This window comes from Tachypleus tridentatus, chromosome 8 (genome assembly GCF_004210375.1).
Source record: "Tachypleus tridentatus isolate NWPU-2018 chromosome 8, ASM421037v1, whole genome shotgun sequence".
Taxonomy (NCBI): Eukaryota; Metazoa; Arthropoda; class Merostomata; order Xiphosura; family Limulidae; genus Tachypleus; species Tachypleus tridentatus.
In genome coordinates, this window is record NC_134832.1 from 3,242,768 (window position 1) to 3,305,664 (window position 62,897).

Sequence of the window (62,897 nt, forward strand, 5' to 3'; positions counted from 1 at the left end):
TATTTGACGTTAACATTTTTTTATACTATGTCACCTCATAACGAGACCGTGGCATAATTGTTAGCGTGCTCAGAACGTGAATCAAGGATTTATGGTTTGAGTTCCTTTGCCACGTAAGGTGCTCAACACTTTGGTGACGTGATTGCTCTATAAGAGTGGTAGTCAGACCCAATATTTTTTTACTCTTTTCATTCAATATCAGAGCTCATAAACTGACTGGAAGGTAAAACGTGTGATCAAAACAAGCTTTGTGTACAAAATCCAACGACTCGTATGAGCTGATAGTATCTAAAAACAAATTTCGAAAAAGTTGTTTTTAGAGATGATGTCATGCAACACTTGATAGACCAGATGGGTGTATCAGAGGAAGGCTAAGACGTCATCAAGGAAGAGTGATATTTTGCGCTGGTATCATTGGTACTAAGCTTGAGGGTCCATTTAGAGTACCTGATGATGTAAAAGTGACTTCTGAAGCCTATGTTGCATTTTTTAAGGACAACTTAAAACCTTGGTATAGGACCAAGACTATGGGATTAAAAAGAAAACCATTTTTATGAGTTATAATGCCCCATCTCATGCTGCTCATAGTACATTGAGTTACCTTTCAAATTTAGGCTTGAAAACTAACTAACTTACTGAATGGCCAGCTTCCTCTCTAGATTAAAACCCCATAGAGAACTTGTGGCATATCATAAAACTTACGATTTATGCTGGTGGAAGAAAGTTTACATCAAAGGATGATATCTGGAATGTTGTACTATCATCTGCAAGGAATGATGAAGTAAAAGACATTTAAAAACTGACTGCCTCTGTCAATGTCAGGTTTATCAAAGTCGTCTCAGAAAATGGTTGTTATACCAATCAATAAATGAGGTATCCTCTTCTGATTCTTATGTATTAAGCGGTTTGTGGGTTTTCTTTGGTTAACATAGATTAATTGTATCAGTTTTATTTCTTTTTACCTCCAATGGCTGTCATTTTTGTGCTGTGGAGTCAGTCATTTGCCAGGAACTTACTTAATTATTTTCCACTGTATAACTCATGGCATTTTAGAAAACCTTGTTTGTTAGTAGATTTCGATGACAATTCCACAGCTTGTGTATAACAATATGGAAGTTAATCTACATAAATTTAACCTAGATCATAAATATACTTTTCAAAATATTCGTATGGACAAACCTTGCACAATGATTTGGCACGCACTTTACTGAACTGTGTGATCATACCTCTTCACATATCATAAAACTTCTTTTATCAGTTTAATACAAGTTATTTCGTTCGTATTTTTGAAATTAACGACTTTCTCGTCCTCAAAGGTAGCCACTTTCACCACGTGGTAACCTTCAATATATGTACCGAAACAATGACTAATTTATCTCAACATAATTATTCAACATGATGACTCAGCAGTATATTTAAAGTTACTAAGTTGTTTCACGAATATTCTATTACACATTTTTATTTTCTCTCATGTACTGTCTGTTGCTGCCCATTTATGCAGTTCATCTCTTAACTAACACGTTACACAATTTCCCTTCTATAAGAAGCCCCCCACACTCCAGTGGCACAATTTGTACTTAATTCCAAATAATCAATCAATAATCAATTAGAAGTCTATTTTCTTGGCCAAAAAGGGGAGGAAACTTTCTGCTGGTTCGCCATTTCTTTTGAAAGACTGGAGTGAGATAACGTTGCAAAAAGAGGATATTTATGCTTCTCAAAATCAAACCTAACAGATGAATCCTGACACTGAACGTAAAGCTTGTTGGGCAATAATTTGTAAGAGCCTAAAGAGAGATCTGTAATGTTATTTTTTATACGACTCTGATTTTAAGTCATAGTGTGAGATATAACATTTGCATTTAACACTGTTTCTTACAATAATTTTTCCAATGCTTCGATTGTATTTGGCGTTTAAGTCGTAAAGCTTAAGATATTTAATAAGTTAGCACGAAAATGAAGTTTTATTTCATGAATTCTTTAATTTATCGTTAAATAAGGCGACAGGTTGCTAGGTGATAATGCACAATTATAAAGTACAATATTAATTTTCGATATAAACCTCTTAAACGCATAATGAGTTAAATTATTCACTTACAAAGCTCCTTTTGCCAAGTGCGAGTCATTTCTTGTGGCGTTGGCAAAGAGACACTGAAACATTTAGACACTTTTAATGTTGCCCATCGCCAAATAAATTTATTTATTTTAAAAGTTGTTTTTACTTTTCAAAAACATTGTAATCTGCAAGTCAAATTTTGTAATTGACCAAAAAGTATTGAAAATTTTATATTTAAAAAATAAAACTTGTGCATACCTATCTCCCTCGCTGGGAATAGAACCCCCGGTCTCCCGCGTGACTACTCACCACTATACTTTATCCTGATTACAAATAAAATAAAAAGAGATAGTGATAGTAACGTTACCAATACGTAAGCTTAATATTGTGTATGTACATAACAGAAAGTTAATATTTGTTACTTTTATCAACGCTTGCTCTTAAATTTTGTTTTTATTATTATCATATCATAAACTGTAGCAGCCAATTTTCTATCGTACAAATATTTAGTGATTAACTGAAATTAACAGAAAATTATCGTACAATTACTTTACGTGAAAATATTGACAAAGTAAAATAATTTCCTTTCGTCTGTGATGGACCTGTATTGCAGCGCTACCTATTATTAACTCGTGTCGCAATCTATTTCTTAAACACCAATATAATAAATTTCAGTTACTAGAAAATTAAATGAAATTATTATTAAAATGCAACTTGAAATAATTAATTTTTCAAAAGAGTTTAAAAATTAGTGCTCAAGTCTAGAGACAGTCTATGTCAAGCTACTTTAAAAAAGTTGGAACTAAATTGTACAGTATTATAAGTTCTAACATCTAGGTGATCCTAGTCTTAACATTCTTGTTGCAACGACTGAAATAAAGTTTATGAAGTATATTCAACTCCAATTAAAGCATGGGCTTACCGGGCTGAATTCCAGGGCTTCATACTAATTAGGGGGCTTCAAGCTATGACTATAGATGTATTGCATGAAGAGGTTCTGTCTCGAGGGGACCTGTGAGTATTTTGTCTAAATGTTTCCGATTAATAAATATCTTTTGATTTAGGTGATTACGCATCCTTTCGTTTACTTGAGTTAAATGAAAAAAAAAAAGTCATAATGAGCTACAACCATTTGGATCAAAACTCGATTATAAGTGTTATGAGCCCTCAAGCTTACCGTTGAGTCATCAAGCGCAAACGTTGACTTAATTCTTGCCACGAGCTGGGTATGGTGGTATGGATCATGTGTGATTTGAACCTGCTAAAATCTTGTCAAACAGGTTTCTACACTTTTGTTTATCCTTGATTTTGTAAGTACAATTAGCTAAAGTGGCATACTTTTCATGAGTGTAGGTAGATGATGCAGCACTGGTAGCGCTATATAAACGAGGTTTCAAGACAAATGTTTCATCCTTCTATTTCATATCATGTACTCACAGTAGAGGAGACGTTATTACCAGATCTTCTTTGTAGAAAAGTGACGATATAGAAACGATTTTTGTATGTCTATCAGTTTTGTATTTTCTTTTGTTTATTTAAGTATGTCATTTATTGATTTTGAATAAATTACTCTTTTTTTTCAGTAAGTTAACTCAGTATTTGGGTGTTTGTGTGTTTTTCTTATAGCAAAGCCACACATAGGCTATCCGCTGAGCCCACCGAGGGGAATCGAACCCCTGATTTTATCGTTGTAAATTCGTAGACATACCGCTGTACTAGCGGGGGGCCTCAGTATTTGGAAAGCAGTTCTTGGAGTTACTTATAACAAATATGCAATGTTTCCAACTCTGAAATTCAAAGCACGTGAAATTTCGTTAATACGTATTTGAATATACATATCCTCAAAAAAAATTGGTGATCCTTTTATTGATGTAATAATAACGAAAGAAAATAGGAAATTAGATTAAATTTCCATGGCGTGCACATTAAACACAAATTTATTCTGCTGAACATTTAGGTTTTTACTGGATATTTTATTGTGGTTTAGGGCAAAGTTGTTTTTTTTTCAGTTTTAACTGTATCTAGCCGCTATTTCCTTCTAAGTACCAGTTTGACGGAATATTATGATGTCTCAGCTTTCTGTGCTATTGTTGCTTGCAAGTGCTTCTCTAACACGTTGGTCATATCAAGCTGGAAGTGCCAGTGGTCAAAAAACCTCAGATCAAACAACAGATATCACAACTTCAGACTTCTGGAGGCACATCGACCTGAAGTCTCAAGAAATACCAGAAGAAATTAAACAAAAGGTCGCAGGCGTTGATATCAAAGAAACAAGTATCACAGTCGATGTAAGTTACTTTAATGGTATTAGTCTTTCTATATCCTCTTAGAGTGAGGCTACTAACTCGTGCGGATTCACTTACAACTACGATAATATATATTATTAAACCTTTACTGAACACTTAGATAGAGCAGAATCTTAGTTTTCAGCGTATGCTGACAGCTATTTTCTTATTGTATACTCAAGACATTGCTATAGGTATTAAAACGTAATTAAAATAAAGTATAGAACAACGTTTTGACCTGTTAACCAGAATATGACTTAAGAAGGTCGAAACGTTCTTAAGTATTTTATTTTAATTAAATTTTAATACCCATACCAGCTATCTTGAGATACATTTTTACTCCATGTGGGTTGTTGTTAGTGATCAGTATCAAAACATAATCCTTACTTCAAATTAATTCGTTTAAAAATGGACAACAAAAGGCTTAGATATTCGTACATATTTGCTCTATTGATGACAAATTTAAGTAAAAAATGAAACTTATTTTATGATGGAGTTGTGACAGTTTATAACGTATATGAACGTTCATATTATTTGCCTATATACGTACTTAGTTTCAACTATTAGCTTTACACGCCAGGTTATCTACTGTTCAAGTAATGATGTCAGAGTAGTGACAAGATGGCTATTAATCTTTACTTGATATAGTAGATTTTCTTTTGCTGCACATAAGTTAAACAACTACATCATATACTTAACTGAAGCTGCGATAAGTTCCAAGTTCTTTTACATGATTTAGCTCAAATTATGTTCAAAAAAGATGTTCCGACACTACAACTTGTAATCATAGCCAGTTTTTAACCACATTGTGATAACAATTTAGATTTTTTGCAATTTAAGCAGTTTAGAATAGCACCATCTTGAGTCCTGTATACGCAATGATGCCAATAGGTTTGACAATTATCAACTTACTGGCTGTAATGGTTTCTTAACAAGTATAGCTGTAGGATTTTACTAACGGAAACAAGTTTTTGTTTTTGTGTAAAAGTTTAACAAGTTGTAATCAGTCAGTGAAATTCAAGTTATTTATCCAGCATTACAGATTTATTTCCTTTAGATAAATATTTAAAATCTAGTATTACTGATATACAGAATTGCGCAAAATTGTAAGAACAAAATCAAGGATTAGGTTTTAGGTTTCTGTCAAAAAACATTGGAAGGTAAATCACAGGTGAAACACCAAAATGTTATTAATCTTCATATTTAGTACAACGGAAACTCAGTGGAAGTGTTGAGTCCAGTAAAGATAGCTTAACAGAAACTCAGTGGAAGTGTTGAGTTCGGTTAACATAGTACAACAGAAATTCAGTGGAAGTGTTGAGTTCAGTAAACATAATACAACAGAAACACAGTGGAAATGTTGAGCTCGGTAAACATAGTTTAACAGAAACTCTGTGGAAGTGTTGAGGTCAGTAAACATAGTTCAACAGAATTTCAGTGGAAGTGTTGAGTACAGTAAACATAGTTTAACAGAAACTCAGTGGAAGTGTTGAGTTCAGTAAACATAGTACAACAGAAACTCAATGGAAGTGTTGAGTTCAGTAAACAGCTGATATTTTGTGTCCCCCTTTTGGTTTAATTACTACAGATAGTCTTTCAACCATCGTTGCAACACATCTAATAAAAGTGTGCTTTGGGAATTTACTTCAAATGTCTGTAATACACTTCCATAAAGTTTCTTTAGAAGTAATTTTTGACATGTCAAGTTTTTTAATCCATCATGTTCGAGATCTACTTAAGCTGGTTGAGATCGGGACTCTATGAGGTCATTGTATCATTTAAATGACTCCAGCAGCTTCTTGTCCCAGATCTACTCAAACTGGTTGAGATCGGGACTCTATGAGGTCATTGTATCATTTAAACGACTTCAGCAGCTTCTTTCTTAATGTTAATGATGATTGGATATATAAGTAAAGGTTTTCTAACTGCTTCACAACCAAATATTTTATTCTCATTGAGTGTTCTTGACACTGTATATCATGACACTTTTCTGTCATTTGGTTCATGGCTGTTTATCTTGTGTAGTCTTTCTTCTGTCCTGAAAGCTGCATAAACAAATATACTTAACATCAGTATAACTGAATTTAGGTGTTCCTCTTTCTTTCCTATTTTCTAATTTACCTGTCACAGTCTCATGATCTAGGGTGTACTTGACAGTTCCAGGAGAAGCAATTTGCTGTAGAGTCCAATCAGCAAGCACCACGTAAAGTTTTTATACGAACTCTCTGCTCTTCTGACAATTCTCTAAGCTTTTTGGACCATGAAAATAAAACTTAATATAATGTGTTAAACACTCTCTGAATGAAGGTTTATTTGTGGAGTGTTATTAAATTGATTTCTAACATACACCATCATCATATGTTAGTTCCTTACTAGTTTCTTTCTATATAGTTAACACCCTGCATTGGGCACCATGACAGTTATTTCAGACCTTAAATTTAATCAGTATGCTCATTCAAGCAAAACCCTTATGATATGTCCTTGGTACAAGCTTACGAAAATTCTAAAGAATGACAAGTATTCTCATACTGGTTCATCGGTTTTCTACAGTAAAGTATTACCATGTTGTTTAAGGTATAAAATATTTGAGTTTTCTTACGTGGTGACATGGAAGAATTAGCCCCACAAAATGGAAAGAACGACAAAATATTTTTTGTCCTAACACTTTTGAGTTTGTGTTTTCTTATAGCAAAGCCACCTCGGACTATCTGTTGAGTCCATCGAGGGGAATCGAACCCCTGATTTTAACATTTTAATCCGTAGACTTACCACTGTAACAGCGGGAGACAACACTCTTGTTCAGTACTGTAATTCATTACTTGTTAGATATGATTTTGGTTTTGTTTGTTGTAAATTTCGCGCAAAGCTACTCGAGGGCTATCTGCGCTAGCCATCCCTAATTTAGCAGTGCGAAAATAGAGGGAAGGTAGCTAGTCATCACCACCCACCGCCAACTCTTGGGCTACTCTTTTATGAAAGAATAGTGGGATTGACCGCAAATTATAATGTCCTCACGTCTGAAAGGGCGAGCATGATTGGTGTGACGGGGATTTGAACCCGTGACCCTCGGATTACGAATCGAGTGCCTTAACCACTTGGCCATGCCGGGTCGAAAAACGTTTGTTTCTTGTCATAAAATTTAAAGATATATTTTATATGGAAGGATGCAATTTATTAATATTTCAGTCATAACATCTGCGAACTGTAACCATCCTCCTATTTCTACATTCAGTCAGTTTAATTAAAATTATACAGAGCCAAATAAATTTCATAAAGCTACAGAAGAGTAAACGAACGTAGTGACAGTCACAGGGACTTTATTAGTTGTGCTTTATTTTTACAGATTACCTAAAGTTTATTCAGGCTTGAGAAAATTATTCAATAACTCATATTTTTATATATAACTATACAATCTTTTTAAATTGTCCTCATTTGGATATTTCAAGAGATCTGTCATTGCGTTCTTACCATTCGTACTTCTAATAGCACAATGATATAACACTGCAATTTTAATTTTTGCATACGATTTCAAATTATTTTGATTGTTCTTAAGCATAAAGATATACAAAGGGCTATCTATACAATGCCCATCACGGATAACAAAATCCGGCTTTTAGCCAGTAGACTTGCAGGCTCACTGCTGTGATCATCGAAGAAGGAGATTCTTTGAAAAGTACCTCTGATACTGCATTTTGCAAAAACTGTGAAAGTTCTTGTAACAGGTTTCAGAGATTTGATGTGGCAATCTTTTTGTTTTTTTATTTGGGAGTAAAGCAGGCCTATTAAGAATGGTTTGTTTTTACATTGTTAATAAGAGGAACAGTCCACTGTGGAGGAGTACTACCATCTTTAGACTTCCATCATTTCCAGACAATTCATCTTCATAGTCCTAACCTCTGCTTAAGTATTCTCTTCAGTTGAATTTCTACACGTTATTCGTCATTAGAAGAAATCTATACCGCATTTCAAGATTTATTGTATAGCAACGATATTTTTATAAAGCCAAACATTGTTGATTATCATTTGCATTGAATACAAATCTTCCCTATATTTCTATCTCTTTGTGGTTCCTGAAGCGATATTCTATTGTCCTGATTCCAAACTTGTACAGTTTTACAATACAACATTTCTTTATTTTGTTACTAAAGATTGGTACTTTCTCTTGACAAAACGGATGGACAGTCAGTGACATCCCTCAAATCATAATGTATTTTGTAGTTTTAATTAAAAACCCACATTCGTCACAACAAAGCTATAGGAGTTTCAAAAACGTCTCCAGTTCTCGGCAATAATAGGAAATATGCTGAAAACGTGAAAAATGTTGATTCAAGGTTTTCTGCTCTTGTGGAATTATTTACTACTAGAATTTCACATATATAAAGATTTTTCTAAAGTTACGTTATTCTCATTGGAAATTACGTTTTATGTGTTTCCCACGTCCTAAACAAAAATCACCAATAAGCTGACTTACCAGTGTTTTCTCCTATTATTTTAGTGCAGCCTATTTGAATAATCTGCCATATTTATATTATTTTCCATAATGTACCTAGGGCATTAACAATTATGTTTCAATTGGTACTTCTAGGACTTAAACAAAACTATGTTTCAGTTAATACTCCCAGAACTTTAACAGCTATGTTTCAGTTAGTTAACCAGCAGAACTTATCCATCACACAATTTGTCGTTCCTCTTCAAGGAAAATCGCTGAAAGGTTACAGCAGCAACAGGCCTAAGGAATGTTTCTGTGAGGAGAGACACACAGGATGATTGAAATCAATCGAGGCTTTAGTGTCATATAAACTGAAATGGAAACCTCGACTGTTCCACTGTACGAAGGTCGCCACTTTTATTATGTAGAAGAACTGTATGCAGTGTCTTTTAGTTTTTGTTCAGTAGAAAGAGGTCTATTAACCTACAAGAACCCTGCTACGGGACAGTGAGGCAGGTCCATGTTGGAGAAATTAGAATTCAATGTGTGAGTGCTTCATCAAATAACTAGCCTGCACTTCGGGGGGACCGATGGAGAGAGGTCCAAGCTGCAAAAGAGACAGGAGAAGACGTAGATTTATTAATACATGTATCCTTGGAGGGCAGAAGACTCTTCACATGATGAGAGAAAGTCTTTATAAGAGAATCAGACAGATTTGTCTGTACCTCCGCTGTACCACTGGAGTGGAGTACAGCAGCATACATCAGAGGTGGAAAAGGAAACAACAGTTTATGTGTTTCTGCATAAGAAATGTTGTTTATGGTCTTCAAAAAATACACCTCTTTTTCCTTTGCTAATTCAGGGCAAGGACGAAAACATAGAAGGTGGGAACCATTACAGTTAGAGCAATGTGGGTCCGATTGACATTCATAGCTGTTGTGGCCTTAGCCTCCAGAAAGAGCACGTGCCAAAGAATTACAACAATATTTCCTAGAATCTCTGAACCTTTAGTATTGGAAACATGTGACAAATAATTTTTTTTTTGTAAATTTTTCTTCATGATCACTCCTCTTGAGGAATTCAGATTAGCATGGAAGTAACCTTGAAAAGCATATTCCCAATGGACTTCGATTTCATGAGGAGTGTGCTATCTTGTGTTTAAGATATTTCAACTGAAATCTCCTCATATTGTAGCTTTTTGACAAACTCAGCAGAGCTAATCAGCCCATTTGGTTACTTCTGAATGAAAAAGGGAGCCATTTGTCCTTATGGTTGATCGTTTACTCATGATTTTTATTTTATTTTAATGTTCATTATTTTTATTATCCATAAGGAATACAGAATGATTCATTACCCATTGACCCCACAATCCATGGAGTTCAACAAGAGGACACGCTACACTACCCAACTAGGACAGTGTCGCTATGCCATAGTTTTGTGAGTGTTATACCCTAACACTAGCATCAGACATACTGCCCATAATACCCGTTGAGAACGTTCAACATCAGTACTCAGTTTATCTCTGCCCAACAGGATCACATGACTGACTTTAGGGGAAAGCATCACAAGTTCACCCAGCTACAGGAGTTTACCGGCAAAGTGGTGTGTTTCAGTGCCTCCGACACCTCTCGCCCAATAGAATCCTCTTCTTCCCTTCAAGGTCCTACAAGGTTCCCTCGTCATGTAAAGGAATCCACATCGAGAGGTAACCATTTGGACTTGTTTTAAAAACAAGAGTACCAATACACACACAATATATTATAATGGTTTTATCTTAAACCTGAATAACCATCAACTTCTATATTTATTTATAACTTTACAACATGTCTGAATTATTAGGAAGAATTATATTATGTTCAAATTCCAAATAGTAAGTGGATGTAGATTATGTTGTTCCATATGAAATATATGAAGTAAGTGGTTGTATAGCCTGTTGTTCCTAATGGAATGTTTCTGCTAAGTGGACGTAGGTGCTGTTGCCCCAAATGGAATATTTCTGGTAAATGGTATGTAGATGCTGTTGCCCCAAATGAAATATTTCTGGTAAGTGGAATGTAGATGCTGTTGCCGCAAATGAAATATTTCTGGTAAATGGTATGTAGATGCTGTTGCCCCAAATGAAATATTTCTGGTAAGTGGAATGTAGATGCTGTTGCCGCAAATGCAATATCTGTGGTAAGTGGATGTAGATCCTATTATTCCAAATACACTATTTGTGGTAAGTGGATGTAGATCCTGATACTATATGATGTTATAGCTTGTGCTCGGTAACATACGCTCATTGGCAAGTCAAAATAAATTATAGATCTTTACGTTTTGTACTTTTTTATGACTCGGTGACAAACCGGTACCTCTGCGGACTCACAACGTCAGAAACCTTTGGTCTTCACTTCAAACAAATAAACTCTTTAATAAAATAATTTGAAATATAACATTCATTAATTTTTATTGTGTGAATTGAAAACTGAATTAAACCTGATCGTCTAAGTGAGTATTTTATTTTGTGTATGAATATATTATGTAGGCCTCAGTTCATTACTCACGTTGCTCCCCCCCCCCAATGACACAGCGGTACACCTGTAGATTTATAAAGCTAGAATCCGGGTTTAGATACTCGTTGCAGAACAGAGCACAGATAGTCCATTGTGTTGCTTTGTGCTTAACTTCAAAACAAACAATACTAAGTTAACATTACAATACTTTGATATAGACTCCAGTTCATTGCTAACTTAACATTACAATATTTTGATATAGACTTCAGTTCATTGCTAATTTAACATCACAATATTTCGATATAGGTGTCAGTTCATCACTGAATAAAGAGATAGGCAGTCAAGACCTTTATCATAAATTAATTTGTTTGTTTGTTTTTTTAAATTTCACACAAAGCTACACGAGGGCTATCTACGCTAGCCGTCCCTAATTTAGCAGTGTAAGACTAGAGGAAATGTAGATAGTTAACATCACCCACCGCCAACTCTTGGTCTACTCCTTTACCAATAAATATTGGATTTATGGCTGAATGGGCGAGCATGTTAGGTGTGACGGGGATTTAAACTCGCAACCCTCAGATGCGAGTCAAGCGCCTCAACCACCTGGCCATTTTGGACCATGACCAGTGAATAGAGTTTCAAACACAGTTGTGTATCTCTTGTGTAGTGAAATAGGCTATCATGTTAAGTATGTATTTAATTAGCATGTTTTATTCTTAGGAATTGAACGTTTTTAAACGATCATTTTTAATAATCTATCAATTGTGTAAATCTACAATTGTATTTCTTAATATCGACATAAATGTGTTATGCAAAAGTTTAATCCTGGTGACCTTTAACCTGCAGTTTACGCGGCGCGATCTTTGTTTATATATATATTATTTACTGCACATTTATGATTGAATATTTTTGCAACAGGTTTCGGTAACAGCGAGAGGGCAAGCATCTCTGACCGCGGCGAGTTCATTAACGACGTAGTTAAAGCCTTGAAATTGATACGTCCTGTGGTGGGCAGTCCTAGTATGAGTGGAACTTTTGCTCTCCCGAACCTGGTAAAATATTCAACGGACATGGGTGGATATGTTCCAGTTGCACCCGGGGCTACAAGCATTATTGAAAGACAACCTTGTGGTAATGGTCAGTCAATAGAAATGTCCCTTGACAGTGTATGTGAAAGCCTGAAGGTTTACTTTTCACTTCCCCCTCATGACTTAAGTTGTCTTAAGATAAGCAATTTAGATGTCAACATCAAACGAAACGTATAACTGATAAAGTGTGTGGGGTAGAAACCTTTTCAAACGTAAGACACCTGGTAAGCACATTTCACTTCATTTAAGAAACATTTTATCAACGTACTTTTGATCTTGAAATTTTCAATAAAATACAGTTACCTAAATTAACCCACAATTACTGAACTTTCACTCGCGATTTAGATATAACTGAATATGTTTACTTGTTTATATGCATTTATCATTTATCGAGTCTTTTGTTCTGTTGAGTTAAGTACAGGAAGTAAACTTTACTATTTATTCTCCTAAAATAATTATAAACCTAAATAAATACCCCTACAAGTCATTTTATTTTGTTAAAGTAGTCAAGTTCAAATTATGGTTATGTGACGATTTTAAAAGAAATGTTGTACCAGTTATACACTAGTAAACTGTATTTCAGGTATTTCACGACTATTTAAAAACACACAAACAATCACAACAGATACATTAATCAAGATTAGATTTTCGATATTTTAAATAAGTCGAGAAATTTTGGGTAAATTTCTAATTAGTTTTTCTGCAAGGCGCACTTTCAACTTTCTTAACATTTTAAAATGAAAACGTTATTTCTTATTCTACGTTGAAATTGATCAAATTTCATGATTGACTTTTATCTGTTGATCTATATATTAAATTATATTAAGAAACAAAGAGCACCAGTTTCATCAATACATTCAATCGTTCAAAATCAGGTTTATACGTTTGATATTCAGTCATATAATATATTTATTATTAAAAACACATTATGGGTAACGTAGTATTTTACAGAGAATTTAAATTGTGTTTGTAATGTTCATTGGAAATTTTATCAGTTGAATTATTAAGAAAGACAAATAATTTATTTACTTATTGAATTTATCTTATTATTTAAAACATCTTTGAAAAGGCTTAATATTTCAGTTTTTGTCAGTTGTGATAAAGTAAAGCTATTCTCCTATATATTTTAATATTTTTTGCATGTTATTGTCTACAAAGCTACACAATGAGCTATTCATCGCTGGTATCAAAACCCGAATTTTATCTTTTTTAAGTTGCGAGTGTTCCAGCTAAGCCATGAGAGGAGGGTATCTTATTATTTAATATATTTTATAGCGAGTAATAAATAAAAATAATAAACTTTTAGATCTGTCATCAAAATGTAACTATTTCTTCGTGTAAACCATGTATATCTGAAAGTAGAATGTAGCATCTAATAAACATATAAAAGAAGACATGGAAATCAAGATTATCTCCCCTTTGCTCTACACACACGTCTAAGTGTTTATTGTTAGTCTTCTGGAAATCAAGATTATCTCCCCCTCCTCTCTACACACACGTCTAGTGTTTATTGTTAATCTTCTAGAAATCGAGATTATCACCCCCTCTCTCTACACACACGTCTAGTGTTTATTGTTAGTCTTCTGGAAATCAAGATTATCTCCCCCTCTCTCTACACACACGTCTAGTGTTTATTGTTAGTCTTCTGGAAATCAAGATTATCTCCCCCTTTCTCTCTACACACACGTCTAGTGTTTATTGTTAGTCTTCTGGAAATCAAGATTATCTCCCTCTCTCTCTACACACACGTCTAGTGTTCATTGTTAGTCTTCTGGAAATCAAGATTATCTCCCCCTCTCTCTACACACACGTCTAGTGTTCATTGTTAGTCTTCTAGAAAATTACCAATAGTTTTTATCATATTTTAGACTCCTACGTTGGTGGTGTTTGAAGAGTATGATCGTAGGAAAAATTCCGCTCTGTTATGCTTGTTACCCAGAAGTCAAGGAGTTGAGATCCCCAGAGGAAACCATCCGGCTTATCTAACAAGCGATGTTCTTTGACATTAACCTCTTTACAATTTCCTTTGTTATGCTAACAACCTGGCAGCTAAGACTCAATGAAACAAAGCCAGCAGAAGCCAAAAAGACATTATACGTATTTGAAATATATCTCACGATTTGTCAATTTTGGGCTGTGGATTGTAACAAAGAAAAAAAAAGAGGATATTAAAAATATATTGCAATTCATGTTTTAAAGTAGTTATATGAGAACGTTTTTTTTCTTTTTTGCACTTGACTTGCAGATTCCATATTAATGATTCTGAGAAAAAATGTGCTAAAAACCTATCCATGAAGTGATAATAATAAACTTTATAACTATGTATACTGTTATACTGCTTGTGGGACATACGGCAGTGGAAATAATTTGGAAATGTGCAGGTGATTCACACTGATGAGTAACAAAAGAATGAATAGTTGCATTTAAATGTCCAGCTTGTTACTCTTACAATAAATACAAACAAAAAGTACATACGTTCTATAATGTACTAATTTTACATTTGTTTTAAACCTATCAGTAGATTTTGTTCTTGCGATAACATAAGTCCATTAATGTATCTTTGTTAATTGTTACTTCAAACTGTTATACCACATAAATCAGCTAAATTCTCAGGTTGCTGCTTTAACTTTCCACTTTCATATTTGTCTATACAGCCTCTTAAAATCTTTGTATCTAGACATCTAGCTGGTCGAGACATGATTGAGAGTGATTTTCCTCCCATTTCTTATTCCCTCACATTTTCTGCATGTTTGGGATCTCAGTTTGTCTGGATTATGAAATTCTGTCCAACAGGTCTTGTTTTTGAAAGCTGACACGATGAACAAGATTATGTTTTACTTGTTATCTGTCAGGATACTATCTAACATCATTGGCTGAGATGTGTAGTACGTACTTCACTGAACATGTTATATATTGATACCATTTCCCTATTTACGACTAAAGAAGCTGTCACGAACTTTTGTCAAATGATTTGAATTTGAGTGCGTTTGTAAGAACAATCTCCTCAAGCCGTCTAGCGTTTTCGTTTTGTTATTCCATCTAAGCAATGGGTTTGGGACAACAAAACATCGACTGAAGCCATATCATGCTAGCTATGTACGTATTTTACTGCTTTAGAAGTAATACTCACATTTATATCAGTGTCATTAGAAAAAATATCTAATATTTTAATTTTATTCACTCTTTACATAATTATACCAGTAGAGCTCAAATAGCGTGGTAAGCAAATTATTTAGAGTTAATTATTAGTTACATATAGCTTAAAAGGGTCCTGACAGTAGAATGATAACTGGGTCACTGCAACACACCACTTAAAACTTTAATTTGTTCAGACGGAAAGTTATGAAGTGACTTCCTAAAAATCAGTTGGTTGGTCTACTGAGTGTCAATGTCAAATGTCTTTAATGGATGTTGAGGACGTTATGTCTAGAATTTGTGTTTGCGTGTAGAGATCATTATATCCCAATGTTGCTGCATTTTTTAAATACGACAGTGTAGCATGTCAGCTTGTAAGACTCCATGGTGAGTGAGTCAGTCGGCACCAAATTATATCTCATTTTTATGAATACTGTCTTATCTTGTTTACGATCTGTTTCACAGTTTCAGATTATTTGTCTTTGTTGGACAAAACTTCAATCCTTATTGGGTAAAATGATATCATTATTTATTCAATAGAACTTAGGGAAACTCCTAAAATGTGTTGAAAAACTGCCATTAATAGACATTGTTGTTATTGAAACATCAAAGCTCGTTTTTTAGGTATAAAACTGAGAAACGTCTTTCCAACCCACTGGACCAGGGTGTTAGATAAACTGATGCACCATTATTTTCAGTCTGTTTTCTTCCTATTATTCTGAAAAAAGTAAGTCAGGTTTTTAAAAGCCCTCTTCAAATAATCTACCATTAACGTGGTTATTAGAATACTTTATATTACGTAGCTTTAACCTGCTGCTACTGGAAGGACGATATTACGAAAATTCGTTGTGTTATTAATGGAAGCGAGTTAGTTTTCAGCTGTGCATTTCACTATTTTGTTTGGGTTTAGACATCGATATCTGTACAACATTCTGTGTGTTTTTGCCTTATCTCAGTATTTCGTAAACTCCTGAAATTCCCTTTGCTGATAAAGTTATTTCAGATGTGACTTCTCCCTATAGAGATATGGCATAATTATATGTCTCAGGCCAAACTGTTTGGATGTTGATTTGTTCATTTTGACTTGTTCCCTCCATTAAATGGATGATAACCTATGATCCAACCTATGAGAGTGATTGTTCTCACCAATCTAAGAGAGGTCAAATTCAGCTAAAGCCAACTACTCCTACGCTTTAATGAAACTTGGAGGAGGCAAAGTATCCTTCTTTACTATTCTAAGCTTGCCATGGTGTTATGTTTAGGAGTCTCCACTCAAAATATGCAGATCGGGGGTTCGAACCCTATGGTCAAACATTTCGCCCTTTCAGCCTTTTAATTCCACTATACATTGATAAAAGAGAAGCCTAAGAGTTGGCGGTAAGTTGACTAAATGTCTTTCCTCTAGTCTATCATTTCTAAGTTAGAAGCATTTGGTGCAGATAACTCTCAAGTAGCTTTGCGCAAAATCCTACAATTTACCTCTTCTTTCTAACTTCATCCTGCTACTGTTAGCATCTGTATATGTCATCCTAAAGAAAACTGACTATCAAAAAGTACATCATAGACACTTTCTTTCACCAACCTTACAGCCTTCTGTAAGCCATATATGATAAATCATGTATTAAATTATAAAAAAAGAATACCGAGTTCTCTTTCACCACCACCATCACTTTAAAATTTTTCTGGTATGAAACTCGGAAGTATATATCCATTCTATTTTCTATCTTGCAACCTAGTGGCCAAAAATATTCCGTCTTGTAACCTAGTATCCAAAAATTGTTTTGTCTTGTAAAGTAGTAGCTAAATAGTGTTCTCTCTTATAACCTAGTGGCCAAGAAATGACTAACTTACAGGCGATTAGTAGTACTCTCAGAGAGCGCATTTCGAATAATTCTGGTAAGTACCAGGTCCTTCCGGAGTTTGGGTCAACAAAATAAATACTGAAATTAATTGTTCTTTCTCACTTTACTACGACTGAACTCAAACTATCTCTGTAAGTTGTTTATTACGGCTACTGGACAAGATGTTGGGTTATTCATTTTTGGTAACTTTTAACTCGTAAGTGGAGTAAAGACAAAACGTTTGGTCACGATCTTGTCGATCATTACGTTTGTAAGTGTACAAACTTAGCCAAAAATGTGTTCGTTGTCATGTCACGTAAAGCTTTGGTTTGTTTCGAATTTCGCGCAAAGCTACAATAGGGCTATCTGCGCTAGCCATCCCTAATTTAGCAGTGTAAGACTAGAGAAAAGGCAGCTTGTCATCACCACCCACTGCGAACTCTTCGACTACTCTTTTCCAATGAATAATGGGATTTACCGTCACATTATAAAGTCCCCACGACTGAATGGGCGAGCATGTTTGGTGTGATGAGGATTCGAACCCACGGTGTTTAGATTACGAGTTGAGTGCCTTAACCACCTGGCCATGCTGGGCTTACTCGGGAGTTACAAATTTACATAAAATTTAGAGATTTATAGAAATATCTGAGACAAAACAGAAACAACAATAACACACAGCACAATATTTATTAGAAATACAGGGTGTTCGGAGAGTCACTGTGCACTTATATATTTATTAACAGACATGTTTCAATATGAAATACAAGAGGTAAATATGAATGAGAATTACAAAAAATGTTGAAAGTGACCCCCGTTGGCATCAATACAGGCCTGGATCCTTCTTGTTTTGTTTCTAAACACCGCTATCAGTTGCTGGCTTGAAATAGACTGAATGAATGCTGTTATGGCTTTTTCAAAACTGCACAGTGTCTTTCCGAACACCCTGTATAATCTTACAAAAAAAGCACTTTACAATTGTAGTGTGTTATAAAATAGAAGGAAAGATAGTTTCACTTGATAACGAACCAGTAGACAGTAGAAATTAAACTTTAACAGAAACTGAAGAGCGGTCTGTAACAGGATAATTACAATGTGGTTGGCACAGAGAAATAGCAAGCTTTTCGTGGAACTGTTGACAGTTTAATCCACACTGAAATACAAGGATGAAGGTAATATTGACAACAGTAAGATACACATTTAGTACGAAGTAATCCAAATGGGTGTATAGCCACTACAAAACACCACTGACAACAGGTGACAGGAGGAAATGTTTTAAGTGGACATTGAAACACACACAACGAGATGACCAAAGTTAGAAACGTGTACTTTTAGCAGGTGCATTCTATATCGAATTATCTAGTATGGATGAAAGACATTTTGTTTGATGGGATAGAAAAAAATGGATCAATGGAATATTCACAACGATGGTTTGGATTTCACAATTAACATGTTTTACGCTGAATAGGCTTATATAAAAACTGAGAAAGTTAGTTAAAAGGCTTAGCTGAACTGTGGAGAGTAATACGGGACATTTGTAACGATAATCCACAATTACATATTGACAAACGGTAGAGCAGCATGAGAATACGGTGTAATGTTTCATGTGATGAGAAGGTCTCACATCAAAATGATAATCACGCCCCTCGTCATGTTGACAAAACGTCAAAATTCCATCACTATAGATCTCTTTTAGTAGGATGGTCAAATTCCTGAACTCTTTATGGTTGTTATTCTGTTAAAGATCTCAATGCCGTAAGATTAACCAGATAGTAAAACTTGTGTCTATAAAGATAGTAACGAAGATGGTACACTACATGGAAATTTCTCAAAACACTTTATCTAAAGTGTAGCATCTTTTTACTCAGTTATTTCATGACTTCCTTATAAAGAAAACAAGATTTTCCTTTCTCTCCTATTACACTATTTTTGCTAGTGATGGTGAGCTTTTGGTAAGATAACATTGGTATTGTGGCAAAACTTTCTTTTGGAATACTTAAATGTCTTTTTTTCTCTCAATCTTATCGTAATCATTAGGATAAAATATTATGGTATGGTAATCTATACTCTAACATACTCCATTGATAATTAGAGGGTTAACCAGAAGTATCAAATCATATGGCATGGTAATCTATACTTTAACATACTCCGTTAATAGGTAGAGAGTTAGACAGTAGGATAAAATCATATGGTATGGTAACCTATACTCTAACACACTCCATTAATAATTAGAGAGTTGTGCAACAATTTATGAAACAAGTTTTAAAGTAGCAAATTCTCACAGCTGAGCACCTGTTCCATATATTGGCTTCTTTGTTCTTCTCTTTGCCTTCTACAACCTGCGCATATTCAAGATTGAAAATTAAGCGATAATATATAAAATATCTGATGCTGGATACAAAAATCATCAAGTCATATGATAAACAGCCGATACATAATTGCAATAGAATGGTATATATGAAACTACAATTTGTCATTGTTTGGTAATACGTAGTAGTGTGATGCTGTTCTAAATCTGATTCCTTTTGAGAACAATAAGTAATAGTTTTTTCGAATGTAAATTATTAATACGTTATAATAATAGACTGGGGACTTACAATTTCGAAGAAAGGAACCATAGTGTCGTCAGAAGTAAGTTCCTGGACTTATAAAGCCATATTCTAGGGTTTGATAGCTTGTGGTGGACGCTATTTAATGGCATTATGAAACAAAATAATATGGATGAACTTGGCAGTTTAGAACTAGCGAGAACGAAATTCGTAATAAAAGTCATACCTCAGACATGAGAAGAAAATTATAGCGCCTTTTAACAGGCAAGAATTCACAAATATAAAGGAAATGACAAAAGCTGTCCACATGACCCAGGCAACAGTAGGCAAAGGAATAAAAAGGGATCTCTGTCTATGAATAAACTATACAAGTTGCTTCAACGACATATCCAGGATTAGTGATCCAGTTGTTGAAGACTCTATGAATATATCTATTCAAGGCAAATGCAGTACGTCACGACACCCTACAAAGAGTATGTGCACTCTGTTAACTATGGAAACTTTGGTGTAATTTTGTATTAGGAGACTGGTGAAGCAAATTTTCAAAAGGTACATAAATACCGCGAAACTTTGTCGAAAAGATTCACGATTATTACGGGAATTGCACCAGAAGTAAGTTATGAATCAAGAGGGTAGGTACAAAGGTCAAAGTATTTTAGTTTTGGAACTTCGTGCAAAGCTATTCGAGAGCCATCCTTTATTTAGTTGTGTCAGACTAGAGGAAAACCAGCTGGTCAACAACACACACTGCTTACTCTTGGGCTATTCTTACCAGTGAAAACTGGGATTGACTATTACATCATAATATCTTCCTTTGACTGAAAGTTCGAGCGTTGTAACCACCAGAACAGGTCAGAGTATACTCTCGTTACAATCAAATCAATCTTCTTCTTACTTTGTGCTGCATATAAATACAGAATTTGTAAGGAAAAGAGGCCTAATCAAGGACATGGAAGGTTTTGTTTTTTTTTGTAGAAATTATTCAAAATCGAGCCCTTTCCTCAGATATCGATTTCATACAGTTCCATTACTGGCTCTTCGGTCATTGAGCGGTATATTTGAAGGTTAAAATAGCCCAATTTGTAACTTTACGCTTGAGAAGAAACTCGGCCTTTAGTGTATGTGTTAGTTTTTATCTACAGTTTAGGTAACATATGAGAGGTTCATGTTTATTTGATGGTTTGAACTGCATATCTAGTATTTCTGTGGAAATATAAAATGGTATAAATCTGTTTCAAGTTTATCTGAGCTTTCATTGTCGTAATATCAAAAAGTATTGATTTCTCTGTTGAGAGTTATAAAATTTTTGGAATCAAACATCAGGTTTTTATATACCTTTATAGATGCGTTTCAATCTTATTTGGCCAAATCTACTGAAAAAAAAAATTAAGTTATTTTATGCATGGACGAAGAAAACATTATTGAAAACGTAAATGTCATTCTAATCTGGAATTGATTAGTTACTGAGTGCTTTAAGTGTTTTGGTAATATTATTTGTTAAAATCCTCCTATATATATTTTAACTTAGGCTTACTGTATTTACTTGCTAGAAAATTTTCCACTGCATGTGCTGATATACATTTACTGCAATGTCTACGCCTTTAAAACCTCAACTACATGATAAGAGTGAAATGACGAAAAACAAAACAAAGATCTCACCTTTCTGGTGAATCTGGATTTTATCTTGCGGAAAAGAATTCTTGGTAACTAAAACGAGAGCGAAGAACATGAAGACGGTGCCGGTAACGTGTTTGCTCTCTCGGCCTCTTCGATTATTTTTTTTCTCACCAGTACTCGTTGGACTATCTTTTGTTTTTTGTAAAACTTTGCAAAGTTGTTGTCAATGATTGGTACAGGCATCCCAACAACCACTACATCTGCAATACAGCAGACACTCCCAATCACTTTGTCAGGTAAAGTAAAAGGAACCATGTCTCCAAAACCAGCAGTCGTCATAGTGACACAAGCCCACCAAAAGGCAGAGGGAATCCTGGTGCAAAGTGTTTCAGGTTCGTCTTTCTCTGCAAAATAAGCGAGACTAGAAAAAACACGATGGAAATTACAAGGGATAAGATGAGCAACCCGAACTCTTGGATGCTTTTGTTCATTGTATATCCCAAACTTTGCAAGCCTCTCGAATGTCGAGCCAGTTTTAAAATTCTCATAACCCTTGCCACACGGAAGATTAGGATAATTTCATGAATGTTTTCAAAATCTTTAGGGACAATATTTGTAGCTACAAGAATTGAAGACACGATGAAAGGGGTAATAACTAGGAGGTCAACGATGTTTAGTATACTTTTTAAAAACTTCCCCTTGTTTGGTGCAGAAAATAATCTTAAGATATATTCTATACTAAACCAAACCACACATGTGATTTCAGTCATACCCAGTTTTTTGTTTTCTTTGTGTAGCGGAATTTCTTCATTGACATCTTTATCATATTGTTGCTTTAAGGAAGGTATCGTACCTGAAATTTGTGTGATGGATGATAGCAGGATGAAGAACACAGAGAAGCTGGCAATGATCTAAAGTTAACTTCTAATCACTAATCGATACTTATTATCACTTTATGTAAGTATATGTGTTTGAGACATTCACGAATTACGCAGCCCTGCGATGATTTTATTGCCTTGAAATATTCACGTTTTACAGTAATTCTTGTACGCTGAATCCAACAATGATACAAATTTTCTTCGTCGCGTACAGATTTTTCATAATACGCCACATGTATGTTTAGAACAGTGAATTACTTTCATTAAAATCGGGTCACACTTTGTAACGCTTAAAATATTGACAATCGATAAGACGCTCGCGTAGCCGATTGGTTTGTGACCCAAACATAATAAAAAAAAAATTTCATTGTGAGCAAACGAAATAATAATTTGATTCAAGTAAGAGTTTTCTTTTTATGATTTGTAAATAATCCTTACATAAGAAACTAAATGAATATTAATTTCAAAATCTACATAACTAAATAATAAACATATGTTATTAAAACGAAAACAGCTTTTATAAAGTTCTAATTCGCAAACCTGTGTTACGTAAGAATTAATAAAAAATACCAGTTATAAAAAATCATAAAAAAGTACATTTTGTAATATAACAAATAAGGAATAATTTCAGCGGTAGCACCCGAATAGAATGAAAACAATGGACAACCAATCAAAAAACTATTTTAAGGAGCAAAACATCAAGTGCTTCTTCAAACTTTTCAACTTCTGTTCTAAAAGTAAACCGTTGAACGTCTAAGTCAGTAAAAACTGATTCATTTTTTTCATAGTATTTGCTCATACAGCAAGACTCCATACAAGTTTCTTTTAACATCCAGTAATCAAAATCGTCAGTGAGCGACCTCACACAAAGTTCGTCCACCAAATGGAATTTTCCAGTGCGGTAAAAATTAATAATCGAAGTGAATGATGCAGGACTGTAATCAAAGAAAAACTCGTTTTGATCAGGATTATACTCGTCACAGTATTCCTCAAATTCCTCAGGATCTTGGCATAGTCGTAGACGAACTAAGCGGGTTTGAGGGAAGCGCTTCAAAGTATTCCACATCACTTGATGTTTGACACCACTAACATTTAGAGTCACCCTGTGGTTTTTAGTTTCAGTAAGATCAGCCACAGAGTCATTTCGAGACAAATCAAGAACATCTTGTGTTTGCGCATCATTTATATCTATTAAGGAAATGGGTAAACTACACGAATATTGTGACTCTTCCACAGATAGGACTGAATGGTTACTTTCTATTTGATGCCAACCAGAGACATCTCGATGAGGTGAGTTATTCGTATGAAGTTTCTCTACAAAGTCCATTTCTTCAAGTGATACTGATGACCCCAGCGTATACATTCAAGTCAGTTTTAATTCACTGGAAATAGGAATTCGTTTCACAGGGACTGTAATGACTTCTTGGCTTCAGAAGCAACTGAAATAAGAATATTTATGATAGGATATGTAACATCTTTCATCTTAAAATGTGAAGGGTGATAGGTTTTTGCAAAAGTTTTCAACTAAAGAACGAAAAAAAGATAAAAATCTGGAAGAATACGAAACAGTTATTATTATTTTTACAAAGAAATACAAAATGTTTATTCTACCATGCAATAAACCTAGATTTAATATTCCCACCAGCCAATCAGCTTCTGAAAACTCTAGCAGCAAAATATTTTTAGAATCTACTTTTTAATGGTTTATTTAAATATACATCCGTCACACAAGCCTAATTCATTTCAATGTATATATATATATCTTGGATAGAATTTCATAGACATGGCCAAGTGGTTAAGGCGCTCAACTCGTAATATGAAGGTTCGAAACCCCGTCACACCAAAGCATGCTCGTTTGTTTCAGCAGGTGGGGGCATTATAATGTGACGGTAAATCAACTTGTCTTTAGTAAAAGAGTAGCCCAAGAGTTGGCGGGGGGGATAACTAGCTGCCTTCCCTCTAATCTTACACTACTAAATAAGAAACGGTTAGCGCAAATAGCCCTCGTGTAGCTTTGCGCGAAATTCAAAACAAACCAAACTGTTTATGCCTCTACTAATAAACTTGTGCTATTTATACCTGTACTAATGTATTTCATTAATCACTTAAATGCAATATTTGTTTTATTTAAATTTTTAGTAGTTCATGGTACTTTAGGGATCTGGAGAGATAAATTAATGAATCAGAGGTGTATTGCTGAATTATTGTTATGTGACCCCTGTTGGTCCAACAAAACGGATAATCCAGCAAGGCTTTGGAACCAAGAGTACAGGAAATTCGGTGGTGTACCTTTACCACTTAAGAGTATTCAGTGTGTGTATTTAGATTATTTTTATGTTTTTGTTCTTGCTTCTAAAGTGTTTTGGGGTAAATATCTACATCACTGTAATATATTCATTTGTTTTATTTATACCCTTTTTATGCAGACGCCCTCATCATATGACGGATTAAATAAATTAATTAAAAAGGCACTCGACTTTCATTTAGAAGTCACTCGTTCAAATCACTACTGTAATATTCATTATTATTTTTCAAATGTACTTATGACTATATTTATAACAAATTATTTTCTATGGAGAAACAGGAATACAGTTATGGATTCATTCTGGAATAATATTTGGAATAATGTGTATAAAAGCCAGTGGTATTTTGGTAATGCTGTGGCTTGTCTGTGTCTTAGCGATAAAACTATGACCTGATATTGTTGTCTTAAATACGTACATAAAACTTCAAGGTTTACGAAAGCTGGCTTGAATTCTACTTTTTTCATCGCTTTACCTTTTACTTCATACACACGTATATCTTGATGAAAACGTTTAGAAGTTCTTGTCGAGTTTCAAAACCATCCAATGTTTTTATTAGGTTTTCGTGAAGTTTGTCAGTTATATTATTACTTTTTAAAAGGTAAAACATGTTTTTCTTTATTTCTCCCAACCGTATTGTCATTACTCTTAACTAATGATGACATCTCAAATTAATTATTATATTTAAATAATCTTCTTTCGACCTTTAAACCGTAATTTCTAGGTTATATTATGCAATTAAAAACATAAGTCTTGGTACACGTGAAATGCCGATGAATTTATGTAACCTTCCACTTATCACAGAGTCACTTGAGAAAGACAACTTAATGAAATAGATAATTTGGGTCTAGTTCAACAATTTCTGCTGGAACGTTATGAGTAAAGATTTGGGCAACAAGGGTATGTTACTGAAACTATGGTTTCTTACCATCAGAAATTGTTTATTACTACCCTTAAGATGAAGATGTAATTTTAAAAAATATAAAAGCCACTGTCTCTCTTTTGGTAACACATTAAAACTTTGTTAAAAATTTAAAATATCATGTCGTACAAAATGATGCCATTAAACTATATGGTGTGCTAAGAAAGTAATAGGCCATTAACCTCATATCTATAGAAAGTAATGAAGACGATTTTTTGAGAAACAAAATTTAATGTAAGAAAAGAAAAATTCATTGTAATTTAGGATTTTTTTAAACTTCATTGTAGTACAATGTATAACTGTTTTTCTTTTATGATGATGGGGGAATTTTAATAAACAAACTCACTGAACAAAGGAAGAGGACGTTGAAGGGGGGATAACAAACTCCCAACCTCTCATTTCTTAACGGGCGAGGCTAGTTACATAATAAACATTAGTGACTATGAGTCAGAAAGAATTAAATATATTTTACCCCAACAGATGACGCTATATTATATTAATAAAAATATTTTTCGCCTTAGGTAACAGATTTTTAAACATTTAGTCAAAAATGTATAAGAATTTTATAAGAAACGTTAATGTAAAAAGCGTTTTAATAAAAATTCGATTTATTCATTTGCTACGCTATCTTAAAGGTAGGTTAGAAAATAACATATTTTTTTATTTTTGTAAATATTACTCGGAATTTGTACATTTGTCCTTTACCATAAAACTCACAGCTTTTACCATCACAATTAATAATTTGCTGGATTACACATTTGACAATTCAGGAATATTTCTTTGAGTTTTTTTCTTGTTTTTATTATAAGCCTTTGCCAAGAAGATATGAACGTACCATAAAAATATCATATACAAGCGAAACTTCTAATCAAGAACCACCTATACCCAAAAAATGTTTTATTTTTAAAATACTAGAAAATTAATCAGCATTCACCGAAATATGACAGAAAATCAAGTTGTAATAACATAAATTTAACCTAAATTTAAAAGCTTTCACACAAAATGTTAAAAGACTATAGAATAGCCAGTTATTTACAATGAAATAAATTGATAAAAATGGAGACTCGGTCAAACGTTTTAATATAACATAGGCAATTTAATTATGTATTTTTTCATGGGACATAAAAGTCTTAAAACAAATAAATACAAGAGTTACATGAGGCAGTTTTAAAACTCTCGATTTCGCTCACCATGAAAATATTTCGAAAACAAAAACCACCTTTGAATATTATCGCCACCTAAGTAACTTTAATACCCACCTAGATCTGAACCAAACGTTAGCCTGATACTACTCATTAGTCTATTCTCTTCTATATTTTAGGTTATTATTATACGATCGGAAATTAACGTTTTGTTTAATGAATATTTATAAATGCAAGTTTCATCGATATTAAAATTATCAACGGAACATTCAGCTGTCCAACCATAATTATAGTTATTAGGCGTATTGCGTTTTTAATATTATGTTATTTATTCAGTTTCTCAACATTTCTTCTTGAAAAAACAACTAAGGGACCGAAAAGCGAATGTAGTGTTAAAATATAATAGGTCTCATACTAATATTGTAAACAGTGCGATCCGACGAATGGAGATTGTTCCAAACGCTTTCTTTCTTTTAATGAAAAATATAAATAACTTGGATATTATTCAAACCTAGTATTTAATTTTCTGATACTAATGTTAAACTTGTTATTTAAATAGTTACAAAAATGCTTTGACGAGGTTAGGTACACAAAGTAAAAGAGAATACAACAAGGATTAATTTAATTCCTAGTCTTGGAAACATTAAAATTCTGAATTTCAACAAAAATTACACAAATTCAGTACCTTTTTTTCCAGATTCTTCTTAAACTGTCCATTTCGAATTTATGTGCTTTTAATTTTAAATACGTTTGTTTGTTTGTTTTATGGAATTTCGCACAAAGCTACTCGAGGGCTATCTGTGCTAGCCGTCCCTAATTTAGCAGTGTAAGACTAGAGGGAAGGCAGCTAGTCATCATCACCCACCGCCAACTCTTGGGCTACTCTTTTACCAACGAATAGTGGGATTGACCGTCACATTCTACGCCCCCACGGCTGGGAGGGCGAGCATGTTTAGCTCGAACCCGCGACCCTCAGATTACGAGTCGCACGCCTTACGCGCTTGGCCATGCTTTTAAATACGAAACTGACAATTAATAGGATCGTAAAAAACAACAATAACAAAAACTCAGCAGCTTACGTGAACTTTATCACATACTTTAAAACAAGAAAATAAACGTTACTCGTAAAATTATCATAAAGTTAAATAGTTCTCTTACGTTTTTCAACTAGATGAAAAACGTCGCCGAAACATAGTCTAGAATACACTTGTTAGTATTTAGCCAGTAATCCACAACATAATGTTACGTACTGTGATTCACATCTACAGAACACACACTTAATTTTTTCAATCACATTAACTCTATACATCCCAACATCAACTTCACATGTGAACAAGAAGAAAGCAATCAAATATCATTTCTTAACCTCAAAATTACAAGAACCGATACACAATTTAAAACAGAAATCCACCGAAAAATCACCCATAGTGGACTACATATTCCTTGGAATTTAGCACATCAAACAAAACAAAGACTCAACATACTAAGAAACCAAATAAACACAGCCATAAAACTTTGCTCACCAGATAAAATGAAGGATGCATTAGACTTAATAGAACAATACTTTATCAACATCAATAAGTTTCCTCCACAAACCGTAGAAAACATTATACGCACACACGTATACAGAAAGCAAAATCAACTAACAAAAGTAAATATATCTCACGAATTAAAAAATCACGAAATTGCTGCATACCATATATTCCCGACATCAGCAGAAAAATAACTAACATTTTTCAAAAACTACTAACAAAATATGACGTTACAGTTGACACCAAATTTATTCAAAAACCAGGCACAAAACTAAGATCTATACTGTGCAAAATCTAGACTGACAAACGCCATACCAACATTATATATAAAATGCAATATGATAACTGCCGCCCTTCTATATTGTAGAAACAAATAGAAAAATGGAAACCAGATTCAAAGAACACAAAAAGTCACCTTCACACATTTTCGAACATTCCAAATCAAATAAACACCATAAAAAACACCCAAATACTAAATAAAGGAACAAATATAAATAAACGCAAATTAAAGAAGCATTACTTATACAACAACTCAAGCCCAAAATAAACTAATACAAAGGAACACCTTTATACCTATATTACAAATAATGTAATAAATAACAATAATAAAATAAATAATATAAAATTATATAATCAAACATCTAAGCACGCTCTCTACATTCCCATACTCAATTACACAACCTCCTTCAAACATGTGGTCAGCTATCGGTCAGTTACCTCTTTCTTTCTTTGGGAACCTCCTCTACATAAAAATTTTCTCAATCCATACCAGCCATTTTTACATATATAAATTTAACATATCAGTCTCAGAGCAGATGGTCTCAACTCTTTTTACTCTTACTTTATCTCTTCCAAATTTATTGTTTTTGCTTTTAAAACGTTAATAGTGGCTTCTTCCCATACATTTTCAGTTTCAACTCTTAAAATTCAAGAATGTACCCATTTATAGTAAGAAAATTGGATTTTAAAAGACATTTATCATCTATGTCTGTAAAATATATACTTTCTGCATACCAACACAATCTTAAATGTGGCAATGTCTGATTGTATTCAGTAATCTGACACTTGGTTCATCAACCTCTTCTTCTACCTCTATACCATACACAGAAACATCTTCCTCTCCACTATTCATGAATGAGGCTTGGCTAACGCTTACGGATCTGGATCCTGCGAGATCAATCCTCAATTTGCTGATTTGACTGTTGCATTTGATAATTTACCTACTGACACAACTCCTGAAGTTGTTGATTTGTCACAACAATTTGTTGATTAAACTTTCACTGGCCTGCTGCATTTGTCAATCCGGTCTGTTGGGTTATCAATTTCTTCAAGAAACGCCTTGAACTGGCGATGATTAAGTGCATGACCCCGAATGAAGTTCACTGCAGAAATGACTTGTTTCAGTATGCAAGAAATATCTAAGTCTTTTCCACAGAGTGCTTGCTGATGTATGATGCAGTGTATGAACAGAGCGCTTGGGAGTTGAAGATCTTCCAACTGTTTCCTGATCAGCCCCACCAGACCCTTCTTTACTCCAGCCATGTTTTTTCCTCCATCAACTGTTACATCTTTAAGTTGATTCCACTGAAGGTTATAGTCTTGCAAAGTTTTATGCACTTCCATGAAAATGTCTTCTCCACTTATTCTTCCGTGCGTGCTGCAAACTGATGCCAACTCTTCCGTGATCTGAAAGTCCAAATTAACTCCACGAATGAACACGAGAAGTACTCGAGAAATCAGTAGACTCATCCTGTGCCAGAGAATAAACTAAGAAGTTCCTAGCTTTTTGGCGTATCTGTAATGCGATGTTCTCTCCAAGTTCCTCTGCTCTCCGTACAACTGAAGTTGCTGAAAGACTGATACTTTCAAAGAAATTGGACACAGCTCATTTGCTGCTTCCATCATACACTCTTTGATGAAGTTGCCGTCAGTAAAAGGTTTTCCTCGCTCTGCCATCCGTTGCACCATTTTGTAACTTGTATGAGTGACAGATTCATTTTCAGTAAACTTTCTCGTGAAGAGATTCTTTCGAGATTCAAAAACACGTATCAAGGATTCAAATTCCTCAGAAAAAAGCTTTCCTGAAAATTTCAAATATGTTGATAGATGTTTTGTTTCATAGTGACGCCGAAGATTGTACTCTTTCAAAACGAAAACACTTTCGGTTCATATCACACAAGTAACTTTCTGGTTTTTTGTTTCCACAAAGAAGTACTTTTTGCCCATTCTTCATCGAAAGCACGACACTCAGAGTCCACTTTTCTTCTTTTAAAAGCAGCCATAACGATGGGTGAGAAAAAAACAGGATCTGAAAATAAAAAACAGAACGATGTGAGAAACGTATTGTACAAGTCCTAGAACGCACAAACAAAATATATTGAAACGTACGTTTGCCACGACACTTACCTTAGAATGAGTTACGAAAAGCGCATAGCCCGACTAATAAGAGAAATGAGCTTGCTGAAGCGGTAACCCTCGGCTGCTGAATTTACAAGACGAGTCGATAGGACGAGGGTTAAGTCTGTTCTTGTTTTCGAAATCCTAATGCTTTCATACATACGTGCCTCGATATGAATAAACGGGCAGCAAGGACGAATGAAGAATTTTCCTATTGGTTAAAAATGCGCGTGAAAGCCTTGATTCTTTTTATCATAACGTCTTGTGTTTGCCAGCTTAAAGCGACCATCGGTGTGATTTATTTTGTTATGACAGTCGGACATTTTTATGTCACTTTTTATTTCCAAGAGACTAGCTGCTGGCGGGCCGCACAAAATGACTTCGAGGGCCATATCTGGTCCGCGGGCCGTAGTTTGGTGACCCCTGATTTAAAGAAACGATCTATAATTTTGGTTTTTGAATTTCGCGCAAAGCTACATGAGGGCTATCTGCGCTAGCCGTTCCTAATTTAGCCGTTTAAGATTAGATGGAAGCAAGCTAGTCACCACCACCCATCGCCAACTCTTGGGCTACTGTTTTACCAACAAATAGTGGAATTCACTGTTACACTACAACGCCTCCACGCCTGAAAGTGCAAACATGTTTGGTGTAACAGGAAGGTAATAAGTATTTCAGAAAACAAATTAACTTGGTAGAAGAAAAATAAAATCGCCCTAAACGTACAGAAACAAAAAACAATTTATTTTTTTTACGAATGCAAATTTTATCAACCGTTACAAAAATAAAATACTTAAGCTAAAGAAAATATCAACCAAAGTGTTGCTAAATTTATATTCGAGGGTTTACATCTAAACGAGGGTTTCGTCCTAAAAGTGAAATTAAATAAAAACATAATCTTGAAATTCTTCCAAATTCTATAACAGTTTTTCTACTTTGTGGCCAAAAAGTATCTTCCTTTTCCAACAAATAAACATCCATTGGCAATCTGCCGGCTTACAACGCTATAATTCGGGTTTCGATACCCATGATGTGTACAGCACAGAGAACCTATTGGGTATCTTCGTGCTTAACCAATACAAAATCTTATTGATGCCAATGAATCATTTGTTTAATGCTGTTTAATTACCCTGAGCTTGTAAATTCCGTTGTTTTAAACACCGCTGTATACAATCTCTCATTGTACTGTAAAAATGTTTACTTTCCAATGACACAGCGTTACACTGCTAGAAAAATGGTTTCGATACCTCTTACGAGCAGAGCATAGATAACTTATTGCATAGCTTTGTGTTTAACTACAAACAAACAAAGAAACTCAAATATTAAGCATAAGAACAAGCCAGTTCCAAATACTTTTGATGTTCGAGACGTGCTTAACTTTTGTTTTAAATGTTATTACAGACAAAGTCTACTTGCTTTCCCATTCAGAAGAACCCTAATTAACATGAATCATTATTAATAAACGATTAACCCTTCATCTGTTCAATAATAAAACAAGAAAAAATACGTGAATACAATACTAGTAATATTTAATAAGATAATCACTAATTTTCTCTTTATTTGACAAAAACATCATGTAGGAACCAGTGATACACTAAAAAGCACTAAGTAGGTGTGCAAAAACGGTTATTAGCGAAATTTTCAATTTGAGCCACTGAAAGTGTATTTAAAGAAATCGTAATTAATTATATTTTTTTTATAATTATTTAAATTATGTTGTCTCCACAGAATATGATTGAGACAAAATTAATTATTTATAATGAATTATCTTAATAATTTTCTACCTGAATTTGTTTTTCACATTTTCTTTACAATCGTATACCACTAAATTAAAAATGCTTATCATTACAAAAATAGGTTACGTCTTTATTATTTGACGTTAACATTTTTTTATACTATGTCACCTTATAACGTGACCGTGGCATAATTGTTAGCGTGCTCAGAACGTGAATCAACGATTTATGGTTTGCGTTCCTTTGCCACGTAAGATGCTCAACACTTTGGTGTCATGAGTGCTCTATAAGAGTGGTAGTCAGACCCAATATTTTCTTACTCTTTTCATTCAATATCAGAGCTCATAAACTGACTGGAAGGTAAAACGTGTGATCAAAACAAGCTTTGTGTACAAAATCCAACGACTCGTATGAGCTGATAGTATCTAAAAACCAATTTCGAAGAAGTTGTTTTTAGAGATGATGTCATGCAACACTTGATAGACCAGATGGGTGGATCAGAGGAAAGCTGAGACGTCATCAAGGAAGAGTGATATTTTGGGCTGGTACCATTGGTACTGAGCTTGGGGTCCATTTAGAGTACCTGATAATGTAAAAGTGACTTCTGAAGCCTATGTTGCATTTTTTAAGGACAACTTAAAACCTTGGTATAGGACCAAGTCTATGGGATTCAAAAGAAAAGCCATTTTTAAGGTATATAAGGTATATAATGTTGCTCATGGTACATTGAGTTACCTTTCAAAATTAGGCTTCAAAACTAACTAACGTACTGAATGGCCAGCTTCCTCTCTTGATTAAAACCCCATAGAGAACTTGTGGCATATAATGAAACGTACGATTTATGCTGGTGGAAGAAAGTTTACATCAAAGGATGATCTCTGGAATGTTGTACTATCATCTGCAAGGGATGATGAAGTAAAAGAATATAACTCATGGCATTTTAGAAAACCTTGTTTGTTAGTAGATTTCGATGAGAATTGCACAGCTTGTGTATAACAATATGGAAGTTAATCTACATATATTTAACCTAGATCATAAATATACTTTTCAAAATATTCGTATGAACAAACCTTGCACAATGATTTGGTACGCACTTTACTGAACTGTGTGATCATACCTCTCCACATATCATAAAACTTCTTTTATCAGTTTAATACAAGTTATTTCATTCGTATTTTTGAAATTCAGTGTGTAACTATTGGCGACTTGCTCGTCCTCAAAGGTAGCCACTTTCACCACGTGGTAACCTTCAAAATATGTACCGAAACAATGACTAATTTATCTCAACATAATTATTCAACATGATGACTCAGCAGTATATTTAAAGTTACTAAGTTGTTTCACGGATATTCTATTTCATATTTTTATTTTCTCTCATGTGCTGTCTGTTGTTGCCCATTTATGCAGTTTATCTCTTAACTAACACGTTACACAATTTCCCTTCTATAAGAAGCCCCCCCCTCCAGTGGCACAATGGTATGTCTGTGGACTCCCACCGCTAGAAACTTGGATTCGATACCAGTGATGGGCAGAGCTCAAATAGCCCATTGCGTAGCTGTGTACTTAATTCCAAATAATCAATCAATAATCAATTAGAAGTCTCTTTTCTTGGCCGAAAAGGGGAGGAAACTTTTTGCTGGTTCGCCATTGATTTTGAAAGACTGGAGTGAGATAACGTTGCAAAAAGAGGATATTTATGTTTCTCAAAATCAAACCTAACAGATAAATCCTGACACTGAACGTAAAGTTTCTTGGGCAATAATTTGTAAGAGCCTAAAAGAGACCTGTAATGTTATTTTTTATACAACTCTGATTTTAAGTCATAGTGTGAGATATAACATTTGCATTTAACACTGTTTATTACACTAATTTTTCCAATGCTTCGATTGTATTTGGCGTTTAAGTCGTAAAGTTTAGGATATTTAATAAGTTAGCACGAAAATGAAGTTTTATTTCATGAACTCTTTAATTTATCGTTAAATAGAGCGACGTATTGCTAGGTGATAATACACAATTATAGAGTGCAATATTAATTTTCGATATAAACCTATTAAACGCATTCTCCCCGCTAGTACAGCGGTATGTCTCCGGATTTACAACGCTTAAATCACGGGTTCGATTCCTCTCGGTGGGCTGAGCAGATAACCATTTGTGGCTTTACTCTATGGAAAACACACTTAAACGCATAATGCGTTAAATTATTCTCTTAGAAATCTCCTTTTGCCAAGTGCGAGTCATTTCTTGTGGCGGTGGCGAAGAGATACTGAAACATGTAGTCACTTTTAATGCTGCCCATCGCCAAATCAATTTACTCACCACTATACTACCGAGAAACGTGTTAAAGTATAAATAATTTTCTTTTTATATAATTTGCACTTTATCCTGATTAAAAATAAAATAAAAAGAGATAGTGATAGTAACGTTACCAATACGTAAGCTCAATATTGTGTATGTACATAACAGAAAGTTAATATTTGTTACTTTTATCAACGCTTGCTCTTAAATTTTGTTTTTATTATTATCATGTCATCAACTGTAGCAGCCAATTTTCTATCGTACAAATATTTAGTGATTAACTGAAATTAACAGAAAATTATCGTACAATTACTTTACGTGAAAATATTGACGACGGAAAATAATTTCCTTTTGGTTGTGATGGTCCTGTATTGCAGCGCTACCTATTATTAACTCATGTCGCAATCTATTTCTTAAACACCAATATAATAAATTTCAGTAACTAGAAAATGAAGGAAAGTTAAATGAAATTATTATTAAAATGCAACTTGAAATTATTAATTTTTCAAAAGAGTTTAAAGAATAGTGCTCAAGTCTAGAGACGGTCTATGTCAAGCTACTCGTAAAAAGTTGGAACTAAATTGTACAGTATTACAAGTTCTAAAGTCTTGGTGATCCTAACCTTAACATTCTTGTTGCAATGACTGAAATAAAGTTTATGAAGTATATTCAACTCCAATTAAAGCATGGGCTTACCGGGTTGAATTCCAGGGCTTCATACTAATTAGGGGCCTTCAAGCTATGACTATAGATGTATTGCATGAAGAGGTTCTGTCTCGAGGGGACCTGTGAGTATTTTGTCTAAATGTTTCCGATTAATAAATATCTTTTGATTTAGGTGATTACGCATCCTTTCGTTTACTTGAGTTAAATGAAAAAAAAAAAAGTCATAATGAGCTACTACCATTTGGATCAAAACTCGATTATAAGTGTTATGAGCCCTCAAGCTTACCGTTGAGTCATCAAGCGCAAACGTTGACTTAATTCTTGCCACGAGCTGGGTATGGTGGTATGGATCATGTGTGATTTGAACCTGCTAAAATCTTGTCAAACAGGTTTCTACACTTTTGTTTATCCTTGATTTTGTAAGTACAATTGGCTAAAGTGACATACTTTTCATGAGTGTAGGTAGATGATGCAGCACTGGTAGCGCTATATAAACGAGGTTTCAAGACAAATGTTTCATCCTTCTATTTCATATCATGTACTCACAGTAGAGGAGACGTTATTACCAGATCTTCTTTGTAGAAAAGTGACGATATAGGAACGATTTATGTATGTCTATCAATTTTGTATTTTCTTTTGTTTATTTAAGTATGTCATTTATTGATTTTGAATAAATTACTCTTTTTTTTCGATAAGTTAACTCAATATTTAGAAAGCAGTTCTTGGAGTTACTTATAACAAATATGCAATATTTCCAACTCTGAAATTCAAAGCACGTGAAATTTCGTTAATACGTATTTGAATATACATATCCTCAAAAAATTGGTGATCCTTTTATTGATGTAATAATAACGAAAGAAAATAAGAAAATAGATTTAAATTTTCATGGCGTACATATTTTATTGTGGTTTAGGGCAAAGTTGTTTTTTTTCAGTTTTAACTGTATCTAGCCGCTATTTCCTTCTAAGTACCAGTTTGACGGAATATTATGATGTCTCAGCTTTCTGTGCTATTGTTGCTTGCAAGTGCTTTTCTAACACGTTGGTCATATCAAGCTGGAAGTGCCAGTGGTCAAAAAACCTCAGATCAAACAACAGATATCACAACTTCAGACTTCTGGAGGCACATCGACCTGAAGTCTCAAGAAATACCAGAAGAAATTAAACAAAAGGTCGCAGGCGTTGATATCAAAGAAACAAGTATCACAGTCGATGTAAGTTACTTTAATGGTATTAGTCTTTCTATATCCTCTTAGAGTGAGGCTACTAACTCGTGCGGATTCACTTACAACTACGATAATATATATTATTAAACCTTTACTGAACACTTAGATAGAGCAGAATCTTAGTTTTCAGCGTATGCTGACAGCTATTTTCTTATTGTATACTCAAGACATTGCTATAGGTATTAAAACGTAATTAAAATAAAGTATAGAACAACGTTTTGACCTGTTAACCAGAATATGACTTAAGAAGGTCGAAACGTTCTTCAGTATTTTATTTTAATTAAATTTTAATACCCATACCAGCTATCTTGAGATAAATTTTTACTCCATGTGGGTTGTTGTTAGTGATCAGTATCAAAACATAATCCATACTTCAACTTAATTTGTTTAAAAATGGACAACAAAAGGCCTCGATATTCCTACATATTTGCTCTATTGATGACAAATTTAAGTAAAAAATGAAACTTATTTTATGATGGAGTTGTGACAGTTTATAACGTATATGAACGTTCATATTATTTGCCTATATACGTACTTAGTTTCAACTATTAGCTTTACACGCCAGGTTATCTACTGTTCAAGTAATGATGTCAGAGTAGTGACAAGATGGCTATTAATCTTTACTTGATATAGTAGATTTTCTTTTGCTGCACATAAGTTAAACAACTACATCATATACTTAACTGAAGCTGCGATAAGTTCCAAGTTCTTTTACATGATTTAGCTCAAATTATGTTCAAAAAAGATGTTCCGACACTACAACTTGTAATCATAGCCAGTTTTTAACCACATTGTGATAACAATTTAGATTTTTTGCAATTTAAGCAGTTTAGAATAGCACCATCTTGAGTCCTGTATACGCAATGATGCCAATAGGTTTGACAATTATCAACTTACTGGCTGTAATGGTTTCTTAACAAGTATAGCTGTAGGATTTTACTAACGGAAACAAGTTTTTGTTTTTGTGTAAAAGTTTAACAAGTTGTAATCAGTCAGTGAAATTCAAGTTATTTATTCAGCATTACAGATGTATTTCCTTGAGACAAATTATTTAAACCCTAGTATTACCGATATACAGTATTGTGCAAAATTGTAAGGACAAAATCAAGGATTAGGTTTTAGGTTTCAGTCAAAGAACATTGGAAGGTAAATCACAGGTGAAACACCAAAATGTTATTAATCTTCATATTTAGTACAACGGAAACTCAGTGAAAGTGTCGAGTTCATTAAACATAGCTTAACAGAAACTCAGTGGAAGTGTTGAGTTCAGTAAACACAACTTAACAGAAACTTAGTGGAAGTGTTAAGTACAGTAAACATAGTACAACAGAAACTCAGTAGAAGTGTTGAGTTCAGTAAATATAGTACAACAGAAACTCAGTGGAAGTGTTGAGTTCAGTAAACATAGTACAACAGAAACTCAGTGGAAGTGTTGAGTTCAGTGTACATAGTACAACAGAAACTCAGTGGAAGTGTTGAGTTCAGTAAACATAGTACAACAGAAAGTCAGTGGAAGTGTTGAGTTTAGTAAACATAGTGCAACAGAAAGTCAGTGGAAGTGTTGAGTTTAGTAAACATAGTGCAACAGAAAGTCAGTGGAAGTGTTGAGTTCAGTAAACATTTCAATTCTGAAGCAATTTGCTGTAGAGTCCAATCAGCAAGCACCACGTAAAGTTTTTATACGAACTCTCTGCTCTTCTGACAATTCTCTAAGCTTTTTGGACCATGAAAATAAAACTTAATATAATGTGTTAAACACTCTCTGTATGAAGGTTTATTTGTGGAGTGTTATTAAATTGATTTCTAACATACACCATCATCATATGTTAGTTTCTTACTAGCTTCTTTCTATGTAGTTAACACACTGCTTTGGGCACCATGACAGTTATTTCAGACCTTAAATTTAATCAGTATGTTCATTAAAGCAAAACCCTTATGATATGTGCTTGGTACAAGTTTACGGAAATTCTAAAGAATGACAAGTATTCTCATACTGTTTCATCGGTTGTCAACAGTAAAGTATCGCCATATTGTTTTAGGTATAAAATATTTGAGTTTTCTTACGTGGTGACATAGAAAAATTAGCCCCACAAAATGGAAAGGATGACAAAATATTTTTTGTCCTAACACTTTTGTGTTTGTGTTTTCTCATAGCAAAGCCACATCAGACTATCTGTTGAGTCCATCGAGGGGAATCGAACCCATGATTTTAGCGTTGCAAATCCGTAGACTTACCACTGTAACAGCAGGGGACAATACTTTTGTTCAGTACTGTAATTGAATACTTGTTAGATAGATTTTGGTTTTGTTTGTTTTAAGTATCGCGCAAAGCTACTCGAGGGCTATCTGCGCTAGCCATCCCTAATTTAGCAGTGCAAAAATAGAGGGAAGGCAGCTAGTCATCACCGCCAACTCTTGGGCTACTCTTTTATCAACGAATAGTGTGATTGACCGTTACATTATAACGCTTCCATGACTGAAACGGCGAGCATGTTTGGTGTGACGGGTTTCGAACTCGCGACCCTCAGCTTACGAATCGAGTGTCTTACCCACATGATCATGGCGGGCCTGTTAGATACATATACCCTAATCAAAAATGAGTGATATTGAGAAAAGAAGAAGACATAATGCGAGTATTTTCACAAATGTATATTCAATTCTCTATTTGTTTCATGTATAAAATATTTGATGTCTTGCGTATTTTACAAATAGAATATTTAAGTTCGCTATGTGCTTTATACATAAAACAAGTAATTTCATCCGGTTATAAAGTTCTTTATACTTAATGTTGTAATAATAATATCGATGTTGCAATATGATGTAATGTGTAGAACCTACCTGTATGGAGACATCCAAACAGTCTGTAATGTTAATGTTAACTAAACACTGTTTCAAAACTGATTTTTACATGAAATTTTTTATAATGGAATAGTGAGAAGGCTTAAGGAATGTTTGATAATTTTGACTGATGGTAAAGATAGTTTGTACTGTTTATTATTTTATATCATATTAAACAACATGATTGGTAATATTGCAACTTCCTAGGTAGGAAATACAAACAAGTAGTCATTTACAAAACTGTCACAGTTTCAAACAGTTGTACATAATTTTTTTTAGACTTTCTCACGGAATCATGTTCATGTGATATTTAGCTACAGATCAGCCTTAAAATCGTGCATACAGAACTATCTAAGTGAAGAATAAATCAAACACGGATGGTAGGGTAAAGCAAGTAAACCAACGTTTAATTTAAAACAATAAAATTGTTTATTCAACGCTAACACAGTATTCTGTTACCTATGGGCACCTGGCGTTCGACTCACGAACTACTACTGATTGTGGGTTTGAATCCTGCCATCAAACATGCTCGATCTTTTAGCCGTGGAAGCGTTTTAATGTGTCTGTCAATTTGTTTGTTCATCAGGGATCTTCGAATAAAGATATATTCGAATAAACTGAAAACAGTTTGATTTAGTAACGAATAAAACTTTATTATAAATGCACACCTAAGAATAAATGCACATAAAGGATGCAATTTATTAACATTTCAGTCATAACACCTGCGAACTGTAACCATCCTCCTATTTCTACATTCAGTCAGTTTTATTAAAATTATACAGAGCCAAATAAATTTCATAAAGCTACAGAAGGTTAAACGAACGTGATGACAGTCACAGACACTTTATTAGTTGTGCTTTATTTTTACAGATAACCTAATGTTTATTCAGGCTTGAGAAAATTATTTAATAACTCATATTTTTATATATAACTATACAATCTTCTTAAATTGTCCTCATTTGGATATTTCAAGAGATCTGTCATTGCGTTCTTACCATTCGTACTTCTAATAGCACAATGATATAACACTGCAATTTTAATTTTTGCCTACGATTTCAAATTATTTTGATTGTTCTTAAGCATAAAGATATACAAAAGGCTATCTATACAATGCCCATCACGGATATCGAAATTCGGCTTTTAGCCAGTAGACTTGCAGACTCACTGCTGTGATCACCGAAGAAGGATGTTCTTTGAAAAGTACCTCTGATACTGCATTTTGCAAAAACTGTGAAAGTTCTTGTAACAGGTTTCAGAGATTTGATGTGGCAATCTTTTTGTTTTTTTATTTGGGAGTAAAGCAGGCCTATTAAGAATGGTTTGTTTTTACATTGTTAATAAGAGGAACAGTCCACTGTGGAGGAGTACTACCATCTTTAGACTTCCATCATTTCCAGACAATTCATCTTCATAGTCCTAACCTCTGCTTAAGTATTCTCTTCAGTTGAATTTCTACACGTTATTCGTCATTAGAAGAAAACTATACCTCATTTCAAGATTTATTGTATATCAACGATATTTTTATAAAGCCAAACATTGTTAATTATCATTTGCATTGAATACAAATCTTCCCTATATTTCTATCTCTTTGTGGTTCCTGAAGCGATATTCTATTGTCCTGATTCCAAACTTGTACAGTTTTACAATACAACATTTCTTTATTTTGTTACTAAAGATTGGTACTTTCTCTTGACAAAACGGATGGACAGTCAGTGACATCCCTCAAATCAAAAGTGTATTTTGTAGTTTTAATGAAAAACCCACATTCGTCTCAACAAAGCTATAGGAGTTTCAAAAACTCCTCCAGTTGTCGACAATAATAGGAAATATGCTGAAAAAGTGAAAGATGTTGATTCCATGTGTTCTGCTCATGTAGAAGTATTTACTACTAGAATGTCTCATATATAAAAATTTTTCTAAAGTTACGTTATTCTCATTGGAAATTACGTTTTATGTGTTTCCCACGTCCCAAACAAAAATCACCAATAAGCTGACATACCAGTGTTTTCTCCTATTATTTTAGTGCAGCCTATTTGAGTAATCTGCCATATTTATATTCTTTTCCATAATGTACCTAGGGCATTAACAATTATGTTTCAGTTGGTACTTCTAGGACTTAAACAAAACTATATTTCAGTTGGTACTCCCAGAACTTTAACAGCTATGTTTCAGTTAGTTACCAAGCAGAACTCATCCATCACACAATTTGTCGTTTCTCTTCAAGGAAAATCGCTGAAAGGTTACAGCAGCAACAGGCCTAAGGAATGTTTCTGTGAGGAGAGACACACAGGATGATTGAAATCAATCGAGGCTTTAGTGTCATATAAACTGAAATGGAAACCTCGACTGTTCCACTGTACGAAGGTCGCCACTTTTATTATGTAGAAGAACTGTATGCAGTGTCTTTTAGTTTTTGTTCAGTAGAAAGAGGTCTATTAACCTACAAGAACCCTGCTACGGGACAGTGAGGCAGGTCCATGTTGGAGAAATTAGAATTCAATGTGTGAGTGCTTCATCAAATAACTAGCCTGCACTTCGGGGGGACCGATGGAGAGAGGTCCAAGCTGCAAAAGAGACAGGAGAAGACGTAGATTTATTAATACATGTATCCTTGGAGGGCAGAAGACTCTTCACATGATGAGAGAAAGTCTTTATAAGAGAATCAGACAGATTTGTCTGTACCTCCGCTGTACCACTGGAGTGGAGTACAGCAGCATACATCAGAGGTGGAAAAGGAAACAACAGTTTATGTGTTTCTGCATAAGAAATGTTGTTTATGGTCTTCAAAAAATACACCTCTTTTTCCTTTGCTAATTCAGGGCAAGGACGAAAACATAGAAGGTGGGAACCATTACAGTTAGAGCAATGTGGGTCCGATTGACATTCATAGCTGTTGTGGCCTTAGCCTCCAGAAAGAGCACGTGCCAAAGAATTACAACAATATTTCCTAGAATCTCTGAACCTTTAGCATTGGAAACATGTGACAAATAATTTGCCTTGATAGTGGCAGGCAGAGATAGCAGTTTAAACGGCAACATCAGAACGTTTGTAATTCAAATTTTTACAAATGGAGAGAGGTCGAACAGCCGAAACACCTTGGCTGGAGAAACAAGCTAGAATCTCCGATTCAGGGATGTTAAGTAAATTTTTCTTCAGGATCACTCTTCTTGAGGAATTCAGATTAACATGGCAGTAACCTTAAAAAGCATATTCCCAATGGGCTTCGATTTCATGAGGAGTGTGCTATCTTGTGTTTGAGATATTTCAACTGAGATCTCCTCATATTGTAGCTTTTTGACAAACTCAGAAAAGCTAATCAGCCCATTTGGTTACTTCTGAATGAAAAAGGGAGCCATTTGTTCTTATGATTGATCATTTACTCATGAATTTTATTTTATTTTGATATTCATTATTTTTATTATCCATAAGGAATATAGAATGATTCATTATCCATTGACTCCACACTCCACGGAGTTCAACAAGAGGAGGTGCTACCCTACCCAACTAGGACAGTGTCGCTATGCCATAGTTTTGTGAGTGTTATACCCGAACACTAGCATCAGACATACTACCCATAATACCCGTTGAGAACGTTCAACACCAGTACTCAGTTTACCTCTGCCCAACAGGACCACATGACTGACTTTAGGGGAAAGTATCACAAGTTCACCCAGCTACAGGAGTTTACCGGCAAAGTGGTGTGTTTCAGTGCCTCCGACGCCTCTCAACCAATAGAATCCTCTTCTTCCCTTCAAGGTCCTACAAGGTTCTCTCGCATTTAAAGGAATCCATATCGAGAGTTAACCATTTGGACTTGTTTTAAAAATAAGAGTACCAATACACACACAATATATTATAATGGTTTTATCTTAAACCTGAATAACCATCAACTTCTATATTTATTTATAACTTTACAACATGTCTGAATTATTAGGAAGAATTATATTATGTTCAAATTCCAAATAGTAAGTGGATGTAGATTATGTTGTTCCATATGAAATATATGAAGTAAGTGGTTGTATAGCCTGTTGTTCCTAATGGAATGTTTCTGCTAAGTGGACGTAGGTGCTGTTGCCCCAAATGGAATATTTCTGGTAAATGGTATGTAGATGCTGTTGCCCCAAGTGAAATATTTCTGGTAAGTGGAATGTAGATGCTGTTGCCGCAAATGCAATATCTGTGGTAAGTGGATGTAGATCCTATTATTCCAAATGCACTATTTGTGGTAAGTGGATGTAGATCCTGATACTATATGATGTTATAGCTTGTGCTCGGTAACATACGCTCATTGGCAAGTCAAAATAAATTATAGATCTTTACGTTTTGTACTTTTTTATGACTTGGTGACACAGCGGTACCTCTGCGGACTCACAACATCACAAACCTTTGGTCTTCACTTCAAACAAATAAACTCTTTAATAAAATAATTTGAAATATAACATTCATTAATTTTTATTGTGTGATTTGAAAACTGAATTAAACCTGAGATTCTAAGTGAGTATTGTATTTTGTGTATGAATATATTATGTAGACTCATCATTCATTACTGCGTGGATAGGTACGTGTAATACATTTCGTGAGATATGAATTTCTTTTCTTACTTAGAAATTACAATCTTACTTGTCAATTTGTATAGAACTGTTGTTACTTAGAAACTACTTGTTAATATGTATAAATTAACACATTATTCACACAGTTATTTTTATTTCGGGTTCAAGTTGAACCTGAAAATGTTTTTAGAAGTAACATTTTGCCTCAAGTTTCACATTTGTTAGAACCACTAAAATATTGTTAGAAATTATAAACCATCGTATATAATACATACATAGTGTGTAATTTATGTAGATAGATGGGCTATATATAAAAGGAAACAGTAGTTGGTAATCATAACAATTTGACGTTTTGTTACGATTTTCTGAAAAAGAAAAAACGAAACATGTTTGTGATTTATATTCCGTTATTGTTTTATTTTTTGTAATCATGTTTTTTTCATAACTGTAACCAGAATGTCAAAGTGTTCTACCGTGAAGCTTTACCTCAGGACACTTCCAATTTCCACATCTCCATCCTTCTACTGCATGGAGCAGCGTTTTCTTCCCAAACCTTGCTGGACCTGGGCACAATACAAGTGCTGGCTGCAATGGGCTACCGGACTGTGGCAATGGATGTACCTGGTGGGCTTTCTGTTCATTACTAACTAAACATTACAACATTTAGAGGTAGGCGTCAGTTCATTACTAACTTAACATTACAACATTTAGAGGTAGGCGTCAGTTCATTACTAACTTATCATTATAACATTTAGAGGTAGACGTCAGTTCATTACTAACTTAACATTACAACATTTAGAGGTAGGTGTCAGTTCATTACTAACTTAACATTACAACATTTAGAGGTAGGCGTCAGTTCATTACTAACTTATCATTACAACATTTAGAGGTAGGCCTCAGTTCATTACTAACTTAACATTACAACATTTAGAGGTAGGTGTCAGTTCATTACTAACTTAACATTACAACATTTAGAGGTAGACGTCAGTTCATTACTAACTTAACATTACAACATTTAGAGGTAGGTGTCAGTTCATTACTAACTTAACATTACAACATTTAGAGATAGGCGTCAGTTCATTACTAACTTATCATTACAACATTTAGAGGTAGACGTCAGTTCATTACTAACTTAACATTACAACATTTAGAAGTAGACGTCAGTTCATTACTAACTTAACATTACAACATTTAGAAGTAGGCGTCAATTCATTACTAACTTAACATTACAACATTTAGAGGTAGGCCTCAGTTCATTACTCCCGTTGCTCCCCCTCCCCAATGACACAGCGGTACACATGCAGATTTATAAAGCTAGAATCCGGGTTTCGATACTCGTGGCAGAACAGCGCACAGATAGTCCATTGTGTTGCTTTGTGCTTAACTTCAAAACAAACAATACTAACTTAACATTACAATATTTTGATATAGACTTCAGTTCATTGCTAATTTAGCATTACAATATTTGGATATAGGTGTCAGTTCATCACTGAATGAAGAGATAGCCAGTCAAGACCTTTATCATAAATTAAATTTTTGTTTGTTTTTTAAATTTCACACAAAGCTATACGAGGGCTATCTACGCTAGCCGTCCCTTGTTTACGATCTGTTTCACAGTTTCAGATTCTTCGTCTTTGTTGGACAAAACTTCAATCCTTATTGGGTAAAATGATATCATTATTTATTCAATAGGACTTATGGGAACTCCCTAAATGTGTTGAAAAACTGTCATCAATAGACATTGTTGTTATTGAAACATCAAAGCTCGTTTTTTAGGTATAAAACTGAGAAACGTCTTTCCAACCCACAGGACCAGGGTGTTAGATAAACTGATGCACACCAACCAGCACCATTATTCAAGTCTGTTTTCTTCCTATTATTCTGAAAACATTAAGTCAGGTTTTTAAAAACCCTACTTTAAATAATCTACCATTAATGTGGTTATTAGAATACTTTATATTACGTAGCTTTAACCTGTGTTTGCTACGGAAGTAATAACTATGACAGCAGTAATTGTGAACCTTTGTGTTTAAACTGTCAGGGATCACGTCTTCTTATTTGCAATCATGCTGCTACTTGAAGGACGATATTACGAAAAATGCTTGTGTTATTAATGGAAGCGAGTTAGTTTTCAGCTGTGCATTTCACTATTTTGTTTGGGTTTAGACATCGATATCTGTACAACATTCTGTGTGTTTTTGCCTTATCCCAGTATTTCGTAAACTCCTGAAATTCCCTTTGCTGATAAAGTTATTTCAGATGAGACTTCTCCCTCTAGAGATATGGCATAATTTTATGTCTCAAGCCAAACTGTTTGGATGTTTATTTGTTCATTTTGACTTGTTCAATCCATTGTGATCCAACCTATGAGAGTGATTGTTCTCACCAATCTAAGAGAGGTTGAATGCAGCTAAAGCCAGCTATTCCTATGCTTTAACGAAATTTGGAGTAGGCAAAGTATCCTTCCTTACTATTCTAAGCTTGCATGGTGTTATTGTTAGGAGTCTCCACTCACAATATGCAGATCGGGGGTTCGAACCCTATGGTCAAACATTTCGCCCTTTCAGCCTTTTAATTCCACTATTCATTGATAAAAGAGAAGCCTATGAGTTGGCGGTAAGTTGACTAAGTGTCTTTTGTCTAGTCTATCATTTCTAAATTAGAGGCATTTAGTGCAGGTAACTCTCAAGTAGCTTTGTGCAAAATTCAACAATTTACCTCTTCTTTCTAACTTCATCCTGCTATTGTTAACAACTGTATATGTCATCCTAAAGAATACTGACTATCAAAAAGTACATCATAGACACTTTCTTTTACCAACCTTACAGCGTTCTGTAGGCCATACATGGTAAATAATGTATTAAATTATAAAAAAAGAATACCAAGTTCTCTTTCACCACCACCACCACTTTAAAAGTTTTCTGGTATGAGACTCGGAAGTATATATTCATTCTATTTTCTGTCTTGTAACTTAGTGGCCAAAAAGTGTTCTGTCTTGTATCCTAATGGCCAAAAAGTACTCTGTCTTGTAACCTAGTATCCAAAAATTGTTCTGTCTTGTAAAGTAGTAGCTAAGAAGTGTTCTCTCTTATAACGTAGTGGCCAAGAAGTGACTAACTTACAGGCGATTAGTAGTACTCTCAGAGAGCGCTTTTCATATAATTCTGGTAAGTACCAAGTTCTTCCGGAGTTTGGTTCAACAAAATAAATACTGAAATTAATTGTTCTTTCTCACTTTACTACGACTGAACTCAAACTATCTCTGTAAGTTGTTTATTACGGCTACTGGACAAGATGTTGGGTTATTCATTTTTGGTAACTTTTAACTCGTAAGTGGAGTAAAGACAAAACGTTTGGTCACGCTACAGTTCAGCTGGCTCTTGTCGGTCATTACGTTTGTAAGTGTACATAATACGTTCCCATGTTTGAAAGACGAGACATATAACTTGCAGCACTGTTTAAATTGGATTTAACGTAATTAAAAATTGATAAATAATCACAAAAACATCAAAATTTGATTTCTTTATTGTACGTACATTACACAATTTTAAGAATAAATAATTTTTTGCATTTGCCTCTTAGATTATTTCTTTTCTCACCAGAGCTCTTTGGACTATCTTCTGTTTTGTGTAAAACTCTGTACAGTTGTTAACAATGATTGGTACAGGCATCCCAACAACCACTACACCAGCAACACAGCAGACACTCCCAATCACTTTGCCAGGTAAAGTAACGGGAACCATGTCTCCAAAACCAACAGTCGTCATAGTGACACAAGCCCACCAAAAGGCAGAGGGAATGCTAGTGTAAAGTGTTTCAGGTTCGTCTTTCTCTGCAAAATAAGCGAGACTAGAAAAAAACACAATGGAAATTACAAGGGATAAGATGAGCAACCCGAACTCTTGGATACTTTTCTTCATTGTATATCCCAAACTTTGCAAGCCTCTCGAATGTCGAGCCAGTTTTAAAATTCTCATAACCCTTCCCACACGGAAGATTAGGATAATTTCATGAATGTTTTCAAAATCTTTAGGGACAATATTTGTAGCTACAAGAATTGAAGACACGATGAAAGGGGTAATAACTAGGAGGTCAACGATGTTTAGTATACTTTTTAAAAACTTCCCCTTGTTTGGTGCAGAAAATAATCTTAAGATATGTTCTACACTAAACCAGACTACACATGTGATTTCAGTCATACCCAGTTTTTTGTTTTCTTTGTGTAGCGGAATTTCTTCATTGACATCTTCATCATATTGTTTCTTTAAGGAAGGTATCGTACCTAAAATTTGTGTGATGGATGATAGCAGGATGAAGAACACAGAGAAGCTGGCAATGATCTAAAGTTAAATTCTAATCACTAATCGATACTTATTATCACTTTATGTAAGTATATGTGTTTGAGACATTCACGAATTACGCAGCCCTGCGATGATTTTATTGTCTTGAAATATTCACGTTTTACAGTAATTCTTGTACGCTGAATCCAACAATGATACCAATTTTCTTCGTCGCGTACAGATTTTTCATAATACGCCTTATGTCTGTTTAGACAAGTGAATTACTTTCATTAAAATCGGGTCACACTTTGTAACGCTTGAAATATTGACAATCGATAAGACGCTCGCGTAGCCGATTGGTCTGTGACCCAAACATAATAAAAAAAAATGTTCATTGCGATTAAACGAAATAATAATTTGATTCAAGTAAGAGTTTTTCCTTTTATTATTTGCAAATAATCCTTACATTAGAGACAAAATGAATATTATTTTCGAAATCTGCGTAGCTAAATTACGAAACATCCGTTATTAAAACGAAAACAGTATTTATAAAGTTCTTTTTCGCAAACCTGTGTTACGTAAGAATTAATTTAAAAATACCAGTTATAAAAATCATAAATAGTACATTTTGTAATATAACAAATAAGGAATAATTGCAGCGGTAGCACCCGAATAGAATGAAAACAATGTACAACCAATCAAAAAACTATTTTAAGGGTAAACATCAGGTGCCAAATCCAATAATGTTTTCAATTTAGCCATTGATTCATTCCCTTTCCTTGGCAAGTTGTAGATCGTTATGGATGTTCTTTAAAAAAGTAAAATAACAATCATGGAAATGCAAATATTAAGTTTCACTAACTTTTGTAAGAAATGCCTTTAGCTTAGTTCATCCTTGTAGTGATGAAGAAATGATAGAAGGACGATGGTCCATGATTTTATTTAGAGAGCTCCATCTATCCTCTGTTCAACTATTTGAACTGTACCTTGCATGCCTTTCATTTTATGAACCAAACACAAAATACAGACCTCAAGATGGACAAAACATAAAACACAACCTCAAGGACCCGACATGAGGGTCGTGGGTTTCAATCCCCGTCCCATCAAACAAGCTAGCCCTTTCAATCGTGGGAACGTTATTATGTGACGCTCAATCACACTATTCATTGGCAAAAGAGTAGCTTTAGAGATGGCGGTGGGTGGTGATGACCAGCTGCCTTCCTTCTAGTCTTACACTGCAAAATTAGGGACGGCGAACGCAGACAGCCCTCGCGTAGCTTTGCGTGAAATTCAAAGCAAAACAAACAAGAACTCTAGATAGCGGATAGTCCTATATATAAATCAATCAATTAATCATACAATGATAAATTAAATAATGTTGCCAAAGCTGGTAGTCCTTTGAAGAGCTCGCTGTACATATAGCACCAGTTTTTCCCTCATGGCTTCCACCAACTGAACAGGTGAAAACTAAAGACCTGTAACAATTCTACAACAATTCCTTTTTGTGCTTTCTAAAACGGATGATCAACACCCATACTGTTATTTTGTTTGAATTTGAAGAACCTAAAAAACAAACAGTAACGCTCTTCTGCTTCTTGAAATGCAGATTTTACGGTAAGGGAACGTGCAACTTTTGCTTTGTACAAAACATGAAAATTCGTGAGATTTTGACTTTACAAATTAATTCGGATAAAAAGGTTAGGACAACAGTAAATGAATATAAAACCATTCCTTGTTACCCATTAAACATTTACTTCCAATACTTACATATGCACAGAAACGGAGATTTGGAGGCTATTGGACTTTGACCTGATTAATTGAAGATTTCGATACCCCACTGGGGCTATTATGTATATATCTATTTTCTCAGATTCAACTATACCTGCTTCGAAGTTATTTTAGTGTACTAGAAGTCCGTTCAAGGCCTGAGGCGTGCTTCTATCGATCTTTTAACATTGGGAAAGTAGAGGTCAGCGATAATTCTGGACTTAGAATGCTAAAATCCGGGATTCGATTCTCATCAGTATACGAAATACAGATAGCCCATTGTGTAGCCTCGCGCTAAAACAAACGAATGCGCCTAGGAAAGTTCTCAACCACAAATTGTAACAGGAGCTCAGTTAATGCCAAGTCTTTTGTCACTGTGAATCATATTATACTTAAGTAACAATTCTCATGAAAATAGTCCTAACATCATAAGATAAGATATTCAAAACGGTGAACGTACTTTTCTACAATATATAAAGCCAAAAGTTTAGCATATAATCTAATTTTTTTTCAAGTTACTAATATGCATACGCATATGAAAATAGTTTACTTTTAACTAAGTACAAAACTGCACAATGGGCATTCTTAGATAATTCCTTCACAGGGATTAAACCCTAAAAGGTAGCGCCGTAGGTCCCCAAGCTTATGGACGTGCCACGTGGGAAGGCGAAAGTAATTGGGGGACTAGTAAAACAAACAAATTAGTAATGAACATCCTTTATTTATACGACATCATATAAGGTAAAAGGATAATAAAATGAATCCAGTATTCATCTGGTAGTGATAACATGAATAAATAAAAATGAACGTACTTTGGCAGCCACTGAAGTATCAGGTCTTTCCATTAGGTTCCAGACAAACTGCTTACATTGCGCATACTTTCCTTCTTCAAACTTTTCAACTTCTGTTCTAAAAGTAAACCGTTGGACGTCTAAGTCAGTAAAAATTGATTCATTTTTTTCATAGTATTTGCTCATACAGCAAGGCTCCATACAAGTTTCTTTTAACATCCAGTATTCAAAATCGTCAGTGAGTGACCTCATCAGGATTATACTCGTCACAATATTCCTCAAATTCCTCAGGATCTCGGCATAGTCGTAGACGAACTAAGCGGGTTTGAGGGAAGCCCTTCAAAGTATTCCACATCACTTGATGTTTGACACCACTAACATTTAGAGTCACCCTGTGGTTTTTAGTTTCAGTAAGATCAGCCACAGAGTCATTTCGAGACAAATCAAGAACATCTTGTGTTTGCGCATCATTTATATCTATTAAGGAAATGGGTAAACTACACGAATATTGTGACTCTTCCACAGATAGGACTGAATGGTTACTTTCTATTTGATGCCAACCAGAGACATCTCGATGAGGTGAGTTATTCGTATGAAGTTTCTCTACAAAGTCCATTTCTTCAAGTGATACTGATGACCCCAGCGTATACATTCAAGTCAGTTTTAATTCACTGGAAATAGGAATTCGTTTCACAGGGACTGTAATGACTTCTTGGCTTCAGAAGCAACTGAAATAAGAATATTTATGATAGGATATGTAACATCTTTCATCTTAAAATGTGAAGGGTGATAGGTTTTTGCAAAAGTTTTCAACTAAAGAACGAAAAAAAGATAAAAATCTGGAAGAATACGAAACAGTTATTATTATTTTTACAAAGAAATACAAAATGTTTATTCTACCATGCAATAAACCTAGATTTAATATTCCCACCAGCCAATCAGCTTCTGAAAACTCTAGCAGCAAAATATTTTAGAATCTACTTTTAATGGTTTATTTAAATATACATCCGTCACACAAGCCTAATTCATTTCAATGTATATATATATATCTTGGATAGAATTTCATAGACATGGCCAAGTGGTTAAGGCGCTCAACTCGTAATATGAAGGTTCGAAACCCCGTCACACCAAAGCATGCTCGTTTGTTTCAGCAGGTGGGGCATTATAATGTGACGGTAAATCAACTTGTCTTTAGTAAAAGAGTAGCCCAAGAGTTGGCGGGGGGGATAACTAGCTGCCTTCCCTCTAATCTTACACTACTAAATAAGAAACGGTTAGCGCAAATAGCCCTCGTGTAGCTTTGCGCGAAATTCAAAACAAACCAAACTGTTTATGCCTCTACTAATAAACTTGTGCTATTTATACCTGTACTAATGTATTTCATTAATCACTTAAATGCAATATTTGTTTTATTTAAATTTTTAGTAGTTCATGGTACTTTAGGGATCTGGAGAGATAAATTAATGAATCAGAGGTGTATTGCTGAATTATTGTTATGTGACCCCTGTTGGTCCAACAAAACGGATAATCCAGCAAGGCTTTGGAACCAAGAGTACAGGAAATTCGGTGGTGTACCTTTACCACTTAAGAGTATTCAGTGTGTGTATTTAGATTATTTTTATGTTTTTGTTCTTGCTTCTAAAGTGTTTTGGGGTAAATATCTACATCACTGTAATATATTCATTTGTTTTATTTATACCCTTTTTGTGCAGACGCCCTCATCATATGATGGATTAAATAAATTAATTAAAAAGGCACTCGACTTTCATTTAGAAGTCACTCGTTCAAATCACTACTGTAATATTCATTATTATTTTTCAAATGTACTTATGACTATATTTATAACAAATTATTTTCTATGGAGAAACAGGAATACAGTTATGGATTCATTCTGGAATAATATTTGGAATAATGTGTATAAAAGCCAGTGGTATTTTGGTAATGCTGTGGTTTGTCTGTGTCTTAGCGATAAAACTATGACCTGATATTGTTGTCTTAAATACGTACATAAAACTTCAAGGTTTACGAAAGCTGGCTTGAATTCTACTTTTTTCATCGCTTTACCTTTTACTTCATACACACGTATATCTTGATGAAAACGTTTAGAAGTTCTTGTCGAGTTTCAAAACCATCCAATGTTTTTATTAGGTTTTCGTGAAGTTTGTCAGTTATATTATTACTTTTTAAAAGGTAAAACATGTTTTTCTTTATTTCTCCCAACCGTATTGTCATTACTCTTAACTAATGATGACATCTCAAATTAATTATTATATTTAAATAATCTTCTTTCGACCTTTAAACCGTAATTTCTAGGTTATATTATGCAATTAAAAACATAAGTCTTGGTACACGTGAAATGCCGATGAATTTATGTAACCTTCCACTTATCACAGAGTCACTTGAGAAAGACAACTTCATGAAATAGATAATTGGGGTCTAGTTCAACAATTTCTGCTGGAACATTATGCGTAAAGATTTGGGCAACAAGAGTATGTTACTGAAACTTTCTTTTCATCAGAAGTTGTTTATTACTAGCCTTAAGATGAAGAGGTAATTTGATATATATATAAAAGCCACTGTCTATCTTTTGGTAACACATTAAAACTTTGTCAAAAATATAAAATATCATGTTATACAGAATGGTTCCATTAAACTATATGGTGTGCTAAGAAAGTAATAAGCCATTAACCTCATATCTGTGGAAAGTAATGAAGACAAACAAAATTTAATGTAAGAAAACAAAAATCATTGTAATTTAGGATTTTTCTAAACTTTATTGTAGTACAATGTGTGATTGTTTTTCTTTTATGATGATGGGGGAAATTTAATAAACAAACTCGCTGAACAAAGGAGGAGAACGTTGGAGGGGGGAAACAAACCCAACCCCTCATTTCTTAACGCTTTCTTTCTTTTAATAAAAAATATAAATAACTTGGATATTATTCAAACCTAGTATTTAATTTTCTGATACTAATGCTAAACTTGTTCTTTAAATAGTTACAAAAATGCTTTGACGAGGTTAGGTACACAAAGTAAAAGAGAATACAACAAGGATTAATTTAACTCCTAGTCTTCGAAACATTAAAATTCTGAATTTTAACAAAAATTACACAAATTCAGTACCTTTTTTTCCAGATTCTTCTTAAACTGCCCATTTCGGATTTAGGTAATTTTAATTTTAAATACGAAACTGACAATTAATAGGATCGTAAAAAACAACAATAATAAAAACTCAGCAGCTTACGTGAACCTTATCACATATTTTAAGCCTAAAAAATAAACGTTACTCGTAAAATTATCATAAAGTTAAGTAGTTCTGTTACGTATTTCAACGAGATCAAAAACTTCGCCGAAACATCGTCTAGAATTCACTTGTTAGTATTTAGCCAGAAATCTTAATTACTTAATTTTTTCAATCACATTAACTCTATACATCCCAACATTAACTTCACATGTAAACAAGAAGAAAGCAATCAAATATCATTTCTTAACCTCAAAATTACAAGAACCGATACACAATTTAAAACAGAAATCCACCGAAAAATCACCCATAGTGGACTACATATTCCTTGGAATTCAGCACATGAAACAAAACAAAGACTCAACATACTAAGAAACCAAATAAACACAGCCATAAAACTATGCTCACCAGATAAAATGAAGGATGAATTAGACAAAACAGAACAATACTTTATGAACATCAATAAGTTTCCTCCACAAACCGTAGAAAACATTATACGCACACACCTAGACAGAAAGCAAAATCAACTGACAAAAGTAAATATATCTCACGAATTAAAAACTCACGAAATCATATACTGCTGCATACCATATATTCCCGACATCAGCAGAAAAATAACTAACATTTTGCAAACCTAGTGGCCCGGCATGGCCAAGCGTGTTAAGGCTTGCGATTCGTAATCCGAGGGTCGCGGGTTCGCATCCCCGTCGCGCCAAACATGCTTGCCCTTTCAGCCATGGGGGCGTTATAATGTTACGGTCAATCCCACTATTCGTTGGTAAAAGAGTAGCCCAAGAGTTGGCGGTGGGTGGTGATGACTAGCTGCCTTCCCTCTAGTCTTACACTGGTAAATTAGGGACGGCTAGCACAGCTTGCCCTCGAGTAGCTTTGTGCGAAATTCAAAAAACAAACAAACAAGCAAACATAGTAACAAAATATGGCATTCAGTTAATACCCAAATCTATTCCAAAACCAAACACAAATCTAAGGTCTATACAATGTAAAAACTACACTGACAAACGACATACCAACATTATTTATAAAATACAATATGATAACTGCCGTGACTTCTATATTGAAGAAACAAGTAGAAAAATGGAAACCAGATTCAAAGAACACGAAAAGTCACCTTCACACATTTTCGAACATTGCAAATCAAATAAACACAAAATAACCATGAAAAACACCCAAATACTAAATAAAGGAACAAATATAAACAAACGCAAAATTAAAAAAAGCCTTACTTATACAACAACTCAAGCCCAAAATAAACCAATACAAAGGAACACCTTTATACCTATATTACAAATAATGTAATAAATAATAATAATAAAATAAATAATATAAAATTATATAATCAAACATCTAAGCACGCTCTCTACATTCCGACACTCAATTACACAACCTCCTTCAAACATGTGGTCAGCTAACGATCAGTTACCTCTTTCTTTCTTTGGGAACCTCCTCTGCATAAAAATTTTCTCAATCCATACCAGCCATTTTTACATGTATAAATTTAACATCTCAGACTCAGGGCAGATGGTCTCAACTCTTTTTACTCTTACTTTATCTCTTGAAAATTTATTGTTCTTCCTTTTAAGACATTAATAGTGGCTTCTTACCATACATTTTCAGTTTCAACTCTTAAAATTCAAGAATGTACCAATTTATAGTAAGAAAATTGGGTTTTAAGACACATTTATCATCTATGTCTGTAAAATATATACTTTCAGCATACCAACACAATCTTAAATGTGGCAATGTCCGATTGTATTCAGTAATCTGACACTTGGTTCATCAACCTCTTCTTCTACCTCTATACCATACACAGAAACATCTTCCTCTCCACTATTCATGAATGAGGCTTGGCTAACGCTTACGGATCTGGATCCTGCGAGATCAATCCTCAATTTGCTGATTTGACTGTTGCATTTGATAATTTACCTACTGACACAACTCCTGAAGTTGTTGATTTGTCACAACAATTTGTTGATTAAACTTTCACTGGCCTGCTGCATTTGTCAATCCGGTCTGTTGGGTTATTAATTTCTTCAAGAAACGCCTTGAACTGGCGATGATTAAGTGCATGACCCCGAATGAAGTTCACTGCAGAAATGACTTGTTTCAGTATGCAAGAAATATCTAAGTCTTTTCCACAGAGTGCTTGCTGATGTATGATGCAGTGTATGAACAGAGCGCTTGGGAGTTGAAGATCTTCCAACTGTTTCCTGATCAGCCCCACCAGACCCTTCTTTACTCCAGCCATGTTTTTTCCTCCATCAACTGTTACATCTTTAAGTTGATTCCACTGAAGGTTATTGTCTTGCAACGTTTTATTCACTTCCATGAAAATGTCTTTTCCACTTGTTCTTCCGTGCGTGCTGCAAACTGATGCCAACTCTTCCGTGATCTGAAAGTCCAAATTAACTCCACGAATGAACACGAGAAGTACTCGAGAGGTCAATAGACTCATCCTGTGCCAGAAAATACCATAAGAAGTTTCTAGGTTTTTGGCGTATATGTAATGCGATGTTCTCTCCAAGTTCTTCTGCTCTCCGTACAACTGAAGTTGCTGAAAGGCTGATACTTTCAAAGAAATGGGCTTTTTCAGGAAACAGCTCAATTGCTGCTTCCATCATACACTCTTTTATGAAGTTGCCGTCAGTAAAAGGTTTTCCTCGCTCTGCCATCCGTTGCACTATTTTGTAGCTTGTATGAGTGACAGATTCATTTTCAGTAAACTTTCTCGTGAAGAGATTCTTTAGAGATTCAAAAACACGTTTCATGGATTCAAATTTCTCGGAAAGGAGCTTTCCTGAAATTTTCAAATATGTTGATAGATGTTTTGTTTCATAGTGAGCCGATGATTGTACTCTTTCAAAACGACAACACTTTCAGTGCACATCACACAAGTAGGTTTCTGGTTGTTTGTTTCCACAAAGAAATACTTTTCTCCCCATTCTTCATTGAAAGCACGACACTCAGAGTCCACTTTTCTTCTTTTGAAAGCAGCCATAACGATGGGTGAAAAAAAAAACAGGATCTGAAAATAAAAAACAGAACGCTGTGAGAAACGTATTATACAAGTCCAAGAACGCACAAACAAAATATATTGAAACGTACGTTTGCCACGACACTTACCTAAGAACGAGTTACGAAAAGCGCATAACCCGACTAATAAGAGAAATGAGCTAGCTGAAGCGGTAGCCCTCGGCTGCTGAATTTACAAGACGAGTCGATAAGACGAGAGTTAAGTCTGTTCTTGTTTTCGAAATCCTAATGCTTTCATACATACGTGCCTCTATATGAATAAACGGGCAGCAAGGACGAATGAAGAATTTTCCTATTGGTTAAAAATGCGCGTGAAAGCCTTGATTCTTTTTATCATAACATCTTGTGTTTGCCAGCTTAAAGCGACCATCGGTGTGATTTATTTTGTTATGACAGTCGGACATTTTTATGTCACTTTTTATTTCCAAGAGACTAGCTGCTGGAGGGCCGCACAAAATGACTTCGAGGGCCATATCTGGTCCGCGGGCTGTAGTTTGGTGACCCCTGATTTAAAGAAACGATCTATAATTTTGTTTTTTGAATTTCGCGCAAAGCTACATGAGGGCTATCTGCGCTAGCCGTCCCTAATTTAGCAGTTTAAGACTAGATGGAAGGAAGCTAGTCACCACCACCCATCGCCAACTCTTGGGCTACTCTTTTACCAACAAATAGTAGAATTGACTGTTACACTACAACGCCTCCACGTCTGAAAAGGCAAACATGTTTGGTGTAACGGGAAGGTAATAAGTATCTCAAAAAATAAATAAACTTGATAGAAGAAAAATAAAATCGCCCTAAACGTTCAGAAACAAAAACAGTTTATTTTTTTTACGAATGCAAATTTTATCCATCGTTGCAAAAATAAAATACTCAAGCTAAAGAAAATATCAACCAACGTGTTGCGTAAATTTAAATTCGAGGATTATATCTTAAATATCTGATGATGTATTTGTTCGTCCTTAAGTATAATTAAATAAACAAATAATCTTGAAATTCTTCAAAATTCTGCAACAGCTATTCTACTTTGTGGCCAAAAAGTATCTTCCCTTTCCAACAAATAAACATCCATTGGCAATCTGCAGGCTTACAACGCTATAATTCGGGTTTCGATACCCATGATGCGTACAGCACAGAAAACCTATTGGGTATCTTCGTGCTTAACCAATACAAAATCTTACTGATGCCAATGAATCATTAGTTTAATGCTGTTTAAGTACCCTGAGCTTGTAAAATCTGTTGTTTTAAACACCGCTGTATACAATCACTCATTGTACTGTAAAAATGTTTACTCCCAAAGATCAGCTCTCCAATGGCACAGCGTTACGTATGCGGACTTACACTGCTAAAAAATGGTTTCGATATCTCTTATGGGCAGAGCACAGATTACCTATTGCATAGCTTTGTGTTTAACTACAAACAAACAAAGAAACTCAAATATTAAGCATAAGAACAAGCCAGTTCCAAATACTTTTGATGTTCGAAACGTGCTTAACTTTTGTTTTAAATGTTATTACAGACAAAGTCTACTTACTTTCCCATTCAGAAGAACCCTAATTAACATCAATCATTATTAATAAACGATTAACCCTTCATTTGTTCAATAATAAAACAAGAAAAAATACGTGAATACAATACTAATAACACTGTGCAACAAATTTCAGGTTCAAAAAAGTACAAGTTAAGTAAGACTTGTTTCTGGGTCAAAAAATTGTCCTGATTCTGAATCTGACCTTTATTCCTCCAGATTAGGCACCGCTTTCCTGTACCATGAACCATATGTTTTATAATATACTGCAAGATATCGCGTATTGAACACAACATTGCAAATACTGAAAGTTACAAAAAACAAAACAAAACTTTAGTTGGTATAACAAAACATTTATTGGTTATGAATTAAAAACACACATCTGTCAGTTTAAACAACTTTTGTTCTTCTAAGCCTCTTGTGTGGAGCGGGATCTTCTTTTTTTATACCCCAGCAGTAGTCTGCTAACATGCCAGGGTTCCATTTTCCTTTAAATCGTCGCTCCATCACTGAAATATCCTGATGGAATCTCTCGCCATGTTCATCACTCACATCACCAAGATTTTCCGCAAACAAATCCAAATGAGAGTGGAGCACATGAACTTTTAGAGACATGTTACATCCAATATCATGATAATGACTCAGCAGATCATTCACAACTTGCCCATAGTCTTCTGAACGATGATTCCCCAGGAAGTTATCACAAACTTTCTTGAATGACTCAAAGACAAGCTTCTCTTTTCTCTTGAGATGTGTGATGAAGGTTTCATCAAGTACAATGTTTCGAATTTGTGGACCTATGAAGATACCTTCTTCAATTTTAGCTTGACTCAGGGAAGGGAACTTCTCTGCAAGATATGCAAATGTGGAGGATTCCTTGTCCAAGGCTTTCACAAATTGCTTGAACAAACCAAGTTTAATATGCAAAGGTGGCAAAAGAATTCTATCACTTTTCACAAGTGGTTTGTGCATGATGTTGTGTTTTCCTTGTTCAATTTCATCTCGGATCGGCCAATCCTTGCGTACATAATGTTCAGTTCTTGCTCTGGAGTTCCATAAGCACAGGAAGCAGCAAAATTTAGTATAGCCAAGCTGAAGGCCAGTAAGCATGGCCACAACCTTGAAATCTGCACAACTATGCCAGTTATGGTCATCATACTGAATGCTTGTTAGAATTGCTTTCAGATTTTCATATGATTCTTTCATGGTTGTGCTATAAGCTATGGGAACAGAAGACAGAGTGTTACCATTGTGTAGCAGAACAGCTTTGATGCTGTCTTTGGATGCATCTATGCAAAGTCGCCAGTTGATGTTATCATCTGGTATTTCCAGTTGCTCAAAAAGTTCAGTGATGCCATTACAAAAGCATAAGTCATCCTTCATGATGAATAATGCAAGCAGATCCTCTGTACGTTTCCTGTACAGTGTTATCTTCACTCCTTTCTCAAGAAGATTACGTTCTTGAAGCCTTGATGCCAGAAACTCACTTTTGTCTTTGGTTAAATAGAGATCCCTGCACAAGTCATTTAGATGCCAGAAACTCACTTTTGTCTTTGGTTAAATAGAGATCCCTGCACAAGTCATTTAGAGCCTCTTGAGAAAATGGTATTGGTTTATTCTCGCTTTCTGGATGATTGGGCTCCACATATTCACCACTGGAATGTTCATCTGCACTGCTGGAACTCTGCATTTCTTGATCTAAAGGTTTGGGCACAGGTAAATTTTCTGAGTGTTCTACTGGGCGCATTGCTGATTGCAAATTTGGGTAAACAATGTGTTTCTTTTTCTTTGCTGTAGTACAACCTGTAAAGTCTTGCTGACAGAAAAAGCAATCATTACAGTGATCTTTCTGCTCACGCCAAATCATTGGCACACCAAACTTCATGTGAACATTTTTTCCTGCATACCAGGAACTCAATGTCTTCACACATGTAAGGCAACACACATGAGGAGCCCATGACTTGTCCTGGTCCCCTAAGACACAAACGAAGTATGCCTTGTACATTTTCTTGATATGGCGTGTAATACTGCGCTTTTCTTTAGCAAAAGTTAATTCCCCACATATGTAACAGAATCTGTTTGGATCATTTTTGCACTGTCTTGCACTCATTGTTCAAAACAAATAAGATCTGAAAGAAAAAAATAAATAACATTAAACACAAGCTTTGAAGTATAAAGTATTAAGTGATAAACTCAATTAAATATAAACACACAATAATAAACCAGAAAATATGATTTAAAACTGTACTGTGCTATTTATCATATCACATTGTAGATGTTACTAAGATTGGTCTCTAGCCCTGGGTTGTAAACCATTATACAATGCGGCAGAGAATTTTATTTAATAATAATGACAAAAAGGGTATACAATGACAATTCTGCAAAAACCATGCCTAATTCAACAAAAAGAAGGCCAGAAATGGATTTCCCATGTCATTTTGCATATAAAAATGGCCACAGATCTCTTATACTTTTTTTAGTGTTGCACAGTGTAATCTTTGATAAGATAATCACTAATTTTCTCTTTATTTAACAAAAACATTATGTAGGAACCAGTGATACACTAAAAAGCACTAAGTAAGTGTGCAAAAATGGTTATTAGCGAAATTTTCAATAAAAAACAACAGTCTCAAATCACCCCAGATAAAAAAAGTTATTGTTCGCTCTTTAGACAGTTTCACAAAAGTTGTCCAAATTTAGATTCATTATTATAGCAGTTGTATTTTATTAAAATGGATTGAAATTAATTTTCTACCCGAATTTGTTTTTCACATTTTCTTTACAATCGTATACCACTAAATTAAAAATGTTCATCATTACAAAAGTAGTTTAACTCTTTATTATTTGACGTTAACATTTTTTATACTATGTAACCTCATAACGAAACCGTGGCATAATGGTCAGCGTGCTCAGAACGTGAATCAAGGATTTATGGTTTGAGTTCCTTTGCCACGTAAGATGCTCAACACTTTGGTGGCCTGAGTGCTCTATAATAGTGGTAGTCAGACCCAATATTTTCTTACTCTTTTCATTCAATATCAGAGCTCATAAACTGACTGGACGGTAAAACTTGTGATCAACACAAGCTTTGTGCACAAAATCCAACGACTCGTATGAGCTGATAGTATCTAAAAACCAATTTTGAAGAAGTTTTTTTACAGATGAGTGTCATGCAACTCTTGATAGACCAGATGGGTGGATCAGAGGAAGGCTGAGACGTCATCAAGGAAGTGTGATATTTTAGGCTGGTATCATTGGTACTGAGCTTGGGGGTCCATTTAGAGCACCTGATGATGTAAAAGTGACTTCTGAAGCCTATTTTGCATTTTTTAAGGACAACTTAAGATCTTGGTATACGATTTATGCTGGTGGAAGAAATTTTACATCAAAGGATGATCTCTGGAATGTTGTACTATCATCTGCAAGGGATGATGAAGCAAAAGATATTTAAAAACTGACCAACTCTGTCGATGATAGGATCATCAAAGTCGTGTCAGAAAATGGTTGTTATACCAACGAATAAATGAGGTATCCTCTTCTGATTCTTCTGTATTATGTATTAGGTTTGTGGGTTTTCTTTGGTTAACATAGATTAATTGTATCAGTTTTATTTATTTTTACCTCCAATGGCTGTCATTTTTGTGCTGTGGAGTCAGTCATTTGCCAGGAACTTCCTTAATTATTTTCCAATGTATAACTCATGGCATTTTAGAAAACCTTATTTGTTAGTAAATTTCGATGACAATTGCACAGCTTGTGTATAACAATATGGAAGTTAATCTACATAAATTTAACCTAGATCATAAATATACTTTTCAAAATATTCTTATGAACAAACCTTGCACAATGATTTGGCACGCACTTTACTGAACTGTGTGATCATACCACTCCACATATCATAAAACTTCTTTTATCAGTTTAATACAAGTTATTTCGTTCGTATTTTTAAAATTCAGTGTGTAACTATTAACGACTTGCTCGTCCTCAAAGGTAGCCACTTTCATCACGTGGTAACTTTCAAAATATGTACCGAAACAATGACTAATTTATCTCAACATAATTATTCAACATGATGACTCAGCAGTATATTTAAAGTTACTAAGTTGTTTCACGGATATTCTATTACACATTTTTATTTTCTCTCATGTACTGTCTGTTGCTGCCCATTTATGCAGTTCATCTCTTAACTAACACGTTACACAATTTCCCTTCTATAAGAAGCCCCCCCCCTTTTCAGTGGCACAATGGTATGTCTGTGGACTCCCACCGCTAGAA

The 62,897-nt window shown here is 34.4% G+C and overlaps 2 protein-coding genes and 1 pseudogene across 2 annotated transcripts; 1 reads left to right on the forward strand and 2 right to left on the reverse strand.

The window, feature by feature from the left end:
- Nucleotides 1-4,122: 4,122 nt before the first annotated feature.
- On the forward strand, nucleotides 4,123-14,353 carry LOC143223856 (uncharacterized). Its single transcript, XM_076452334.1, has 4 exons — nucleotides 4,123-4,344; nucleotides 10,304-10,475; nucleotides 12,181-12,428; nucleotides 14,219-14,353. The coding sequence occupies exons 1-4, from the start codon at nucleotides 4,123-4,125 to the stop codon at nucleotides 14,351-14,353; spliced, it is 777 nt and encodes a 258-aa protein (XP_076308449.1).
- A 7,226-nt stretch (nucleotides 14,354-21,579) lies between these two features.
- On the reverse strand, nucleotides 21,580-22,270 carry LOC143223858 (potassium voltage-gated channel subfamily B member 2 pseudogene; annotated as a pseudogene).
- A 25,275-nt stretch (nucleotides 22,271-47,545) lies between these two features.
- LOC143223859 (potassium voltage-gated channel subfamily B member 2-like) lies at nucleotides 47,546-51,024 on the reverse strand. Its single transcript, XM_076452335.1, has 2 exons — nucleotides 50,827-51,024; nucleotides 47,546-48,307 (listed from the first exon to the last, which is right to left on the reverse strand). Exons 1-2 carry the CDS (start codon nucleotides 51,022-51,024, stop codon nucleotides 47,546-47,548), a joined length of 960 nt encoding a protein of 319 aa, XP_076308450.1.
- Between the last annotated feature and the right edge of the window lie 11,873 nt (nucleotides 51,025-62,897).

Bases quoted from the DNA above. Each gene is read 5' to 3' on its own strand.
- LOC143223859 (XM_076452335.1), bottom strand. From the start codon at position 51,024: ATGTTAAAAGAAACTTGTATGGAGCCTTGCTGTATGAGCAAATACTAT. The intron at 48,308-50,826 runs GTACGTTCATTT...ATTTAACTTTAG, and splicing joins ATACTTCAGTGGCTGCCAAA to ATCATTGCCAGCTTCTCTGT.
- LOC143223856 (XM_076452334.1), top strand. From the start codon at position 4,123: ATGTCTCAGCTTTCTGTGCTATTGTTGCTTGCAAGTGCTTCTCTAACA. The intron at 4,345-10,303 runs GTAAGTTACTTT...TCTGCCCAACAG, and splicing joins AAACAAGTATCACAGTCGAT to GATCACATGACTGACTTTAG. The intron at 10,476-12,180 runs GTAACCATTTGG...TTTTTGCAACAG, and splicing joins AAAGGAATCCACATCGAGAG to GTTTCGGTAACAGCGAGAGG.